This window comes from Antechinus flavipes, chromosome 2 (genome assembly GCF_016432865.1).
Source record: "Antechinus flavipes isolate AdamAnt ecotype Samford, QLD, Australia chromosome 2, AdamAnt_v2, whole genome shotgun sequence".
Classification (NCBI taxonomy): domain Eukaryota; kingdom Metazoa; phylum Chordata; class Mammalia; order Dasyuromorphia; family Dasyuridae; genus Antechinus; species Antechinus flavipes.
In genome coordinates, this window is record NC_067399.1 from 253216534 (window position 1) to 253288622 (window position 72089).

A 72089-nucleotide genomic window follows, 5' to 3' on the forward strand; every position below is an offset into this window, starting at 1 on the left:
GAATTATTTTGATGTGTATTTCTCTTATTTAGAACATTATTTCCTATGGATGCTCATTGTTCATAGTTCTTTCAAGAACTCTTTATTTATGTTTGACCATTGTTTGACTAATTATCCATTAGGAAATAGCTGATCACATTCCTTTTACTCTCCTTTGTACACTCCCTATTTTTTAATCTATCACTTTCATCTGAGCCATCTTTAATTTCTTCCTGCTTCACACTGGGAAATATGCCATAATCTTCTAACATATATCAGGCAGTGAATTTGGGCTTCAAATTTCAAGAAAATAGATTTCCTTGTGAACTTAGTCCATTCAAGTTTCATTGTGCCATGGAAGTTATTCTTTGCTCAAAAATGATGTTATTGGAGAACAGATGGGGAAGAATAGGAAAGGACAAACTTCAAGAAAGAAGTGAAAGTTATAGAGTAGCAGATTTCAGCTTGCTATAAGGGAAAACTTCCTGGTGATTGGAACTGTTCAAAAATGGAATAGGTTTCTTTGTAAGATAGGCAGCTAGGTGGCTCAGTGACTAAAGGACTGGACCTGGAGTCAGGAAGACCCAAATTTAAAATTAGCCTCAGAAGCTTATTAGCTAGAAAAGTCACTTAACATCTGCCTCAGTTTTCTCATCTGTAAAATGGGGATGATAACTATACCCATCTCCCAGGGTTCTTGTAAAGATACAATGAGATATTATTTGCAAGATATTCCACATACCCTGAAAAGGTATGTAAATACTAGCTATGATTATTAGATAGGAGGGAGGCCCTAGACCTAACAGGATGACCATTTTGAGAGACTGCAGAAGGACTTCTTCCTTAGTTATTGTTTGGATCCCAAAAGTTTCTCTTTTGATTTTCTGAAGTATCTCCAGAAGCTAAGATTCTGAGATTGTGCATGCTAAGATGCTGGAAAGGCTTTAAAAGTGTCTGGTAATAAATTGTGGGCCTATTATCTGAGCAACCAAACTAAGTTCAGAGAGATTCATCATGAAAGGACTGGACACCAGAGAGGGCCCTCTCATTAGCTGGAATGTGTGAGGCTTCTTCTGGTTTTTGCTTTCAACCAGCAGTCTTCTTGCCTTGGAAAATGCCTCTTCCATGTGAACTTCTCACTGTGGAAAATACCTCTGGCACTATGGAACCTTCATACAATTGATGAGTTTCTCTTTTGAAGTTCCACTTGAGAAAATGCCCTAGTCATTTATATTCATTCTAATTTGTCTCTAAGCAAATCTCTTCCCCATTCCCCATCCTATACCAATGCTTTTCAGATCCTTTTCTTTCTGTTATCCTGTCCTATTAGAATATAAATCCCTTGAAGACAACGAATATTTTTTTCTTTCTGTTTATATTTGTATTCCTAGCACTTATCATGGTGCAGGCACATGGCAATTACTTAATAAATGCTTTATTGATCTATGTATTTATCTGAGTTTGAATTCTAGTTCTGACACTTAATAGTCTTGTTACCTCGATCAAATCATTTAACCTCTCAGAACCTTAGTTTTCTTAGCTGCAAAATGTGGATTATAATATTTGTCCTACTTCCATCACAAGGTTGGTACAAGCAAAGAACTTGTGAACATTTGCTATACCAATGTGGAGTGGCTCATTTTTATATGCAATCAATTTTTTGGACAAAACAATTCAAGAAACTATCTGCTAAGACATGGAAGTGTTGTGATTTGAAATGGCATTATCAGTGACCTTGATGATGAAATCATGGGGTGTAGAAGTTTGTGAAACAAAAGTGATATTGCTGTTTTTTCTCTCTTCTTGGTAATATTGTGATTGACAGAAATTGAGTGGATTCCTATTACTGAATAAGTTACAGTGTATAAATATAATGGAATATTATTATTCTATAAAAAATGATGAGCCGTATGATTTCAGAAAAGTCCGGAAAGACTGACATGAACTGATGCTAAGTAAAGTGAGCAGAATCAGGAGAACACTATACAAAGTAACAGCAAGATTATGTTATGATCAACTATGATACTTAATTGTTCTCAGCAATGCAGTGATCTAAGGCAATTCCAATAGATTTGGGGTGGAAAATGTCATCTGCATCCAGAAAGAGAACTATGGAGATTGAATGTAGATCAAAGTCTTCTATTTTCATCTTTTTTGTTTGCTTGCCTGCTTCTTTATTCTCTTGGTTTTTCCCTATTATTCTGATTTTTCTTTCATAACATGACTAATATGGAAATATAAAATGATTGCATATGTATAACCTATATCAGATTGCTTGGTGTCTTGGAGAAAGGTAAGGTCAAGGGAGGAAAGGAGAAAAAAACTGGAATGTTGAAAACTCTCCTTACATGTAATTAGAAAAAAATCTAGAAAAAACCCAAACAAGCAAACAACAACAAAAATCCAAGTATTTTTCTTGGAGCCCTAAGCCAATGAAGGAAGGGGCATCTTCAATGAACTCACAGATTCCTGCTAATTCTAGGATTCTAAAACACTGGTCCCTCTACTTTTGACTATATAAATCAATTGACCTTCTTCAGATAGACACCAACCAAGAATCCTCATCCTTTATCTCTCCTTTTTTAAAAATTTTGTTTGATTAATTTATGGAATAAATCTGTCCTTTTCACATAAATAAGATCTGTAAAGGGCAAATTCCATAGATTTTCATCTTCCCAGGAGCTCTTCTATGATTCCAGACCAATACCTTCACTATCCCCCTGAAGCAGGGCTGAGAATAGTTTCTATTATGAACAAGAACAGTAAAAGTTAGTTTTTTAAATGGCTAAATAGGGGCAGCTAAGTGGTGCAGTGGTTAAAGCATGAGTCAGGAGGACTTGAATTCAAATCCAGTTCCACATACTTGAGACTTGGGCAATTCACTTAAGCTCAATGGTTTTGCAAAAAAAAAAAAAAAAAACAAAACAAAATAAAAAGGATAAATGATCTCATAGTCATTTCCAGATTTTACTAAATACTCTGCTGCCATTAAGAGAGGGTTATTGAACGACCTGATTGATGAAAATGCCTGTTTAGCATGATCTCATTTTTCACATTTGTGTTAATGCCATCATTATTTAAAAAACAAAACAAAACAAAAATAGTACCTGAAAATCTGTTCACACAGTCACTTCATCCCCTGAGTCTTTCTCTGTAATTTCTTTTTGGAGTCCCTTTGGTACAACACCAAGAATATTCATTTATTCATTCATTCCAACAAAATTTTCAAATGTAAACTCTATCTCCAGAACAACTTATTGTTGGGGAACAAAGGGAGTACAAAGAGAAAAACAGCACCATCTTTGCCCTCAAGGAGATTATATTCTTTTTGGGGAGAAGGGGTTAGAAGCAGACTGCCCAACATTCAAGACTAAAGTCTGTATTTTCGATTTTCCTAACCTAAAACAAGGTGGGATGGTGTAATGATAAGATCCTTTAGTTAGAAGTCAGAAATCTTGGATACTAATCTTACCTCTACTACATGTTAATGTAAATTCCCCTCTCTAGTTTTCACATTCCTCAATAAGAAAATGAAAAGTTGAACTAAACCTATAATTCCTTCAAATTCTGATATTCCATTATCAAGGTCCTGTAAATTACAAATAGAAGAAACAGACTATCTCTCATCCCACTTTGACTGTTCTATCCCTAATCACACTTAAGGAGGGAGAAGATAGAAAGAAGAGAGCAAAGAAGAATGGCAGAAGAGAAGTTTAAGTTCTGGAAGGCATTTAGAAAAACTTTCACCTGTTCAAAAGTGAAAGAACGTAAAAATTCTCTGACAAAGACAGTAATGGTGTTCAACCTCCAATCTTATTCTGTGTCTTTGGTCACCACCTCTTCATCCATTATAATAGTAAGTTTCCTTTGAAAAGACCATTTTTATTATAATCTATATATGGTTTATCCCTTCTGTGTCATCTGTGATGGATATTTGATTTTAGATTACTCTCTCCCTATCATTCAAGGTGTTTTAAAATCTGACCCTATTGCATCTTTCTAGATTTAATCCATATCATTCCCCTCTATTATTTTATGTCTTGCCATACTGGACTATTTTTTTTTTTGGTTCTCTGAACAAGCACTGTGCTTTTATGACTCTGTGCTCTCTTTATTACATTTCCCCTTTTTCTTGGAATGCCCAGTTTTCCCCTTTACTTGTTGAATTCCTATCTATTTGTTTTTTAAAAGTTGTATTTATGTGTTTGTTTTCATATCATAGTCATGTCTGAATACATCTCCCCCTTTATTTCTCTTTCTTCATGCCAACCCACCAAGTCTTCCCTTGTTACAAAGAAATGAAATCAAGCAATGCAAAAACCAGCTATCATGTCATATGCAAACTCCCACAATTGTAGTACCCCAAGTCTTCAAGGAAAGGGCATTTTTCTTCTCAGGATCAAGATCAGTCATTGCAATTATATAGTATTTGATGTCATTTAATTTTTTTTTATTTACAACATTGTATTTACATCTAGTTTTCTTGGTTCTATTTATTTCACTCTGTAACAATTCATATGAGTCATACCATGTTTTTCTAATTTCTTCATATGTGTCTTTTCTCATAGTAGAAATATTCTATTCTATAGCATATTCATTCAGTTCCAAATTGTTGGAATATATTTTGTTTTTTACTACTTTTTTTCTTCCCACTGTCTTATTCTGACTATTTTGCTATGCATAGAACTTTTTTTTTCTTTCTTTTCTCTTTTTGACTCCTTGAGTATACTCCTGGCAATGAGAATTCTGAGCCAAAAGTTAAAAAGAAAGTGATTTTTTCACATAATTCTCAATTGTTTTGTAGAATGATGGCACCAATTCATATCACTAACAAAAGCATATCAGTGCACTTTTCTTCCTCTAGCTTCTCTAACAATGACTTTTTAAAAAAAAATTTTGGTTAAATTTCTACATGTGAGATAAAACCTCAAAGATGTTTTAATTTGTATTTCCCTTCTCAATGATTTGGAGCAATCCTTTTATGTGATTGCTGACAATTTACAATTTATCAAAACTTTTGGATCATATTCTTTAATCATTTACCTATTGTACAGTAATTCTTGGTCATATATATTTGTGTTAATCTCTATATTTTCTATATATTTTCCCTAGTATCACTGATTTTTGTTGATGTGAAACTGTTTAATATTTACTCTCTTGAAATTGCCTAATTTCTTTTTTATGATCAACTTTGTCACTTATTTCATTAAAACTTCATCCCTTAAAAAGTTGTTGCCCAAACAAGAGATACAGGAGATAACAGCAGAGAAAATGGACAATTCTGATTTTTCAAAATCAATTTAAATTTTTTCCATTTTAAAGGAATTTTAAGGGAAATATTTAACTGAGAAAAAAAATCTGTGCATCAAATTTCTCTAATAAATATTTGATATTCAAGATATGTAGGGCATTGATTTAAATAAAGCTAGGTCCCAATTAATGTGAATAATAAACTCCCTGGAAAAAGTCACAATATTTGAATTCCCACTACATATTTCCATTGGAGTATAATCAATCATCAATTTCACATAATCATAACTTCAAATAATGTGAATTTGAATACATATTTAGGAACTTATTATTTGTACTAATCAGTACTTGACTATATATAACAACACAAGCCATTCCCCAATAGGTTAATGGTTAAAAATTTTTATACACATACATATGTGCATATATGTGCATGTTATATGAACTGTCATAGAATGAAGTGAGCAGAAAAGAAGAACAATTTATACAATGTTTGTACAGTGATTGTATTGTTGGAAAAGAAAATAATTGTGAAAGACTTAAGGGCTTCTATAAATGCAATGACTTTAAGACACTGATCATGATGATCATACTTCTCATCTCTTGGCAGATGATGGACTAGAGGTGCAGAATGAGACATATGTATTTGCATTGCTTGATTATATTTTTTACAAGGGGACAATCTTTATATTTTGGTGGGGAAAGAATTACAGAGGAAAAGTAGGGCTAGTAGTTATAATGCTGCTGAATAAAAAGAAGAAAAAGAAAAGGGCATCAAAAATCATTTTGTCAGCTCTAGGAGGAAGAGCAAAAGGAAGGCTTAGAATTGAGAACTCAAAACTTTAAAAATACATTTTTAAAAATTGTTTTAATATATAATTGGGAAAAATAAAAATTATGCATTTTAGGAAAAGACCATATAAAAATTCATGATGTCATTTATAATTCTTTTTTCTATTCTTTGTATATGGAGATATTACTGCTTATAGTAACAAAATCAAAGAAAAAATAATTACTCTAACTATAGCTTTGAAAGATATAACTTTACATTTTCTCCTGTTGTTTTTTTTTTAATAATATGGCTTTTTATGCATAGATGCATAGGTATTTTGAAGTTATTTTGGTGTATGGTATAATATCCTGCTTTTACTTTCTAATATTCTAAGAATAATACTTTCTATCAAACTTCTTTATAGTTTTGCTAGCAGCTCTATTCTAATACCAAGTAGTTAATGTTCTTGGATTTATCATACACTGAATTCAGTTGTTAGTGATCTTACCTTTTGCTCTAATCCTATCATTCTTCAAGGTTCATAAGCCTTCCCATGTACTTATCAAGTAATATCATGTATTATATTTTTTTGTATTGGTGTCTTTATTTTCCCCCATCAGAATAAAAGCTCTTTGAAGGTAGAAACCATGTTTTATTTGAACTTTGAATCTTCCTATGTCCAGTATAGGATTTTGTATAAACACAACTAAATATTATTTCTTCTTCTTGACTTTGCCAGTAAACTAACAAGCTCCTGGAGAAAAAAGACTGCTTCAATTTTTAATTTGTAGGCTTACTGCCTGGAACAATGTCTTGTACATAGTAGGTCCTTAAAAAGTGGGTCAGATTGAATCTAGGTATTTTATCACTTCTACCTAGTGTTTTTTGGGTGTTAACTTGAACAAAGGAAAATCAGGATGTTGGACCTGAAAAAGTCCCAAAACTAGCCCCATAATTATTCATGTTATTGTTTCCTTATTAAAAAATATTTCTGGATCCAGTACTCTAGATTTCAACAACAGGAAACCCTTCCTCTTATCCTAGTTCACTGATTAATTGAAGAATTAAAATTCAAAGAAGACACCCCCTTTTTTCAGCAACACCAAAAATGTCTTAAACCAGTAACTTCAAACTTAAATAGAAACAGGATCCACTGAGCTGTATATGAGGATCCCTGCAAACTGCACATTGACTTATTAAACTACATATTACAATTTTTTTTATTTTGTTAAATATTTCCCAATTGCATTTTAACCCGGTTCTCACTTGGGAATATTGCAGGCAGTGTGTTTGGCAACTCTGCTATAGACCATCCATTTACTCCTTAAACTAAAAAATTAAATAAAAGAAAAGCCGTGACTAGAAGGCTTATTTTTTTTTTAAACAAAAAGTAGAAATGATTTGGTGGTTACCCAATTTCTCTGTTTCTCTCCCATTCCTTTGGTCTAGGAGAATGAACTGAGAGTTGACTAAACTTTGAACTAAACATGGTGATCCGATCTGGACATCGAGAGAATGGATAGATGGTAGGATATTTGTTGGCTGGTATAATCCCAATTATACAATTTAGCCCTGTGAAACACATTAGGGGAAAAGATCATTAGCTTAATGAGCAGCACAGATTTGGGGCTTGGTAAGCAAGCAAAGGCATCTTTCCATTATGCACGGTTCTCAGCAAATTTATTATTTTTGGTCACCAAGGTGACCTGGTGTCTTCCAGGTCCCTCAGCAAACCCAGAAAGTGACAACCCCCTCTCTTTTTCTCACCCCCAGAATCCCCAAAGGCAAAGCACAGACAGGGATCCGTTTGGCACCTAGCCCATGTTCTTTGTGAACTTAGCATAAGGAGAGGGAGGAGGGAGGAGTGGGATCAAAGTTGGCACCAAGTGGTGGGCAGGAAACCCCCTTAGTGGGACACACTTGACTCCCAAGGATAAAAATCAATGTCTTTCAGCATCCTTCTCCTCTCTGAGAGCATTTCCAGCAGATGGGGGAGGAGCCCATGGGGGCCCTTCACGGGACAGGTCTCCCAAAATTGACACACTTTTCTGTCGATATCTCCCGGCTGTCTCTCACTGACCATACATAGTAGGGGCCTGGTGAAGGCCTGGGACAGCCCAGGCCTGTAAGCCTAGCTGCCTCTTTATTTGGCCTGTCTAAAAATAGCAATGGGGAGAGTAGGGGAGAGCAAGGGGGAGAAAGGGGGGCAGACTCAGGGCTCTGCAGGACTAGTAGTCAATGAGCTGAGAGAAGCGATTGAACTCCCAGCACTCCCTGTTCGGCTGTCCGCAGCTGACAGTCTATTTTTTCCCATGGTTGACTAAATATGGTCAGGGAGGGAATGGCATGAGAAGGAGCCACTTGGCTGGGACTGCATGTTTCAGATGCTTAGCTGGGTATATAAGCACTAGAAAGGTGAACTTGGTTTCTGATCAGAGGTTTCCCCTAAACCCCCCAATCCTCCCTCTTCCTACTAGGAAGCATCCCCCTCCTCCCCTCCCCCCCCCATTTGTGTGTGAGCATGCGGGCAGACGATACTCTTTTGTTTCAACCTGACCTCTACCTCATGGTGACCCTATCTTGGGGGGGGGGGAAGGAGGAGAGAAGACGGGGTGGGGGGAGAAAGGGGAGAGGGTGAGGGGAGACTTCTGCAGACACAGCCCTTATACATCAAGGTGTGCGGTAATCCCAGCACGCAAGGTTGCTTCTTCTTAACTCCTGCTTTCCGCTCCTTCTGTCTGTTCTCTTTCCTCCCTTCTGCTTTCTCCCTCTCCCTCTCTCCCCCTTGTTCACTCTCCTTTCTCTCTCTCTCTCTCTCTCTCTCTCTCTCTCTCTCTCTCTCTCTCTCTCTCTCTCTCTCAGTTGTAAGCTTTAAAGACCTCCCTCCCTTTGCTAAGTCTGCGCTGCAGCAGGAGGGCTGAGTGGTGGTGGTGTCTGGTGGGAGGGGAGGGGGAGCGGAGGGGATACAGAGGTGCATGTGGGGGAAGGGACCGTGCGTGTTAGGGGAAGAGACTGAGGATTTGTTAGCCTGTTCTTCTTTCGTGTGTGTATGTTTTCCCCCTCTCTCCAAGTGAGGACTAATGCCATCCCTGGGCCTGCTCTCTTTCCCTCCCTGCATTAGAGGTTGCCTATAGGAGGAAGCCGATGGCTGCAGCATCCAGCGCATTATTACCTTGCGATGCCATGACCCTCCTCCATGCATCCCTAACTCTTTAAAGCTGATTCAGCTAGCGCTCTGGAGGCTCCCCTGCTGCAACAGAATCTCCTCACTGGTATGTCTTTCTCTCTTTCCTCTAATGGCACCGACTTGGCTCCGTTCTTTTTTCCCCTTTCTTTCTTTTTCTTTCTTTCCTTTTTCTCTTCCTTCCTTCCTTTCTTTTCCTCTTTCTTTCTTCCTTCCTTTTTTTTTTTTTTTTAACACTTACCAGCTCAGGCAGGACTTAAGGCTTCCAGCAAAGTTGCCCGGGATTGGGGAGGGGGACGGGGTTTGGAAGTGTGTGTGTGTGTGTGTGTGTGTGTGTGTGTGTGTGTGTGTGCTTGTGTGCTTCATTGCATCGGGGGCAGCGTGTGTGTGTGTGTCTTCCCATGGAGTAGGTTAGGAGTTTTCTCTTCGGCGTGCGGTATCCTCTGCATTTTAAAAACTGCAGAGCCAGCAATAGCTCGAATGCTTTAAACTCAAATGTAAGAACTTTGACACACAATCATTTTGTAAGGCTGCTGGCGGTCTGTGTTCCCTGGTTTAGAAGTGCAGGCTAGTGACAGCCGGAGGGATGTTTGGGGTTGTCATAGTGGGGGTGATGGGGGGGGCGGTCAGGGGAGAGTATGATTAACGGGCTCTGAGCTCTGTCAGTTCCGCCCAGTGCTAGAACAGGAACGTGGTTCGAACTTAAGAGCCCAACTTGCAACCTTCCTGGTACTGCGGTCCTTAACCATTGTAATGCCGATGAGCAGAAAGATTGGTAACCAATGAGAGACTGCCTAGAGCGGCCCCATCCGATCTGGAAGAAGGGCTCACGGCTTGACTTTAAAGAATGGTAAAGGCAAGGGACACCCCACTGCAAAGGGGATATGCCTTTTTCTGTAGATTGAAGTGGGCCTCCGTCTCCTCGGTCCACCTTTTCTGAAACAGCCTCGATTCCCTAAGCATCAAGTATGAAAAGCTCATGTATTGTGGGGTGTAGGTTTTCAGTATGCTGGTGTATGTACAAATATAATCCTGTAAGAAGGAATTTTTGCAAGGGGACCACATGCAAACACATGAGTGTCACACACACACACACACACACACACACACACAGACACTCCTCAGACCCAGAGAGGTTTGATTTATAAAGGGATAGAGGGTGTCTCTTTGACTTAGCATGACTCCCACATGCACAGAATGGAGTATATTTTTCAGTGAGTATTTATAGGCTAAGCAGCCTTGTGCAATTTAAAGGACATTGTAACTCTTGGGTTTATTGGTCCTTTGGATTACAGGCTAGGAGGCCACTCAGAATATCTTTTATTTCAGGAGGTAGAACTTTGTTTCAAAAAAAAAAAATCCACAAAACTAGGTTTAGTTTGAAAATGAACAAGAGATTCATGTAGGCATCTTTCTGAAACTTCTGTTTTACCCCTATGGATTAGGGGATGTTCTCCTGCTTAGTCTGATCCCTCCAAAGTTTCAGCTGTCCTGGGGACATTTGTAACTAATCCTTGTCAATATGGAGGTCAGGAGTTGAGGGCACAGGAGAAATTTAGAGCTGGGAAAACATCTGCTCACTACTATTTCTCACACTTACTTACTTGACTGATTTGCCTTCTCTACCCTCTTTGGCTCTGGGTTGTCTTCTCCGTCCTCCTTTGCCCCTCTGTTCTTGCACACTTCTCATTTGTCAGCAACACTGAGCATTTAGAATTCTTTCTCACCTACACTTCAGCTCACATTATCATGCAAGGGTCTCTGCTAAATCATTGGAGATGCAGAAAGAAAAGTTGGGTAACAGGAACATGCTGTTTAAGTTGCCCTTTTTTATCCTTGACTGCATGAAAATGATAAATAACTGTGCCTAAATGTAAATGGGGCAGCAGGTCTTTTCTCTGTTCCATCCTGCCAAATGGCATTTTCCTTTTTAAATGGGAGGTAGAAGCGCCTTTCAGAGCCATAATCCATTCTCTCATCTCCTTCTTGTGTGAAACTCTGACCTAGTCATCCTAGATCATCCCCAGTTACTTGAAAGGTCCACCCTGTCCATTTCACACACCAGTGGAAAGACTTTACAGGAAAAACTCTATGGTTTGTTATACTGAGATATTTGGTTTTTTTTTTTTTTTTTTTACTGGAGAAGGGTGGTGGTATTTTTAAAAATAGCCTTCTTGGGTAATTAGTTCCTCACTGGAAGTGATAATGGTGAGAAAGATGTATTTGCTATCTAAGGATACTAAGGGTGTGTGTGTGAGTGAGTGAGTGTGTGTGTGTCTGTATATTATATTTAATATGTATATTATATATATAAACAGTACAGGAAAAGAATGATTATTATACACACTAGATAGAGTAATTTCTAGTGGAGTGACAATTAGGTTAGTTTCCTTGACCTTCAAAACATTTCTAATTCCCTTATTGAATTTTCCTCTAATTAAAGCTAAGGAAGCCCAACTACACTGGATTCTTGCTTTTGTCCAGTTATTTTCAGAATATAGCCTCCAAATTTCTGATCTAATCCCTGTTCCTAATAAGTCCCAGCCTTCCTCTCTCCTTTAATGAACTGCAGTCATACTTTTTGCTGTTAAGTGATTCTTTGGAATCACCTTCCTCTCCCCACCCTTTCACGTCTCCCTCCCCCAAAAGAGCTAATATGACTTCATGCAATGAACAGAGAAGGTGATAACCATTTAAATCCCTTTGGAGTTTAGTGTTATCACACACTTTGCAGTTTCCTTCTTTATTCTGCTCAATAAACTCCTGGATACCAAATTTACTTGAGGTCTGGTTACTTTCTGGCTTGGTCAGGAGCTAAGCTTGGGAATGAGAGTGAAACCTCATCCAGATCTCTTTTAGATGCTTCCCCTTTCCCATTTTATTTTTTATTTGGTTTTGTCAGAGTTTATATATGATGATGGAGAATAGGGGCAATGTTTCCTCCTTTGCTCATAGAGAAATTTCAAAGTGCAGGAGAAAACCCATCGATATAATTAAGTATTCCAAAGTGCTTAGTTTACCACTTGCTAAGTTTACTTAAACCCTCTTTAAAGGGTTCATTAGAAGACTGTGAGAAACGGTAAAATTCATTAACACTAAGGCAGCCATTCTGCATTTGTCTGTAAATTGGTATTGATCTGGAGGGCTCTGGCTGGGGTAGTAGGCAAATGGAGCAGGTGAGTGGACAGTCCGAGCATACTATTACAGCAATGCTGAATGAGCAGGAAGCGCCCCAAATGACCTCTTGGTTTGCTGGGCGCCTAAATCCTGTCCATAATAGTCGTCTATTCAGTGTGATCATCATTTTCAGTGGGGCACTGGGGCTACATTGTTAGAAGAGCTTTAGAGCTCAGAGGGGTTAGGAGGCAAAGAGTGAAAAGGAGCAAAGCATGAAGGATGGTGAAGAAGAAGAGAGGGAGAGGGAGGGGAGGAGAAGGAGGAGGAGGAAGAAGAGGGGGAGGAGGAAGAGGAAAAAAGACTATAGAGGGAGGGAGGGAGGGAGGGAGGGAGAGAGAGAGAGAGAGAGAGAGAGAGAGAGAGAGAGAGAGAGAGAGAGAGGCAGGCTGGGGGGAGGGAGAGGGAAGGGAGGTGCAGAGAGAAGAAAGGCACAGATGGGTGGGTGCACACAAGCACACACGAGTGCTTGAGGAGTAACTCCTTGACTTCTACTCTGGCCTAAGCTCACATATCCAGGTTTCCAGTTATCCCTATGAACCTTCGATTTGACAATTTGTCAGGTAAACCGCAACCATTCTCAACTGCTACAGAGTTCAACTGGATGGCTTTTTCCCAACACTGAAAGAAAGAAAGTCAAGATATTCTCTTTCTGGGACTCTTCTCTTTGGGAGGCAGAAGAAATTCTGGATTTACTAGGTAAGAGCTTCTATTTACAATATCTAGTTGCCTTTTTAATACCCTCTGTCTCCTCAGTCCCAGTTAATTGCTGAATGAATCCTTTGTCTTTAACAGAAGAGTCTTCTAACCTCAGTATGAAAAGGAGGCAGCTTGGTGTTGTTATCTAAGTTGTAAACTGGACATTTGAATTCCAGATGGACAAGCGCTAAGCTTTGCAGGAAAGGGGAAAGGACCAGTCTTTATTTATTCTTCTCTTTTTTCTAAGTCCTCATCTGAGGAATAGAAAGAATTGTAATTTTCTAGAGTTTCTGGATCTTTTCTTTTAAACCTGTATTTCTGAGTCCTTCTAATTGTTAATGTGGGAGTGAGGGTAGGGTGGGGTGAGCATGAAGAGGATGTATTATAGTCTATGTATATTTTGTGTATATATTCTGTGTAGTTAAAAGTTTCAGTATGAAATGTGTGTACTTTTCAGGGGGGGATAAAAGATTTTGTCATGTTTCTCATCCTAGTTATGTGAAAATTAGTTATGAAGGGGACAAATTGCTGGATTTCTCATACTTCTGTCAAAGGCAACACCGTCCTATTTCTCATGACTATGTATGTATATTAGGACACAAAGACATAGACATAAGAAAAAAAAGAAAGTGAAAGAAAACTGTGATTTATTGTAGATAAATGAAAGAAAAGGTGTGTGTGTGTGTGTGTGTGTGTGTGTGTGTGTGTGTGTGTGTGTAGCAGGAGGTTTTGAGGAAGATGTCATGAAAATGGGGCAGTAACTCAGCATCATTAACCCAAGCCACCACTAAGTACACATGGGGTTTGAATTCCAAAGCAGTGCTATGTTCCTCTTCAAACATATAAATGCGCATATTGAAAACTACCTGCTTGAGAAACATACTACTTTATATGCCCATATGAACGTGCTAAGCTATGGAATGTAAAGAAGTATGTATTTCCGGTAGGGCATCTCTCTCATGGGAGCAGGGTGACCTGTGTTCAAGGGAGAAAGAGACAGACAGATTTTGTTTTTGGAATGCCTGACATGGCAGACTGACTGGGGAGTCAATTGATGATGGTGTTCCAGTGGCTGTATTGTTCTGTCACTTTGCCTGTGTCAGCAGGTGGAAATGCTCATCAGGACATTAAATATTCAACGTGCTGACTGCGGCAGGCGCTTGGAAAGGCAACACCAGAAGAAAGCCCGTTGTCCGCTTCTGGTGTGTGCAGGGGCTCAGGTCAAGTGCTAGATCTTGGGGGCTTGCAGGTTCCTGTGCTCTTCTTCCCTATCCCCTCCTACCCTTTAGCCTATAGAAGTCTAGACATTAGCAGAGTGGGGTGAGTTCTTCAATCGGTGGGAGAAATGTAGAATGTAGAGTCAAACAGAAAATGGAATAAAGTAGAGAGACAGAGAGAGAGAGAGAGAGAGAGAGAGAGAGAGAGAGAGAGAGAGAGAGAGAGAGAATATGTGTCAAAGAGTTTAAAAACCCAGAGCAATGTATACTTATGTCTTTCACTCTTAACATTTTCAGACATGATCACTTTTCACCCTGGCAAAGACACAAACACAAATGAGTTGTGCCGCTTAATGTCACACTTACCATATACTAGAAGGAAGTGATCAGGGAACCTAACACCCATAACCTCCAGAGTTTCTAAGACTCAATCACAGTCTAGCTGTGTACTAATCACTGTACAAATCATTGCTTTTTAAAAAGCATCATCATTTTTCACTTTTTTTTTTATATATACCCTATAGGGGCACTATTAGGGAATACTCAAGACAGCTCAGAAGAATCTTAGCCATACATAGGAGCCTGAACTCCAGTATTCTGAAACTTTTTTAGAGAGAGATTATTCTAAATCTAGAGCTTCCAAAATGCTTTTCTCTCTACATTTCCCCAGATTAAACTGAGGCTGATTTTTTCCCCCACCAACAAAGTATGGTGAGCCTTGCTCTCATTGGAATCAGTTTGGAATGATGTGAAATCTAAAGTAATGTTCCGCATTTGGTGTGAAGATACTGTCCTCAAATATTGCCTGATTGCCCCAGCATATATTGAGACAAAGTGAGAGAAAGAGAGAGAGAGAGAGAGAGAGAGAGAGAGAGAGAGAGAGAGAGAGAGAGAGAGAGAGAGAGAACAAGTTAAAAAAATCAAGAGATCTCAATCACCAGGCGCAGAGATGGATTTCATGTGCATTCATAACAGAATTTTATACTATAGGTAGCACAACACTGCTTCTGAGCTGATCTGACCCAAGAAAGAAACCCAAACTCAGGATCTAGATTTTGCTGAAGTATCCCTTTTCCACTCAGTGGTCAGTTGTTCTCTCTGTTTAAATAAAAGAATCTTAATTGAGAGAAAGAATTCCTGAAAGAGATAGAAAGAGAGGATCTTGCCGAGACAATGTTCTCTGGGAAGAAATGAGTTGAGTTTCAGAAGGATTTGTAGTTATCTCAACCGAAAGTGGGAAAATTCCTGTCATTTCTTATGACCCCCAAAGTATTGCTTTTGCAGATCCTGGCTCCTATAGGAAAATGGTATACTCAGGTATGTTGGGCAGAGTAAGGTGTTAATAGAGTAGGAAAGGATCAGTTTTTTCAGTTTGGGGAATATCTGTCTGGCAATCATTAAGATTTTTTAAATTTTCATATCATGAGATTTTCCCTGTTTGACATGTTTAGCCTCTGGAACTTGCAACAGGTGTATCTGCCCTGTCTAGAATTGGGAATTTTCAACCAAATCCTGATTCCTATGTATGGAAATAGGTGGAGAGGGAGAAGGAATATCAGGGAGTTAGCTCTCTTCTCTTCCTGTCCCTGGGGTGGGACCCAGCTATATTGTCCCAATAACTAAGTCTTGAGGCTTAGAAACACATTAAAAAATTGAGTCCAGTCCAATCTAACTCTTAAAATGCTTGATATGGCAGCCCCAGGGCCCATCACATATCGCACATAGAATGCCTTGTATATTACATCATAGATCACAGCATATATATATTTATATATTCATATATCATATAGCTCACAGATGCCTCATATGTCCCACCTTTTCTAGCTTGCCTTATATATAACATGTTACATCACATGCACCATAAGTTGTATTTCATATATCCCTTTTGATATGTCTTTTGAACGTCTTGTTCCATTTATAGGTATAACTATAACTATAACTCTGTGCAGGTATTTTTTATTTTATGCCAATGAGGCGAAACTTAATAGGGAGAGAAGGCATCTGCTTTTTGGCCCCGCCATGGGCATGGGAGAGTTTGCATCTGATGGGTATTTGTCCCAGGAAATGGCATTTCTGTCCCCATTAGGGTAAAACTCCGGCCACAATGAGTAGAAATAGCAAGGCCACAGAAATAGGAGGCCACAGAGATTTGCTAACCGACCACAGAAATGCCGCAGCCTCCTCACTTCGATAAGTCCCTGTTTTACATTAAAGTTTTATTGCAGGATGTGGTGTTTAAATAAAAGCATTAGTGTTTTGAAATTAGGTTTGACTGAGCAGTAAAACAAGAGAGTTCACAGGGATAGTCACTGCCTTCTTTTTGTTATAAATCACCTCTATTCTCTTGATCTGCTGAATTAAAAATGAGAACAATCCTTACCCTTGTCGATATAAAATTAAATTTCCTTTTCTTAACATTTTCCCCCACTTCCCGCTCCTACCTTAAGCCTTTGACTGCTCACCACTACTCCAGCTTTGGAATTGGGGCTGATTTACAATAGGTATCTACAATCCTAATGCAATTTTTATCTCTCTCTCTTCCCATCTCTCTCTCTTTCTACCTTTGGCATTCTAAGGTATGTGAATCAAATGGCATGGTTAATGGAAAGAAGTAACTAAGCTTGGATCTTTTCTGATGTAAGTGTTTTTTACAATACTGGCTGGGCCTTTGGGCACCCTCTTTGTGACATTTTACTAGTTTAACATTTTAATGTAGAAGAAGAGAGAGACTGGTAGGATGGGGACCTGTGTTAAGATTGGCTTAGATTTTGTGAGAAGGGACTTTAGCCAAGGTAACACACCTGAGGGACTGTGGCTTAGTGAAAAAAAATTGTATTTAAACTCAGAGGACTTGATTTCAAAGCATGAATTCACCTGCATGACCCTGAAAGGCTGTTATCTTTCTATATAAAATCATGGGTTAAGGGTGGATTGGATGATCTTCATGGCCTTCTCTAACTCCAGATCTTATAAGTCCAGGGTGACTTCTAGAGGGGAAGTAGAAACACACCTCAAGGGTTTCTATCTGTTACTTTGCTTCACCAGAATTTTAAGAAGGAACAGAGAATTTTGTACACCAAAGCACTTGAAATATTTTTAATACCATCCTCGTTCTCAGGGTGAGACTAAAATATGAACTTGTTCAAGTAACGTCCTTCCACCAGTGATCTTCGTGTAAGATTTACCCTTAGCTTTTCTCAGGTTGTTTATATAGAAGTCAACCCTGGAAAAGCAGACAGTAGTCTTTATTCCAAGTTCTCTGGAGCATGTCCAAGCTGGTTCTAGAGAAACCTGAGGGCACAAGATGTGTCAGTATTGCTGTTGAGACCATTGGAGGGTTTAGCCACTATCAACCAAACAGCCAACTGATGGCACTTAAGTTCTAGGGGTAGAAAGAGTAGCTTTGAAAATTGCAGAACTCGTAAATTCAGCGGACCAAATTAGTTAAATTTTTCTATTCTATGGCTCACAAAATCTAGTCGTTCTCAAAATGAATTTTCTGCATGTGAGGGAAACCAGTACCGTGTCAGGAATGGGGAGAGAGAGGAAGAGAGAGAGAGAGAGAGAGAGAGAGAGAGAGAGAGAGAGAGAGAGAGAGAGAGAGAAAGGAAAGAGACCATTTGTAGAAGGGACATCAGTCCCATTATTTTGTTTGTTTGTTTATGTTGATGACGAGTTATTTTTTATTTTCCCTCAGCCAGGTGGCCAAATAAATTTCACTACCTCCTTCTAAAGAAGGGGCTGTTTGCAATTCCAGTTTAATAGTGCATTCATCAAGAGCAATAAAGCATTTTATTGCACAAGTATTTCAAAGCGTGTGCTGCCCCTGGTAAAAGCATTAGTAAAGGGGGGCATCAGCAATCTCATTTAAAACTGTCGACCCAACGTGAAAAATGTTGCGTTGAAGAATAAACTGCTATTAAGCATGATTAGATTGACCTGCAGGACAGATATTTTAGCTGCTGCAGCATGAGTCAATCACAGTGAGCATCGCTTGAATTGCAAATTTTTTTAAATACCCTAAATTAAAAAAAATGGAGGAACCTAAGACTGTTTGGGACCCAGGAGTGACTTTGGGGGAGATACTTACAAAGTAGATTCAGAGGACTAAAGATGGTAGGACTAAAAGAGTAGGGGTTGGGGATTAGGGGTTGGGGGATGGTTTCTTAATTGCCGCCACCTTAGCATAAATGAAAACTATGTTCCTCAGACCAACCAATCAAAAAAAGAATTGTGCTGAGTCAGCCTTTGGACTGTGCACGTCCGATTGCAGAAAGGGACTCAGCACTGCAGTGCAGCATCTCTGCTTGCCTTTGACACCAGCCTGGCAGGGCATTGCTCCCCGTGTGTTTCCCAGGGCTGCCTGAGGCCTAGAAAAAGAGAAGCCCTCAGAAAAGGGAGGCTGGGGGAGGAAAGACAAACACGGTTTTCTTCCAGGAGCATCCTTGCTTGCCTCGTTGTCCCTTGTGCTCAATCAGCGATGGGAAACTCCCGCTCTCTGAATGAATTGGCCAAGGCCAAAGGGATGGCTATGGAAATGAAGGGTGTGGGAAAAGAGAAGAAGGAGGAGGAGGGGTGAGTGACTGAGAAAACTGCGCCCATGCTCGCAGACTCCAGCCTCCACCGGCCCTTCCATTGAATCTTTTTTTGCTGTGCTTTGATCTACTGGGGGTAGGGGTTTGGTGCCTTTCCATCCCAGGAGTTCCAGGGCTAGAGGTCATGAGGCTGAAGTGAGGTGTCCATCCACCCGACTCTCTTGCATAGAACTTTGGACCTCCCCAAGTTATATCCAGACCTCTACTGACTAGGGACTAGTCGTGACAAATTAGGCCCCCAAAAAGAATTAAGAATTTTTCGTGTGTCATTCTTATGTGTAAGGTTACCATCTTCCCGATTCCAGACCTTTGTTGGAAATATTCATTACGAGGCTCAAAGCTTGCGGATTTATCTTTTGGGAAGTTTACAGCGGGACCCCCAGGCTTGGCGGAAGGGACTCCTTCAGGATGAGTCCAGGCGGACCTGGCGCAGATGGTAGACCTGAGCCGCTGTCTCCCAGCAGAGGGCTTCTCTGATCCCCCTCAGTCTCGCTCCAGACTTTTAAGGACAGACTACCACTTGTTGGGAGAAAGACAAACCAAAGCAGCCCTGGGCGGAGCTGGGGAGCTGCAGGAGCTGTGGGGAGAGCTCCCATTTGGTGCATTGTCCACTCCTGCAGTGCGGGGCCGTGGAGGGCAGCGTGAGGTGAGGTGATTGCCGCGGCAGCGGCGCTTCAAGGGCGCGCGAGGTAAAGGTGTATGCTCTCTGAGAAAAGCCCCAGTGCCCCCGTCCAAAGTCAAGCAGAAGAAGCAGCGACGTCCATACACTCTGTAAAGCGATTTTTCCCTTTGAGAGAGTGTTTGCTCCCTGGCTTCTTTAAATATCTATATCTCCTTGGCACATGTAAAACAGAGCTTGACTTTGGGAGGAAATTCAGTCTATACATAACTTTTCAGGATTGCTGATACTGCGCTAGACTGTAATTGGTTTGGTCTTGCAAGTTGGTTGCTTTAATCTTCCAGGATTGCCATGAGTGTTTGTCAATAAGAACCACATAGGTGAAGTGCACATGGTTTGGAGAAGTGTTCTGATGAGCACGGTTGCTTAGGCTGTCTGAACAAGGGATGTGTTTCAAGGGAGGTTATGGCTGATTGGGAAGATAGGGCTAAACCTCCCAGGCCCATTCCACCAGAGATTCCTCAGTTTCTTTCTGTACTTATTTTTTTTTTTAAAGTAAAAGGAAAACAGACACCGTGGTTCAAAAAAGGGAAAAAAAGTAGGAGCTGTGTATTTTAGGTCCTTCAGGCGAGAACTCAAATGAGAAAGTTTGCTGTTTTGTAGACTTGTACCCAAGATACAGCCAAACTGCTTTCAAACTCAACTGGTCTGCTTGTTCATTGAGTTGAGCCTGTTTCCCTGAAGTTTCCCAGAATCCAGCCTTGTGAGCTTCTCTGCTTTATAGTGTGAAAGCCACACCCTTGTGCAAATTGTCTTAGGAGTGTGCTTGGGACAGCATGTATGTGTGTGAGAGAGCGAAAGATAGTCTCAGACAAGTGGGCGAGACATCCATCATGTGCTTTTGGGAGGGTTTTGGGGGGAAAGGTCAGCAGAACTGAGTGCTTACTGGCTGGAGGACTCAGTACTGAGATAGTGCTGGCTTGTCCCCTGAATAAGGACTAGGTCTTCAAGGTCAACATGCTTTTCCTGCCTTCCCATCTCCTCACCCCGTTACAGGGGTCACGGGTTTGGCTCGCCGTGCCCACATATGGCTAGTGTCAGAAAGCTTGCCACCTTTCCAGGGCAAAGAGGACCGCAGGACCGCCGATATAAATAGCTGTCCCGACTACCCAACCTGACTCAGATGACACAAAGGACAGGAAAATTGTGTTGCGTCTAAGGCAGAAGTGCCACGCAATTGGATCTGTAAACCTGGAACTTAATGGGTAGAATCTAGGTGAACTTTCTCTGTTCTTCCCCTGGTGAATTGGTTGCTTCTTTTATTTCTCCCTTCCTCACCAACCCTTCACTCAATCCTTGTACAGACATAGGGGATGGCTCTAAGCAGGCCTCTGGTGCCCTTACAAAGTCCTCAAGGGTAGGGCACATAGCCAGCAATGGCCATTATGGTTTGGGTACCAGTTTCCTCAGGGATTTCTGTCCTTGGGTCCTTGTCTTTTGAAGTAGTCTCAAAATGGCAAAGCTCATACCAAATTGGATAATGCTTTCGGGAGGGGCTTAGAGAGGGAACAGTATATGTATAATCTGCCAAACTTAGCTGCTATAACAATGCTATGATAGAGCTGAACTGGAGCTAGAAAGCCTGAGTTCAAACTCTGGCCCTTATAATTCCTAACTGTGTGAACCTTGAAAAATTACCTCATTTTTCTAAGTCTCCTTTGTGAAATTGGAAGTCTTAAATATATATATATATAATATGTATATATATATATGTACATACATATATAAAAACATACACATATATACAAAATATAACATACACACAAAAATAGTTATATGCATGTGCTCTGTGGGCATAGAGGCAGCTGCACCTCAGACACTCACTAGCTGTGTGACCCTGGGCAAGTAACTTAACTCCTGTTTGCCTTAATCTATTGGAGAAAGAAATAGAAAACCATTTCAAGTGTCTTTGGCAAGAAAACTCCATGGACAGTATTGACATGATATGCTCTATGGGGTCAGGAAGAGTTGTGTACAATTGAATGACTGAGCAATATCAATAACACTACCAACACATATACGTAAATGTATATGTATACACACATATGGCATGTATGTATTGCACATGTAATATATATCCTATGTGTATGTATCTATACACACATATACTAAACTACTTCTCCTTGTGAGGAAAGTACCTTGTAAACTTAAAAATGTTAAAGAAATTTGAGATGATGATGACGAGGATGTTTTCACTTTTCCCTGAGCTGTCCACTCAGCATCTTCTTCTCTCTCTCTCGAACTCCATTCTCATCTTGTCATGATACTTTCATCATTCAGGAGTTTGATATTCATGGACTAATTTACTCTTGTACCATCCCAAGTCTCTCCTGAGGGATGCAAAAAGACCTCTCTTTACTTCTCTAGACCTCCCATTCATCTTCTTTTTCATCAAAATGATTCCTCTTAGATCTGCTTCTGAGAACTGCCTCCAAGAGTAGAATAATTCATACTTAAGCACTAATAACTAAAAAAGCATTTCAGTAGATAAAATATTGGCTCTGGGGTCAGGAAGTCTTCAGCTCAAATCAGGCCTTAGATACACATGAGCAGTGCTATGTTGGTCATGTCACTTAACTTCCGTTTTCTTGTCTATAAAGACGCTATAGAAATGCTATTGCTTCCCTTTATAGAAATATTTGCATCTGAACAGTACAGAAACTTAATCCAGGGAATAGAGTTCTACCGGTAGAACATCAAGCAAGGAAATTGAGGGGGATTTCAAAGGCAGAAAGAGGTTCTAAGTGCCTTTCAAATCTTAGGGAGGACATCTATTTCATCTATGCGCTAGATGGGCCTGAGTATCAGGGCAATCTTTTAATCAGTCCTTTGATTCCTACAAAACAATGATAAATATGGAGGCCTGGTTTGCCCTAGGATTAATGAACAAAAATCCATTACATTATTTAAAAACATACACATAAATAAACCTATTGATCAGCTCTGTTGATTTTAGTTGTGAATTAATTTATGTAACACTAGATCCCAGGGAAGGCTGTTCTGTGAATAGCTATAATTTGTGCTAATTTATCTTATTCCTATGATCATAGCTTACATATCTACAGTTCTTTAAGATTTACAAAATGCTTTCCCTCACAACAACATTAGAGGCAAGTAGTAGGAGACAAGTATTGCTTCCCCCATTTTCTAAAGGAGAAAACTGACTTGCTCAAGTTCGCATAGACAGTGATGTTAGAGTGGAATTTGAAATTGGTTTTCTCCTAACCCTAAGACCCATGAACTTTGCCCCTGTAAACATGGTTGCCTCTTACCTCTGGAATAACTATTTCAGTGACAAAACTTCAGGAATTATAAATCTTAGCCTTCCTTTGTAGGATATAGCCAATAGAAATGATCATGGGATTTAGAACTGGAAGAGACTTTAGAGACCACTTTACCACTGCCTTTTATTTTTTGGTTAAGATCAAGTGCTCAGATAAAAACAAACCATCCACTAACACCTCCATAAACAAGTGTAAAATCAAACCTGCTTGGTTCGCATTCACCAGGGGATTTTTTTCAGATCTATGAGGAATAGGGGGACAACAGCCAAGGCATCCTTTAGGTTAGAAATGGCATTTTCTTATCTTAGAATGTATGTCATTAATTTAATCCACTAGGTTCCATACTCCCCCTTTTCCTTCAGGGGCACAGGACTCTTGGATGCACTTATAAGCTGAACATCTTTCTTTCCTTAAATGAAAGCAGCTTTACCGTTGTCCCTATCTTTGAAGTAATAAGACACAAAAATCTATTTTGCCATTTTTGCAAAGAACAGCAAAACTGGCCTCTACCACCTCCCTCCTCCCCGTCCTCCACACTCATTTGGTCTATTTGAAGTCGAATTTATTTCTAGGAAGGGCCCCATCAATTTGCTTTGCTCTTTTGTTGACAAGTTTATTAAAAACCCAGGCAACTCCGTATTAAACTTTTATCAGTGTTGAGAAATAATACATTTTTTGAATAGACAGAAAAGTTATGGATTGAGTCTGAGCCTTTCTTGTTTAGGGTTTGGCTGAGTCAGCAGGACAAAGAGAAGCCACTCTGATTTGGGGGTGGCTTTCTCTTTTCCCTTCTCCATTTGAGGTCTTTGAGGTTAAGGAACAGAAGTAACAGTGGCTCCCAGTAGAGATTATATATTTTAGGGAGTTACAATGGGATAGAAGCCATCGTTTTCTAGTTTTCTATAATAATCAAAAGTCAATAGCTATGATTCTTTGCTATTGATTTTAATAATTAACTAAAATCTGGGATTAAAAATTAATTTTATAGTGATTGAGTATTAATTGGTGAAATAATGCCACAGAATGTAACACTGGGTCATTTGCGTTTAAATTTTTTAAAGTATCATAGTAGAAAAATTGAAAAGGAAATGAAATATCCTTTGTTTTACCTGACTTTTTTCAAAGCCATGTTTTGTTGTAAAGGAAGTTTGACCTATAATGGGTTTAGAATAGGTGAGTGTAAAGAAGAATTCTCAAGAAATTCTCTCAAGATCATTGCCTTAGTAGGAGTCTGGGGCCTGGATAGCACCCAAGGTCTCTCGAGAAAACATAGTTCTAGGCAAACTTGAACTAAGCTCTGAATCACCCTGGTTGGTAGAAATCTAAGTTACAATAGTTAGAAATGACTGAAAAGTGTCCCAAATAGGGGGAGAAATAAGTAATAGATTTAGATCTGGAAGAGCTCTATTAGGTCATTTAAATTTATACTTTTCTCATTTTATGGATAAGGAAACTGAGGCAAAGAGGTTAAGTAACTTACCTAAGCTCACAGCTGGTAAATACCTTAGATGAGGTTTGAATTAAAGTCCTTTTGATTCTGTCTCCAGCACTTTATCTACTATAGCATGGCATCAAGAATTATAATGGGAAAAGTCTGTTTTCCCTTTAAATCATTTGTGATTTAGAAGACTGTGATAAAGATAGAAAGATTAAAAGAATTACTCAGAGAAGAATGCTAAATGGAGACTTTTAAAACTTTAAGTATATTCAGTTAAAAAATCCATTAAATCTAAATTCTCTGCTTAGTGCTAAAGATAAAATGATAAATATTAAACAGTTCCTGACCTCAAGTACCATACAGTCTAAGATAGGGAATATAATTTACATGTTGTTTAGTCCTGTCCAACTCCTTATAACCTTATTTCAGGGGGTTTTCTTGGCAAAGATACTGGAGTGGTTTGCCATTGCCTTCTCCAGCTCACTTAACAGATGAGGAAACTGGGGTTATGTGACTTGCCCAGAGTGTTATAACTAGTGATTGACCAGAATTAAACTCCAGTCTTACCGACTCTAGATCTGTTGCTCTATTTACTGCATCATGTAGCTGCTGTAAGTGTAGCTCAAGACAGGGGTAAAGAAGAAATCCCAAGAACGACCCTAGGAAAATCTGAGGAGAGAGAATCCTCATTCATCTAGGCATGGAAAATTCACATGAGATTGTTGCTGGTTTTTTAAAAAAATAAGTGAATTTAATCATTTTTTAAAAGACTGGATGTCCCTATCTTACCTGGGATAGAAGTATAGGAACTACTCACAAACACAATGCCCAGAAGTTTGATCTGTTCCACCTCTAGGATGGTTGATTCACTTCTCCTTTGGGAAACTCCTACTTCTAGTGTTTAGTGATTTTAATGTTGAATTTGGTGTGATCAGCTTAGCCCACTGCAGGTCAGAACTCCCTGCCTTTGCCTTCATGGTAGTTGAGATGACAGGTGTGTACCTTCATGATAGGCAGAGAAAGCTTTATAAAGGATCTGCTACCTGAGCTGGGTTTTGAGGGCAGAGAGAGCTCATAGAATCATAGATTTAGCACTTTGGAAGAACCTTAGAGACTTTCAAGTTCAATTGCTTCATTTTACAAAAGAAGATGGGGGTCAGAAAGATTAAATAATTTGCCCAGGAAGTTACAATTAACAAGAGACTTATGTCACTAGACAGAGGTGATGAAGAAGTACACTTTAGGCATGAAGGGCAGTCAATACAAATGCAAACAGGCTGCAGAAGGCAAGACAAACGTGGAAAAAGTAATATGGGGTACCTGGAATATAGAAAATGTTCAAGAAAATAATATAAAAAGGAAGGTTGGAGACTGATTTTACCAGGAGATTTAAATTTTATGATAGTCTATTTTTATTTTTAAAAGTATGAATTTGGATGCCATTTAAGATTTTAAGCTGAGAAAATGACATAACCATATATATGCGTTTGAAAATATATAAAGGGGCCAAGTATGGTGGATGTATACCTGTAAAATCCTGCTACTGAGGAGACTGAGGCTGGTGGAGCTCTTAAACACAAGAGTTCGGAGTAGCAATGAGCTAAGCTGATTGGGTGTCTTACACTAAATCTAATATCAGCACAGTTAACTTCCCAGAAATAAGCATTTACCATGTTGCCTAAGGAAGGGTGAATCAGCCCAGCTCATAGAATAAGTCAAGTTCTTGTGTTGATCCTTAATAGATCAGGATCAAGTGTAGATAGTCTGGGTCTTGCAACATAGGAAGGGTCTTATTGGGAATAGGCTGATCACATGTTTCTTATAAGAAAAAAAGTAAAAATAAATCAGAAACATGAGCAGGTATAAAATAGGAGTTGGATGGCCTGGTTCACATTCTATATGTGCCTGAGCACAAGAGATATTGCAGTTAGATATTAGTTCACTAATTTTCTGACCATCAAGGTAACAGAACTCTGAGGTGGGTGACCAAGGGTAGTTGAGGAATTTCTGTCCCTGGAAATCTTCAGATAAGGAATTGACAACCATTTTTCTTGGCGAGTTTAGATATTTTCCTACCCAGAAACAGGAGGCTAAGTCCAATCAGTTATCTTTGAAAGCATTTTCTTCCTTGAAATGAAAATGAATTTAGGAGACAAGCAGATTAAGGCCTAAAAGAATTAGTTTTTTCTTTTAAAATTTTTTTAAATTAATAAGTATTTTTTCTCTCTCCACATTCACTGAAAAAAACAAAACCAAAAAATCCACATTGACTACATTCAACATTCAATAATGTGTATCTCAGTCTACATATTTAATCCATCACCTCTCTTTCAGGGATTGGATAGCATTCTTGATCATTGATTCTCAGGAACCATAATTGTTATTACAATATTTCTTCTTAAGAGAAGATATAGTTCTCTTAACAGCAACAACAGCAATAATAAAAGCAATGGCTAGAATTTATACAGAACTTTAAAGCTTAAAAAAACTTTAAGAAATGCCATTTTATCCTTACAACAATCCTGGGAGGTAGGCACTATTATTAGCTTTCTTTTACAAATGAAGAAATTGAGGCAGATGGAAATTAATAGCCCAGAGTCACAGTTAGTAAGTGTCTAAGGCTATATGTGAAATTCTGCATGCAAAATAGCTTCTTTGCTCTATGGTCACCACCATAGCAGGTGCTCTGAATTTTGCTATGTAAAGAAATCTTGCATCCTTGGGCAAGGGGCACAAAAGGTGTCCTTGAATCAACTTTTTCAGGCAAATTCAGTTGAATTGAGTGTAGTAAGAGAGACCATAAATCTTCTCTCTCTCTCTCTCTCTCTCTCTCTCTCTCTCTCTCACACACACACACACACACACACACACACACACACACACACATACACACACACACACACACACACACATTCAGAGGATGGAGAGAGAACTCAGAGACACATTGTTATACTGAGGAGATATTCAGGAACTAGATAGACTAGTTTCTGTGGGTAGTTTTGAGAGAGGTTAATATTGGGGAAGGAACAAAGCCTAAAAAAGAAGGAGCTCTCTGCCATCTAGACACCTTATTTTCACTAAGTATAATTAATTTCTTATTTTAACTAAATATTTTCTCCATTTACCAGTGATTAGCTTGTGAAGAACAAGAATGTTTGTTACCACAAGATTAACTATTAAGGGAGCACCTGTCTATACTGATGCAATTTCAGACTCTCCAAATACTGAAGTAAATGACTCTGAATACAAATACTTATTAGAGTCTCTAGGAAAGAGTGACATTTCACATCACAGCCCTATAGAAACTTAGCTAAATCAGTTCAAATTTTTGGACCTCAGTTTCCTTGTCTATAAAAATGACAGGGTTGTTTTAGATGATCCTTAATACTCCTTCAGTCTCAAAGTATATTATCTTATGTTTTTGTTTAAATCTCTTGGGGTTTGAATTCTGTTACATCTCACTTACGGGTTAGGGGTGGCCACTGAGGGCAGTACAAAGAAGGATATAGAGTTGGATAAGAAAGACATTTCAAGTGGAAAAATCTTTTCCCATAACAGAGAACAATCCAATCAGGTATGAAAAAAATTAGTTTCCAAAATAAATTCTGCTTTCTGTGAATGGTTATTTTTATTTGTGATTGGTCTAGTGGATGCTCTTTGCATTGACCTTTCTATTTTTAACATCCAACATCCCATCATGTGCCATCATCTAATGTGAGAAGGGGAAACACGGGATAGTATAATTAATGTCTAGAGCACTAGATTTGAAGTCACAACATAAGAGTTTGGATCTCATTTTCAATACTTACTAACTTAGGCAAATCTTTTAATATTTCTAAGCCTCAATTTCCTTATGTAAAAAAAAATGAGGTAATAGGACTCTATGACTTCTTGGATGCTTTCCAGTTCTAAATTGAGGATCTTGTGATTCACTGCCCACTAGCAATATGCTATATGTTTTCAGTTGAATCTGACTCTTTGTGATCCCATTTGGGAAAGATAATAGAACAGTTTGTCATTTCCTTCTCCAGTTCATTTTACAAATGAGGAAACTGAGACAAAGAGGATTAAGTGTATGGCCAGGGTCATACAGCTAATAAGTGTCTGAGGTTGGATTTGAACTCAGGAATATGAGTCTTCCTGACTCCAGGTCCAATACTCTATCCATTTTACCATCTAGTTGCCTTATATGTTCATATTACTTTCTCTCTCTCTCTCTCTCTCTCTCTCTCTCTCTCTCTCTCTCTCTCTCTCTCTCTCTCTTTCTCTCTCTCTCTCTCTCTCTCTCTCTCTCTCTCTCTCTTTCTCTCTCTGTCTTCCTTCTTCTGTCCCTCCTTCCCTCTTTTCTTCCCTCCCTCCCTCCATGTGTTTCTTGGTTTCTCCATCTCTGACTTTGTCTCTCTGTCTCTATCTTTCTTTCTCTCTTTTTCTCTCTCTCAGCCTTCCACCCATCCTATGTCATTAAGATCTCACCCTTCTTCACGGGACTATCTTCTGCCACAAGTATCTGATCCTTCTCTCAGGGAAATATTCTTCCTGCTTGTTACCTCCTCTCCCCTTTTCTCTGGCAGGAAAGTGGGCTGGGAAAGTGAGGTGCTAATGAGACTGAACCCATCCAAGGTAACTGTCCTCTTCAACTAAATTTGCTTCAGAAGATTTTCTGGAAAAGGAGGTAGAGAAAGGTAAATAAAACATTGTATTTCCCCTTAAACTTAGCAGGGAAGACAACAATAGCAGGCAGAATATGTTATGTTATAAACAAAGTATTGAGTTGAAATCAGAAGGACTTGTTCTCAAATTTATTTCTGTGATTTCCTAGCTGTATCACCATGGGCAAATCACTTGACCTCTCTGAGGGTCAGTTCCCTCACTTTTAAATTGGAGATATCTGTATGATCTACCTCACAGGATTGTTGGGAACTCAACTGAGGTAATTTATGCCATGTACTTTGCAAACTTTAAAATGACAGTGAAATATCAATTGGTTTTTTTTGAAAGAAAATATTAAGGAATTTCCTTCAGGAAGGGATTATATGCAATTGGAAGAGATTAAGTATGGTTTCATGGAAAAGGTAGTATTTATGTTGGATTTTGTAACATGAATAATATTTCAAAAGGCAAAAACATAAGAGAGGGTATTCTACAACAGAGACCATGAGCCAAAGCTGAAGGTTGTAAAATCTGAGATATGTAGAAGGAACTTCAAGTAGTTAATCCAATTAGATTAAGTACATGAAAAAAGGTGTTGGCCAGAAAGACTGATTGTGGAGTATTTTAAATGTTAGGTTAAGGAAGTTGAATTTTATTCCATAGGCAATAATGATCCATTGAAGGCTTTGTGAGCAGGAGAGAGATATGATAGAAGCTGTGAATGAGGAAGATGTCTATGGCAAGTGTCTAGGATACTTTGGAGAGAAATTGGCAGAAGCAAAGTAACTGAGGGTTGAAATTATCTTGGATAATCCTCAGAGATTCTTGTAACAAAAGGAAAGCATGAGAAGGAGGAAAGGAAAGGGAGGAAAGAATAACTGCTCATTGACCGATAAGTTCCAGTTTAGGAAGCTGGTCAAAATCATGATTCTTTAAAAATCATACCCAGAAATGCCACTTTCCTTCAGCTGTTACCCAGCTGACTCTTTACTATTGGTCTTCATCAAGTTCCTTAGAATAATTTGACAAATACATCAGGGGTTTCTCTGGTGAGACAAAGTCTTCAGTCCCTTAGTCCCCAGGTCTGCATGGAGGAATCTGAAAGGCTCTCCCTGTAACACCATAATCAGATAACAGTTACCATATGTGTATTAGCTGGCTCATCATTCATGTTATGAATACATCAGAAGAGGGGCCTGCCAGCGCAGCCCCGTGCAGAAAACAGGCAGGGAGAATTCTAAGCAAATACATCTTACTCTGAGAGTTTATATACATCACCATTTGCTCCAATTATAACTAATTGGACACATATTGCATTTTCATAGCATCTAATTTTCTATTGATTTTAACAGGACTTCTGGTGTTTTGCAGCATGAAGCAGGATCTCGTATCAGTTGCTGTTTAAAAATGCTGAGTGTACCTCCCTGTATGGGATTATTCAGTCAGCAGATGTTTTAAAACCTATTTAATTGTTTGGTTCATAAAATGCACAAACTGTATTAGTGAACAGCTTCATTCTCTTTTAGTACCTTAGTTAAAATGAGAGAGAGAGAGAGAGAGAGAGAGAGAGAGAGAGAGAGAGAGAGAGAGAGAGAGAGAGAGAGAGAGAGAGAGAGAGAGAAGAGAAACATTGTAATTGTGGACTGGGAGAAAAGACTTTCCCAGGATACAAACGTAGCTGCCTTTCAGATGAATGGTTTTTAAGAATCTTTTTCTTCTTGTCTGCCCCAGTCACATTGGCAAAATCCCTGTGTTTGAAATTTCCTGAGGAAGCTGACAATGGAGAGGATTCAGCTGCTAATCTCCCCTTTCTCCCTTAATGAGAGACAAATTGGTTAATGAATAGGTGGTGGGCTTCCTTTGCCTTATTCTCCACAGTAGCTTCAGATAGAATAAAAAGCTTTAAATAACCTCATAAAACTAAGGCCAGGGGTCTACTGCCCTCCAGCACCCTAGCACAGCTGCCAGCCTCAAATAGTCTCCTCTCTGCATAGTATCAATGTCAAGACTTTCAAGGGTGGCAACAGGATAAATGATAAGGGATCAGGGGAAAGCGGCATTTCATTGGTGTAATTTTACCTTTGTGAAATGTCAAAAATTGAGGCCTGAGGGTTGCTTGTCATAAGTCAGGGTAAGGTGAACCAATGTGTTCCCTACCCTGAGAATCCAATCTAGCAACCGAGTTAGGAGCAGCTGATGGAAGAGGGTGGAGATAAGAGATAAAGCTTTTCCTGGGGTCCCTTGAAACGTAGCCTCATATATATTATTGGCCAGTAAGAACAGAAACACAGGAGAGGTAAATGAAATTGAGTGTTGAAAAGATGCATTTCTTGTAAGGAAATGTTCTGGGGGGCGTGGGGTGGGGGTGAGAAGTGGACAACATTACAAGTAGCATGCTTCAATCAGGATGTTAGGGTTGAACCGGGAGAAATCTAATTCAAATACCTATTCTATTTATTTATTTTCTGTGTAACACTGGGCAAGTCTTCAGTCCTCTCTAGGTCTCAGTTTTATTTATGACAACCTCTCTGGATGATATGAAAGTTAGAAAGCTATGATTCTGTGATCCTACAATCTGAGAGTTTGGTCACTTCTTTGTCCGGGACAAGGCTGTAAATGATTTGTAGTCTTCTTTCATTGAACAGAATAAGGTAGAAATGCTGAAAAAAAAGAGCCCATGGCATCCTAAAGAGGCCAGGGCTCATCTAATTAATTAAATTAAATTTGCAGAAGAGTACAGAGGCCTAGAGAAAAAAAATTAGACCCAACAATTGGTATGAATTGAATAAGGACTACTGTGTCCTTGTCCAGTGTCCTACCTAGCTTATTACTTGTTGGATTCAGTGAAAACACATGATTTTAAAAACTAAGTGAACTAAATAAAAAATATCCCCTTCCCTAATTACCCACTCCAAGAACAGATTGTTGTAGGGTCTGACAGGATGATAAGAGAAAGGCACTAAGGACATAGTCACTGGTGTCTTATCAAACGCATGAAACAAATTACGGAAAGTAATTGATAGGTTGATTCAGAATTCAAACAATGGTCATGTTCTCCAAATGAGTAGGAAATAGCTCTGCTCTTCTCCAGCTGAAGACAGACAGACAGACACACATACACACATAAACATGTACACAGAGGTATTCATTCATTCAACAAACATTTTTGGGTGCTGTCTCCCAAGATTGTTGCAAGGTTCAAAAGAAATGGTGGCTATAAAGGGGGGAGAGGGAAGAAAAAAACGAGTTCCTTCTTTTCCCCAAAAGTACTTTAAATATTTGGTCTTGGGGAAAAATATTTAGAGCTTTGGAAAAGACAAAGATGGGCTTCTGCATTTTTAGCCTTACAGGGGAAATAATGCAACCACAAACACAAAACTGGTACTTTAAGATGGGATGCTAAAAAACAATTTTAGCGGGGAATAATTAGTAGATAAGGAGTTTAGAGATGATAGAAGTGGCTGTGGACCATTCAAAACATTCCCCAAAGAAGTGGGGTTTGTATTGAACATTAAATGATGGGTAGAATAGGCAGGATGGAAGAAGGGAAATCGTATGAGGAAAGACCTCACAGTAAGACTATTTCAAATATATACATATATAGTGAATATATGTGTATACATGAATATATCTGTATATACATACATGTTACATGAAATACATGTTATATATACATTATAGACACACACACATATATTCATTGGAGAATGAGACGACCAGGCTGGCTGGAGTGTAAGGCTTGGGTATGAAAATAAAACTAGGGAGATCAGATCAGAGAGTAGAAGCTAAGTAGCCTCAACCTTTTCAAAACTAGAAAAACAAAAACCAAAACCTTATCAGAAGACTAACTTCAAGATTTGGTTTTTGAAAACTAGAATTCTCTAGAAAACTAGGAGCAATGATTAGAAACTGCAAAGTGGAAAAGTTAAGCTTGATGTCAGGGGGGAAATACTTAATAATTAGAGCTGTCCAAAAGTGCAATGGACTGCCTAGAGAGATGGTGGCTCCCACCTTACTAGAGAGCTTCGAGATGAGACTCGATGACCATTTATCAGGCATGCTGTTGTGGGAATTCTTTTTTAGTTATGGTTTGGTGTAGAAGACCACTGAAGTGCCTTCCTATCCTGAAAGTGAAAGTCTTTGTGTTTTTTGTCTTTCCCATTTTCATTCCCTTTCTTCAAATAAATAAAATCAAGGTTTCCACAGTTCAGAAAAGGCAACTCGTTTAGCTCAGGCAATCCTACTTACATAGGAGTTTGTTTTTATTTTTGTTTTCTGCAGTAGTAAAATTAGGAGCTCTGCTAAAAAAGAAACACTTATTAAGCACCTAGCACGTCCTTTGCTAAAGAATGAACAAAATGCATGAGATTGCCCTCTGTTTTTATACATCTTACAGATTAGTGGGGACATGAACCAGGACACCATACAACTAACAGGGCAAGGGTAGGTGTGGAAAAAGGGACATGGGAAGGGCAGAGACAATGAATGACCATCTGCAGCTAGCTCAAGGCCTCCAGTGGTGAAGAATTTGTTGGTAGAGAAGTCTAATTTATCTTGGCCACAATAATGAGATAGTGTCTAATCTCCGCCCCCAACCCCCATAATTGAAAGAAATCGATGACTCTGGGCACCAAATGCACATTAGTTTGCTTTCATTTATTTATTTATTTGATCATTTATTTTTTTATTTCTGCTCTTTTGGTTTCTAAATAGCTCAGAGTAGGGGGATGTAGAGCAGACCAGAGATTGATTCAAGTGTCATCCCAGCGACAGGTAGTATCTATCCAGAGATCCAGGAAGAAAGAGCATTTGAATGAAAAAAATCAGGCAGGACATAAGAAATTTTACTGTATCACCAAAGGTCATTTCATTTTTGGGAAATTCCTTCAGATTTAGCAATGTTTGGATGGAAATCAAATAACACATTAACAGTAATGGGGGAGGGGGAGTCCTGAAGCTAATTACTGAGGGGATGTGCACTTCATTAAGATAAAGCTGGAAAAAAATCAATGTTGGGTATGGCTGGGTTTTTCCTTCTGATTGGATTTGAGAATGACAAATTGTGAATGTGTCGGCCCTAAAGATGTCTTTTAAAAAAAAAATTCAGATAAAGGCCAGCAGATTCTTCTGTGTGAGAAGCCATCTTGACACGTGGGTAGGGGAGAAGCATTATGGCAAGAGCTGTGATGTGGCCAGGGAGGGCCTGAGTCATGGTTCAATATGAGCTAATTCTATTGCATGTCAAATCTTCCGCTTCATTAGGAATATTGACAATTGGTGATAAATTCTTGGGCTTGACTGTGCTGTCTATAACACATCTTCATTAACGTATCCAAATAGAGAAGAAGATCCTTGAAAGCTAGCATAGATCTGCACTGCATTCTCATACCTTGCCCTTATCCCTCAACAAAAAAAAAAGGGAGGTAGGGAAGTTTTCAGGGATAGGTTTTCATTCACCATGAAGGTAAACATCTCAAGATCCTTCTGAATGTAAAAAATTTCATACCTTGAAATCAGGGCATAGTGGGTTCCTATAGAATGGGATTGCAAATTACAGTCATAGAGATCAAATGGAATTTAGACGCCATCCAGTTTAACCCCTCATTTCATGATTTTTTTTGCAAGGCAGTTGGGATAAAGTGACTTGCCCATGGTCACACAGCTGATGAGTGTTAAGTTTCTGAGTCTGGTTGTGAATTCGGGTCTGATGCTCTATCCACTGTGCCATCCAGCTGCCCCTCGTTTCATAATTTTTTTTCTGAGGCAATTGGGGTGGAATGACTTGCCCAGGGTCACACAGCTAGGAAGTATGAAGTGTCTGAGGCAGGATTTGAACTCAGGTCTTCCTGATTTCAGGGCTGGTGCTTTATCCACTGTGCCATTTAGCTGCCCCTCATTTCATAATTTTAAGGAAGGATCATATTGGACCTAATTCTAGCATGTTTAGATACTGAAGAGATCGGAGGATGATATTTTAAGATGTTCTGACCAGTCACTGAAGGTCATTAATACTAATTGCCATGTCCTTTCTTCCTCTACCCACGCACAACATTATGAGGGTTCTAGTGCATTCTGGCTAACAACATTAATACATTATGTGCTGGCCATGTAATATATCCTGTGGTGTGGGCTACAGAAAAAATGGACAGTATCTCCCCAACCTGACAGGGAGACTTAATTCATCTCCTTGGAGAGATAGCTTGGAGGAAAAAAAGAGGTCAATGAGGTAAGAGCCCTTAAAAACCATTATTGAAAAGTCCAGACTGAGTATGAGCATGAAGGAGATGTACTGTGAAACTGTCATCTAGATACTGATATGAGGTGCAGGTTTCCTTACAATGGAGCATTTTAGCAGGATTTTGCAAAAAGGAAATTTAATTCTGCGTAGATAGCAAAAAAGAAAGCATCCCAGGTAATGGGAATAATATGAAGAAAGGCATGGAAGTAGGAAGAGGCAACCCTTTCTTAGCTTTGGACTTGCCCAACTTAAGAAAAAACTAAAACCCAATCAGTAACTGGCAGCTTAGGGCTTAATGTTAAAAGTTTGAAGGCGTTTGAATCTTACCTTTGCCATTTACCTAACTGTGTGGCCACCTAGTGTGGTACCTAGCTTTTCCGAGTCATCATTTCCTCATCTGCAAAAGCAATCAACAAGCATATATCAAATGTTTATTATCTTTCAGGCTTTGTGCTAGATGGTACCCACTGTTCAGAATTGTTGAGGTAATTGGATGATGTAATAATGTATGTCAAGTACTTAAAGGATTACTTAGATGTCTGGTATTATTTTCCTTGTTCAGCAGATACTTGCTGGGCACTTGCTGAGTGAAGGGCCCTCTTTGGTGCTATGAGAAAAGGGTTAGACATGAACTGTGTCCTCAGGGATCTCAGAAATGCAAGTTGGGGTGATAAGACAGCAGTGTAGGAAGAGTTTCTGGTAACTACAAGAAATGCCGCGAATCAGAATGTGAAAGTTTAGTGCAATCGCAGGGTTCCGACGAGGGACTGTGCCCCGAAATGATCAGAGAAGGCTTCTCATAAGAAAAGAGACTCGTGCTAGATCTTGAAAGACAAGTAGGATTTGGAGAGGTGGAGAAGAAGGGACATTCTCATGGAAGAGTCAGTTCAGGGTCACCTTTCTGGAACAGAAAGTATATTGGCTCATCCTGCCAGACCAGTTTTAGCCATTCTTTCTAACACTTACCAGTCAAGATAAAGGAGGGATAATGAAATCAGCTATTTCCCTGGCTCACATTCTCCTCTCCGCTACATAGATCAGGGAAATATTATACCCAGGCTGTCCCCTGACAGAGATTAATCCCTTTCTAGACCAATGAGAGGATGAGTATGATTTAACTCATGTTAATCAGCTGTCTTATTATATTGGTGGCTTGTAAACTCAGTTGTTTAGAACTAATGAGGTCAAGGTTATGGATTTGAACTCTTGATAACTTCCCTTTGTTCCTGCGCTATAGAATCACTCTTCATGATGGTCTATCATCTCACAATGTAATCTCTTGACCTGAGGAAGGAAGTGAGGGTGTGGATACTTTTATGCAGATCATACCCACTACTGGTAATATGATTCAAGAAAAATGTCCCTGATGATGGTAGATCAATGGAAACATTTGAGAGGTGTGGGGGAAAGAGAAAAGGAGGAAAATTTCTTCATGTAGTCATTTATCTCCGCTTTATCTTAAATGTGAAGTAAATACATGCATGCTCTACCTCTACCTACCAAAATGCCCTTTTTTTCCAAGGAAGCTTCAAGAGAAAGCTCTGTGAATGGGGCACCATGTTCCTACTGCTGCTGAAGTCTTTCTTCACCAAAACATCATTATTTTTGATGAATGGTGTATTGGGTAAGAAAACTAATTTTCTAAAAAGGAAATCTTACTCTGACTCAGTGCAGCTCATTTAAACGAATATGACCCTCACCATACCCCCTCCCAAGTTCACATTGATTTCAAATATTTTATGCAGATGCTTCTAAGAGCCAAGTTTGCATTTTCTCAGCTTTTTCACTGTCTTTGTCCTAAACTCACAGCTATGGCTTTAACTCCTTAGCATCCAGATAGTTTGGAATTGAGGACCAGAATGACTTATGAGCAATCAGCCATATGTTGAAGGTATTAAAAGGTAGTCATTGATAGAGCCTGAACTAGAACTGAGGTCCCCTCTCTTTCTATTTTAAAATATATCCTTGAAATGTCCCCTACTGATCTGGCAAGGTCATTTCTATAGTCGGTCCTCCTGGGTTTCTCTCCTTTATTCTCGGTCTTGTTTTTTTTTTTTTCCCTGCATCTTTGTCTTCTCTCCACACCCATCCATCTCTCTCTCTCTCTCTCTCTCTCTCTCTCTCTCTCTCTCCTCTCTCTCTCTCTCTCTCTCTCTCTCTCTCTTTCTGTCTCTCTCTCTCTCTCTCTTTCTCTCTCCCCCTCTGTCATCTCTCTTCCTCTCTCTCCCCTTCTCTCTTTGTCTCTGTCTCTTTCTCTGTTTTGTGTGTGTGTGTGTGTGTGTCCCCTCATCCCCACATCCCATCCCTGGCTCTTTCTCTCTACTCCTCTCCATTCTTCTGAATGGTGATGATGAGAAGGGAAAGTCAGAAAAATCTCTCTCTCAACATGAGGTATCCAGTATGTCAGAACCACAGCCTTCTTTATTGGTGATATGTTTTGAAAGATAAAAGTGTTAGATAGTTGTCAGTCACCCTTTCTGGTCTGTACCACACTCTGACAGTGGACAGTGTATCTTCCTGAGGTAGCTGTCTTGCATTTCAATGATTCTAAAAGTTGTTTCTTCTCCTTGACGATACTCCTGGTATACAGGTATATTGGTGACTGAAGAAACACTTCTTACACCTTGTGCATTATTATTCTAACTTTGCCTTTTGAAGGGACCCAGCACCCCCTCATAATAATTACTTACATTTCTGTAGTATTTTAAGATTTGCAAAGTATTTGCTTACAAAACTGTATGGTAAATAGCAGAAGTGTTATCATACCTATTTGATAAATAAGGAGGTTGTGTCTCTGGCAACTAAAGCAGAAATCAAACCTAGTCCTCCCTGATTCTATGCGGGACCCACTTTCCACTATATTTCATTCTCTCAAATCCCAATCCTGAGCAGATATTGATGACACTGAAGTTTCTTGGTGAGTGCATATGGCATCTTCAGAAAGCCCAATCAACCAAGGTACTGTTACAAATGAAGTGCTAACAAGTTAATTTTTTAAAAAATCTCACTTGTAAACCAGATGCCCTGTGTGAAAGTTTAGGGAGCTCAACCTGCAGTAATGTCAAGGAAGGGGCAACAGCAAGAGATGAGAGCTGAAAGCAAGTGCTAGAACTAAGTACAATGGATTCTTCTCACAGTCTTCTAGAATATCCCTGGTTCTGAAAGATGGTGGGCAGGGGCCTGGAGATCTCCCAGGTCACATAAAAATGTAATGTCCATTAAACCTTCCGTTATGTACAGTTTCCCTGCTCACAGACCTAATGACCAAGTAGTTTATGTAAATCCCAGAACTCTGGAAAAGAAGCCATTTGGAAGCAACTGCATTGGGATATCCCAGCTATGGAAGATCCACGAAGGGGCCTTTCCCTCATGGCCTTGTCCCCATCCTCCTCCATGGATCCAGAAGCCCAATGCTTTGCTAAAGCTGGTAAAAAGGAACCAAATCACCTGTGCGATGGATTTGGTCCCCTTCAACCAGCTGTAGCTGTGCATTAATTGCGCCGGTGAGACTAAGAGGATGTTGTACTCCGGGTAGCCTGAGTATAAAGAGAAGTGGGGACCAACTTGGAGGATAATCGGCCAGGAGATGCATCACAGCAGCTCCAGCAAAACTGAATCCTCTCTGACTGCAAGTGCATTTCATATAGACAGACCCTACGCTTCCCAGCACTTCCCAGATAGCCTTCTTTCCCCTCACTCTCCATCAAGATGGACCATTCTGCATCTTTTCTCATTCATCCCCATTGGAATTCAAGATTATATTTCTGGGAGACATAACTTTAAAAAAAAAAGCCAATTAGTCTATCAACAAGCATTTGTTAAGCACCTGCTATTTTCTAGACAGAATGCTAAATTCTGGGGATACAAAGAAAAATGAAAGACTCTTAGCCTTCAAAGGTGCTTACATTCTGTTGGAGAAGACAACAAAATGCAAGATAATTGGCGGACACTAGCAGCAAGGGATTCAGAAATCTCTTGTAGGTAATGGCATTTGAGCTGAGCTTTGCAGGAAACCAGTCTAAGAAGTGAAAGTAAAGAGGGTGTGTATTCAGAGCAGGCTGCAGGCTCTAAAAAAGGGACATATCCAAGATTAGGAGATAGGTGTGAATGCTTTTCTACCCTCCCCCAACTCCAGCTAAATGGAAGCTAGCAAGAATGAATATAAAATGGATAGGATGAGTTGCTTGCAGAAGGTTCCTCCTCTTCCACCCCACCCTCCAGCCAAGAGGTGGTTTATAAATGGAGCACTGATAAGATTGGTCTGTGCTCTATAAATTACATCTGGTACATGGTAAGCTAAGTTTAACTATGTCTTGAACTAATGACAAATGCCAATAGAAGAGAACCGTTCATGAGGAATCTGGGGAAAAGAGTGGATGAACAAATGATTATTTGACTATCTCTATCTCTGCCCAAGGACATGAGCTGTGTTTGTCCAGAACAGGTATTTCAGTCCTAGAAAAGAACACTCTCCAGAGAAGCAGGAAGATATTTATTTTCCTGTCATAAATAAAAAGTGTATTCTATAGTAGAAAAGGGATGATTCTCACTTCTTTTTTTCCAATACACACATTTCTCACTACAGTTCGGTAAGGAATGCTTTACTCCCACCTGGACCATGGAGAGGGTTAGGCTGTGAATAAAATCTCTTAGAGACCTGTGGAAAGCGTCTTTCATTTGCATTCTCATCAACTTATTATTAAAATGAATTTTCTTTTTTTTAAGAGACGGTTTTATTGAAACTATTCATGGTGTTCTCATCTCTGTGGTAACCAACATGAATCAGAGTGCTGCTACAAGCAGCAACTCCAAGTCTTCAAGAGGCCGATGAAAAGAGAAATGAATCATAACAGTACCTCAGCTACTGGCTTTGCTCATGGATTAACCCTAAGCAGACAGACGTTTTCCTTCCTTTCTTTCTTCATCCCACCCCCCATCATCCCACCATCCCACCAACAAGATTTTCTGTTTCCCTCTTCCTTTAAAATGACCTTATGCTCTTAAAGAACTTGGCAGCAGGCAAAGCCCCCAATCTAGGTATAATGAGCATTGATGTTATGCTAATGACTTAAAGAAAATCACTGAGTTTTCTCATGTTATAATGATTTGTGGGAAAGGAATACAAGTGTCATCTTTCCCTAACTTTACAGCAGGGCCATCGGGAATGGCCCAAAGACTGAGGCCAGTGGATGTGTCACTTTCCCCTTTAAGACAGTTGGGTTTTCACAGTATGTTTTTCGAATTACATTTTGAATTGAGGGAGGGAAGACTTTGCCCCCAATTTAATGCTCACATTGGCACTGCCCCCTTGTTGCAGAAAAGTATGAATTTCAAGTGGGGGAAAAGAAGCAGGAATTAAATTGTTCTATATAAAAATCTGCAGACTTTTAAAAAAAAGGGGGGCAGGGGGAGAGGGCACCTTCCAGCAGAGAAGGAAGTATCATTCAGAGAAGAAAGGAGTGTTTTAGAGGAGAATAACTTTATCAGCTTAACATGAAACCACCAGTCAATAGAAACAGCTGGAAGGGAAGATGGCTTTGGTTAACAAATTTCAATAAAGCAAGAATGACTCGAGTCCAAGGATCTTTAAGAAATAAAATATAAGTGCCTTCCCACACTGTGTAAGAAGGCAGGCCTTTATTTATTTGTTAAAAATTATAATTATCCAGGATTTATGAGTAAATCTTCTCATAGAACTGTCTCCTGGTCCTGGAGTCTATGAGAAATATTTATGGTCCAGTCTTAAAGAAAGCACAAGAACACACATATATGTCCTTTGGAGACAGTCTGCGATTTCAATAGTACAGAAATTCTATCCACTTATACAGATTATCTTAGAGAGTTTTCTAGGATCACTGAGAGTTGAAGCAACTCATCCAAAGTCACTTTGCTATATTATGGCCAATTGGACTGGAACTGAGGTTTTTCTTTAACCATTTTGCCATATTACCTCTCATGCCTAATTTATCTATCTATCTTTCTATCTATAATATCCATAATTAACCTACATTTTAGAGGCAGTATTAGAACTTCCTCATTTTACAAATAAGGAAACTGAGGCTCAGGAAAATTAATTTTCTTCCTCAGCTAATGAATATAATTAGAATCCATTGTTTCACCATGAATTTTTGAGGTTCAAATGCTAGCTTCACTGCTCCTGAGCAGTGACTTTGGGAAAAGTAACTTCTCTGACCTTCAGTTTCCTCACTTTTAAGATATAATTCCTACCATTATTACCCTCTTCTAATACAGATTGAAGCCCATTTATTACTTGGTAAATAAGTCTTAGATATTTTATTGAAGCAAATCAGGGTTAAATGTTTTGCCCAGGAAAACACAACTAATAAATGATGTGGGGTTGAATACATGTTTTGTTGAAGTCGAATTCAGCATTCTCTCTACCATGACACACCAAATTACTCTGCACTCCTTCCTTTTTCCCGACCAGAATGAAGGCAATTTTCAGTCTTTCAGAGACTGGGTTTGTTCAAGCTGCTAAGGAAAGTCTCTTTTTAATTTGGTAAACAGACAGCACTTTTCAGGCCATTGCAAACCAAATATGTAAAAATAACTTTAGAAATGTTTTCCTAATAGGTTGACAGAGAAACAAGTATGTGACCTGATATACCACAGTGTCCCAATCATCACACTAGTCACCTGCTGGTATTGACAAGCATTAACCCCTTGAAGAGGGGTAAACCTTATATCATAAGGAAAGGGAAGGTCCTAAGCATTGAAAAGAACTCGTTTGTGTATTTTTCCCCTAACAGGCTGACGGTAGATATTCTGATATCCTATATATTCCTGCCTCATGACCCAGCACTCTATTTACTGCTCCATCTTGTTGACTCTAAGATGTAGATTAAATATGGATATTATAGATAGATATAGATATATAGAATGGGACGGTGAGGACATATAGGAGAAAAAATCTTATTGAACAAATACTTTTCTTGTCTGAGTACCTAGGTTTAGGGAAAGAAAAGACAGAACCTAAACAAATCCTATCACTTTCTGTTCTTCCTCAATCTCAATAATTCTCTCTAATTCCCAAGAGCAGGTTCTAATGTAAACAACACCATTATTAAAATTCTTCCTTGCCTGATGATAATTAAGTTACTCAAAAAAGACAGAGAAGAAATCCAGCAAGAAAGCTCGAGGCATCATAATTTGCACAAAACACTGAATGTAAATGGATTTAAATCATTTTTTCTCTAAAAAATACAAAATTGGATCATATATATCTATGACAACTGCTTTGAGGATTTGGTGGGGGGAGCAGGGAGAAGATTTATAACTACCTAGAAAGATAATATAGTTAAAGAGTGAGGGGTTTGGGGGAAAAAATACTCAGGAATACTCCGGGGAATTCTTCCCAATGGTTGATTCTCCAGGAAAAGAAAGAATAGTGAGTTGGAGAAGGAAGCTCCATGGACCAGTTAACAGAACCGGGAAAATTTCCAGTGAAGAAAAGAAGACTGAGGGGAAGACCACGGTAGAGGTTGCTCCTAAGGGGAATTCCATCATTGGCAGCAAACTGCAAGCACTTCCCTAGAATTCTCACTGCTTTTCTATATGTGTGTCAGGGGACAAAGGGAGGTAGAAATCTCAGCCAAAAACATGATTTTCCTTCCCTCCTCCACTCCTCTTTCTAGTGGGACTTTCCTCTTTTTTGTGTTCCCCCTTTCTCCAGATCTCTTATTTCCCCTATTCTCTCAATGTTTACCAATCTCTCCCTGCTCATCTAATTCCAGAGTATAAACACACTCTCAATCTGATATTATCCTTCAGTGCGTCCTAGGAAATTCATCCAAGGGGTAGAAATTTCTAAGGACAAAAGAGAATATTGGTTTTTAAAAAAAGGGAATCTAGAGTTCCCATGAAAAGGAGATAATGACAATTCCACATTGCTCAACATTCAGATGACAGATTGGAAAAGTCAATGTTAGCACTGGAATAAACTATAGCAATCAACTTAGACCAAATTCGTCATTTTAAAATGGCAGCAACTGAGGTATAGTAAGTGGCCTTGAATCCAGGTATCCAGATTCCACACTCAGAGCTTTAACCAGTCTAAAGCACTACATTCATCCTTAGACCTTTCAATGTCAATCAATTGAGATGGTCTGACATTCTTAGGAATCAGAAATTGGAAACATAGGATCATAGATTTAGAACTAGGACTTTTCAAAATTATCTTGTCCAATTCCTTCATTTTGCAAATGAATGAACTGAATTCCAGAAATATTAAGTGACATATCCAAAATCACACAGTTTTTTTCACAGGCTGAGATATTTGATGATGAAAAGTTTAGGATATGACAGCAGATCATTGTTATCTGGATTCAGAAATATCGTGAGTAAAATTAAGTACTCCTTGAGCCCAATGAATCTATTTAGTATTTTAACACTATCGGATATCCTCATTTACCATCAGTTTTATAAAATGTCTACATGACATAGGCAGGAAAGTTCTTATAGATGAGGAAATTGAGACTCAAGTGAAATTAAGCACTTTGCCCAAAGTCATTCTGAGGAAGCATTAGAGCTAAGACTTGGGTCTGGAGTAGGATGACTCACCTTCATGAGTTCAAATCTGGCCTCAGATTTTCCTAGCTCTGTGACTTAGACAAATCACTTAATTAACCCTGTTTACTTCAATTTTTTAATCTCTAAAATGAGATGGAGAAGGAAATGGAAACTAATCCAGTGTCTTTGCCAAGAAAAATCTTCTGGGTTCAAAAAGAATCAAACATGACTGAAAATGACTGAACAACTTCAACCTCAAAATACGGTGTGAATTAAAATTGAATATTTATTAAAGCACTTTGAAAATCTTAAAATGCTACATAAATGCTAGTTGTTGTTTTTATTGTTATTACTGTTTCCACTGAATCACAGCAGCTACCTCATTAAAAAACAGAAGCCATCTTCTGTGACCTATTACCTCTTTTCTCTTCTTTACATCCTATCACTTAGGTACCTTTCTGCCACTTTCTCCTCCTTTGCCCTTAGTTCACATGATGAAGTAGTTCTACTACTTACAAAGCCTGATTCCTCTACTTATTCAAATGATATATTCAATCTCATCTCCATCACTTGCCTCTTCTGTCATCCCCACTCTTTCATTTATTTTTTCCTACCTCTACTAGCTCATTTCCTATTGCCTACAAATACATCCATGTCTCCCTCACTCTGAAAAAAATCCACACTTGATCCTTCTGTCCCTGCTAACTATTATCCTATTTCTCTTCTGCCTCTTGTAGCTAAACTCCTCAAGAAACCATCTACAATTAGAGGCCTCCATTTTCTCTCCTTTCACTCTCTTCTTCCCCTCTTACAATTTGACTTCCAGCCTCATCATTTCACCAAAACTGCTCTCTCCAAAGTTATTAATGGTCTCTTAGTGGTCAAATCCAATGGCCTTTTCCCAATCCTCATTCTCCTTGACTGCTCTGCAGCCTTCAACTCTGTTGCATACTCTTTCCTATAAGAAACAGAGAAAGAGAATCTATAGATTATTAGGACACCATTTGCTTCCAATTCTCCTTCTGCCTATTTGAGCACCCCTTCTTAGTCTCTTTTGAGGGATCCTCTTCCAAATCATGTCCTCTAACCGTAGGAATCCCTCAGGGTTCTGTTCTAGGCCCTCTTCTTGTTTCTCTCCTACTACTTCACTTGGTGATCTCATGGATTTAATTACCATTTCTATGCTGATAAATCTTGCCTCCCTATCATGCTCCAGCTTCTCTGCTGACCTCCAATCTCAGATCTCCAACTTCCTTTGAGACATCTTGAACTAGATGTTCATAGATATCTCAAATTTGATATGTCCAAAAAGGAATTCAGTATCATTCCCCTTAAACCCTCTCCTCTCTTCTACCTTACCTATTGTTTAGAGGGCAATATTATCTTCCCACTCCCTCGGGCTCAAAATTTAGGAGTCACCTTGGATTCCTCATTTCTTTCACCTCCACATCCAAGTAGTTGCCAAGGCAATTTCACCTTTATAGCATCTGTCAAATATACCCCCTTCTCCCCTCTGACACTGCCCCCACACCCTGTTGCAAACCCTCAAAACTTCAAGACTGGATTATTGTCAGCTTGTTGATAAGTCTGCCTGCCTCAAGTCTCTCTCCACTTGAATCCATCCTCCATTCATTCACTGAAGTGATTTTCCTAGAGCAGAATGTGATTTTATCATTCCCTTATTTAATAAACTCCAATGGTTTCCTTTTACTTCTAAGAGCAAATGCAAAATGTTCAATTTCAAAACAAACAAAAAAAAGTTTTACAAAGCCTTTCATGACCCAGCCCCCTCCTTTCTTTCCAGCCTTCTTACACTTTACTCCCTGCCAAGTAATCTTCAATTCAGTGACTCTGGCCTCCTGGTTTTTTCACAAACAAGCCACTCCATCTTTAAACTCCAGCCATTTTCTGAAGCTGTCTCCCATTCTACTCTCTGATTAATGATATTTCTTACTTCCTTTAAGGCTTAAATAAAATTCTACTTTCAACAGAAGACTTCCCCAGCTCCTCTTACAGTATCTTCCTTCTCTTAATTATTTCCTACTTATCTGCTATATAACTTGCTTTGTATATATTTGTTTCCATGTTAAACTGTAAGCTCTTTGAGGGCAAGATCTGTAGTTCACCTTTTTGTGTCCCCAGTGCTTATCAAAGTGTCTGACACAAGGTAGACATTTAATAAATGTTTATTGATTGATTAATAAGCCAAATATCATTTTCAAGACATTTTATACCTAGTATGGCAACATCCAGTCATTTTAAGAGGTTCATTTTCATTGAAAATAGATGTATCATTGCAGTAGGGAAGCAGGCAAACATTGCCCTGTCCCTAAAACCAAGGAAAGAAGAGGAATAGAGTTGTTATTATTATTAGAGAATGTATTATTGTTAAAGAAGAGGAATTCCATCTTCTTTAGAGCATGGTGACTCTGCCATTTATTCACAATGTGACCTTGAGCAAGTAAGTCACTTTTTCCCCAAGGGCCTCAGTTTCCTAATCCACAAAATGAGAAAGTTGGCTTGGAATATTTCCAAAATTCCTCTTAACTCTGAGTTCGTGAGACTTTGAGGTAGCAACCATAGCAGCCTGGGAGAGTTAAAATCTCCTTAGGGCTACTTTCTCTTCCTGTTCTCAACACCTGCCCTGGCCCTGCCTGACAGTTGGCCTTTCATGCCAAAGTGGAAATTCCCATTTGTAGTCCCATGTGAAATATTTCAGTCCAGTATGAGCTAAAGAGATTTCTGAGTCATCCTGAATTCAACATTCACCTTGTGAAGGGGGAAAAAATCTGACACTTTCTCCATCCCTACCCCCTCCTCTTCACTCCTGAGACCAAAGTACTTATTTATAAAACCCTTAAAAGTCAATCAATTAGCTTTTAAATTGATTAAATATAACTCATGTCACCATAGAAGAGTGAAAACACCGAAGTTCAGTAAATTCTCATCTTCTTCTGCTGGATGACCATCCCAACTCTCCCTAACCTCCAGCACCCTACTCTTCAGAATATAGCAGCAGCCCTCTTTTACTTCCCATGTAACCTTCCACAATCTCAGTTTGACTTTTAACATGACCTTTAAAATAATAGTCCACTCCCCTTATTGGACGGAGAAGGAAACTCAAATTTTCTGACTGAAAATTCAGGACCTTTTCATGGTGGGTCGCACATTAATCATTTGACTAACTACAATTGTTAGAGCACTCCCAATCGTAAAGATTGTGCATTTTCTCCACATGCAGGTAACTGGCACAAACACAGATGGCTCTAATAAGACAGAGATGAACTGTGTCCACAGATGCTTCTCATTTTCTCTTACTATCTCTCCTACCCAAGCTAATTTATTTTTATTTCCTTGCTTATTTTTCGGCTTTGCTTCCCCCACTCCAGAACTGGCTGACCATTGGTTACATTTGTTCTTTAGCTGGAGTCCTCAAGATTGGGTAGCATTTCACATTGACATTTTCAATATCCTAGCACACTGATCCAAGTGTATTTGCAAACAATCAATTAAAAAGCATTTAGTAAATTTCTACTGTATTCCAGATCTTGGGCAAGTTACTTCCCTTATATGATCCTTGATTTCCTCATCGGTAAAATGAGGGCATTGGGATAGACGAATTCTAAGGAAAATAAGTCATGTGTTTAAGGGGAAAGAGTTCATGAATTTTCTAAGCCCTTTCCTCACAACAGTCCGATGAAGTATTTATTATTCCCATTTTACAGATGAAGAATCTAGGCAGGGGTCCTCAAACTTTTTAAATAGGGAGCCAGTTCACTGTCCCTCAGACTGTTGGAGGGCCAGACTATAGTAAAAATAAAAACTTTGTTTTGTGGGTCTTTAAATAAAGAAACTTCATAGCCCTGGGTGAGAGGGATAAACGTCCTCAGCTGCTGCATCTGGCCTGCGGCTGTAGTTTGAGGACCCCTGAGAGCATAGGAATTTGAAATAATTTGCCCATGTTCTCTTTCACAGCCAGTAAGGAATAGTTCTATTGATTTAAATCTTGGCCCACATGCAGTGCTCTTTCTGCTGGATTTTATTGGGATATCTTGTCATGTCAAAGGTATCTTTCTGCAAAAACAACAACACAAAATGCAGCAATACCATATTATAAAAGAGAAAAATAAGAAACTGAAAAGTTGGCAATTTTCTGAAGGTCATACAGATAGAATCAGTAGCAGAGTCATGAATATAACCCAAGATTCATAACATTCAACCCTACATACTAAGTGAGTTTGCACCAGGCCTAAAGGAACATTTGAGTTAATCTCAGATACAAGTTATATGACCCTGGACAAGTCACTTTACTTCTCTCAATCTCAGTTTCCTTAACTGTAAAAATAGGTAAGAGTAGTATCTACAATCCCTCCCAGGATTGTTGTGAGGATAAAATGAGATATTTGTAAAGTACTTTGCAAACCTTAAAGCACTATATTGATGATAAGTACCATCATCATTATCATCCTCATCCTCATCATCATCACTGGTATGAACAAAAACAATATAAAAAATATCTGAGTTGCTGCTTGAATGTGTGTGCCACATTCTGTACCTGTGATGTTTGGGCTAATTCCCACTAAATCTCCTTCTTGGCCTGATTTGCATTCAAGATAAGTTACAATCTCATTGTAGCCATGACAACCTGCCAGTGCCTGGCACAGAGTAGGTATTTTAATATTTTTAAAATTGTACTGAATTTAAATTGACTAAAGCAACAGGTGAAAAAATGGAAAAGCATTTATTCAGTATTTACTATAAGCCAAGAAAAGCAAAGACATTTCCTGCCCTTGAGGAACTAACTCCTTGAAGTATCTCCTTGCTTTTGCTAAAATAACTGAGGGACTCAAATTGATGACTGTTTATTCTTTACAGTCTTTACAGAACTATAGCATCTCTGGGATTAAAGGAACTTTAGAGGTCATCTGACCTGATTCCTTCTGGAATATTATTGAAAAGTGGTTATCCAACTTCATCTGAATGTCCCTCAGTAATAGGGAACCTTCTAAGGCAACCCAATCCACTTTTGAATAGCTCTAGAAATTAGAATTTTTTTCTTAGATTCAACTGAAATTTACCTTTCTGAAACATCAACCCATTGCTTCAAATTCTGCCTCTTAGACAAGTAGACCAAGTAAACTGTGGCGTACGTGAAGTTCTTCAGATGCTTCAAAGCTTAGTCTCCCATCACAGGCTAAATGTCACCCGTAGCTCAGCTGATCTTTCTGGGGTCGGGGCTCTATTCGGATGACCATTCTAGTCATTCTCTTGTGGACACAGTTTCTCAATGTTCTTCCTGAACTGCAGGGTTTAAAAACACTTGGCTGTTCTGGACTTTAGTTTCCATATTTGCAAAAATGGAGATAATCATCCTTTCATTATCTTTTTCACAAGATTGTTATGGGGCATCCGCTTTAACATTGTAAGGTGTTAATAGAAATATGAGCTATTATATGTGAGCTTCAATACTTAGTGGTTCTGAGATCTCATCAATGAAGATTACCTCATACAGTGTAGCTTGCAGCCCATTCACTCTTCAGCCTGCATGGACTCTTATACATGTGCTCTCATAAATCTTCTATATGGAGTCGGTCCAATGTTCTGGGAACCTTCCATTAGTTCTTTTCATGTTCCCTGGCACATGCCAGGCTATCTGACATCTCTTTCTATTGATAGATGACCACTCCATCCCCCTTTCCTGTCGTACATCTTTTGAATGATATCTATTAGGTTACTTCTTTCATGTAAGTCATTGCTTTAATACTAACATTCTTCGATATAGCTGTGAATCATAGGATATAATCTCTGAAAAATTAAAATTGCAGGTGACCCAAAGGGAAATGCAAAGACAAATGATGGGCACATGTAACTATTAGTATTCATGATCATAGTTTCTAGTAGAGGCTTTACTGGGAGTATGTCCATGGAGTGGAGGACTTAGGGGTGAGAATCCCAGGGAACAAAATTCCCCATTAGAAAATTGTGTTCTTCCTGATTTTGATGATTTCCTTTCTCTTTCTGCCAAACTCCCTCCACCATCAACACTGGGAGTCTTAGGTTAGTGCAGGGGTCCTCAAACTTTTTAAACAGGGGGCCAGTTCACTGTCCCTCAGACTGTTGAAGGCCGGACTATAGTAAAAACAAAAACTTTGTTTTGTGGGCCTTTAAATAAAGAAACTTCATAGCCCTGAGTGAGGGGGATAATCATCCTCATCTGTTGCATCTGGCCCGCGGCTGTAGTTTGAGGACCCCTGGTTAGGGTAAGGATAAAGGAATGAAGACTATCCTCCCCTCTTTCAGGGAACTATTGGATTATAACTTCCAACAGGAAATGAAGCAGTTCACAATGAATGGTTAAAACCAGTTACATTCCAATTCAGTTGCACCATTACCAGCAACTTTCCATTATGTGCGTGTAGTTTATGGAGCAAGTTTTTCATTGCTGTTTTCATTCATTCCTTCTAATACCAAGCTCCTACTTTCTGAAGTCAGCCAATAGGAGCTCAGATTAAGCAAATTTATTTGGGGATTCACTTATTTGGGGTGGGATGACACAATATCAAGCATTTTTAAAGAGTTCTTAGATCTCATCTAGCTCAAACTCCTCATTTTACAGAAAGTAAATGGAGAAAAGGGAAGAGAGACCTGATGTCACATAGCTCACTTGCCTAAGATAAACATAAAGAGGAAGACAAATCTGCTACTAGAAACACAAAATCAATGGTGAGTCCCAAAGGCATCATGGTGCTATAGAAAGTGATCTTACCTCAAAGTATGAATACCTGGTTCCTTGGGTTCATCCTGATCCTGACCCTTGTAAACAAAGTGACTTTGAGCAAGTCAACTTACCTCCCAAGGTCTCAGTTTCCTTATCTGTAAGCTAGAAATGATCACTCATACAATCTAACCCAAAGGATTAAATTTTGTAATCCTTAAAGTGATACATAACACTAAGGTTTTTTCAAAATATATGTCAAATATCAATACCCTACATCAATATCGCTATCAAATACCTTAGGGCTTATGCATTCTGGAGGTTATCCAGGTAACTAATGTATTCTTTCATTGCTGTGAATAATTGATAACTGACTGTGTCCAAACTTATTCCAAAGTTGTTGTTTTTTTTAATATGGGTTGCGAACCCATAAGAGATCATATAACAATGTGGGGATCACTAAAAATTTGGCAACAGTAAAAGATTTCTGAACACAATGACTAAAAATTAATACAAAATCAAAAATGAAATGAATCTGAGGTATTTCTGGCAGTGTTTGCTCATGTTGTATCACCTGAATTCACTTCAGCCTTGTTTCTGAATACACAACATTTGCATGTCACACTGCACATGCACAGATGCTGCCAGAAACACCTAATCTCAGATTCAGGATAGAGATGCATAAACATTTTTTCAGACAAAAAAGGACCAGGAATGGAAAAAGTTTAAAAAGCCCTGCTTTAGTCCACTCGATTCTATTCAATCAACAAATGTTAGTGCTTACTCCAGGCCAGGCCCCATAGTCAGGCTTAAACAATCTCTGTCACAACTCACGGTGACATATTGGCCCTCGGGGATCCATCAGAAGAAATCTAAGATAAAGGTGGCAGAGAGACATTTTAAATTACTTTAGGCAAGATTCACGTGTTTGAGGAATAGATATCTGAGTATCCTGATGACTCTCATTCCATCGGGAATTCTTGTCTAGGGTCACATATGTAGTGAAAAGAATATTTGACTTGGAGTTAGAAAAGACACGGATTCAAAACTGGCTTAAACCAATTACTCACCATATGACCATAGATAAGTCATAAAACTTGGCTGAACCTCAGTTTTCTCATCTATCAAATGGAGATCATAATTATTGAAGTAGCAACATCAAAGGGATTCTGTGAGCATCATGTGAAATAATGTAAGTACTCAAAATTCTTTGTAAAACTTAAAATGCCATAAAAATGTCAGCTATCATTGTGGTTTCTTGTTGCTTTTTAACAGGTTCCTTATTTAAAGCACACACATGAAAATCCACTTTTGTGAACATATGCACAGATATAAAAGTACACCAAAAATGCAAATAACTCTAGCAAACTGCCCTCATCTTTCTGTCCTAGTGAATTATAGTCTCCAAGGCCTTGTTCATCATTGACTGATGATTGGGCTGGTCATAGAAGTGATCCATTCAATGTCTGGCTTTCTTTCTTAGAACTCTATTGAATGTCACTCCTATAGCTCTGAAGGCTGCTAGTATGGCTAGTCCTGACACAATTATCCCATTTGGAAAAGAACTGTAAATTTTGTGGCTGTATCCACTGAATATAGCAACTTTTGACTGGACACTTCAACTTAATGATATGGAAGTCATTCCCTAGTATCTCTGGTGGAAAAGTAAAAGATAAAGGGAAGGAGAAGCAGAAATAGAAATCAGATATGGCCCATAATTCTAGTGTCCATGAATTGTGTTATAGACAAAAGGTAATAAGGAAGATATAGGTATAAGCAAAATTGTAAAAGTAGTACTTTTTGAAATCAGCCAATGTGAGCTCAGATTAGGCAAATTTATTTGGGTATTTATTGGGGATTTATTGGGGAATTTGGGTTATTTTGGGTGGGTTGTTCTCATTCTCATCTTTTTCTCTCCCTCAGGGCCAAGAAAGGACCCTCAGTGAGTGTCAGTAAATGCTTGATGATAATGATGTTGATCATCTAAATTACTGATGACAAATATTGACCCCCTAATCTATTCAGAGGACTTAGTGTGTAATTAGTGTTATATCAATATATCAGTATTCTATCAATATTAGTAGCTCATACTCCACAGTTTGGTAACAGAGTAGAAAGAAAATTGGATTTGGAGTAAAAATGTTATTGATATATTCAACTCTTTGTGGCCCCATTTGGAGTTTTCTTGGCAGAGATAATGGAGTAATTGGCCATTTCCTTCTCCAATTCATTTTACAGATGAGATAACTGAGGCAAACATGGTTAAAGTGACATGTCCAGAATCATAGAGTCAGTAAGTATCTGAGGCTGGATTTGAACTCAGGAAGATAATTCTAGGTTCTGCATTCTGTCCACTGCAGTTGTCCCCCAAAACTTCATACTTAACCATGTTGCTGTTCAGTCGTGTCTGGCTTTTCATGATCTAAGATTACTATAGTAGTTTGCCATTTTTTTCCTCTAATGGATTGAGACAAACAGGGTTAAGTGATTGCCCAGGATGACACAGCTAGCATTTGAAGCCAAATTTGAACCCAGCTCTTCCTGACTCTATGCCCAGTGCTCTATCCACTGAGCCATTAAGCTGCACGGCAACTCTAAAGGCTTAGAGTGAAGATGACCCAGGTTCAAATCTTACCTGGGATATTAATTAGCTGTGTGACCCTAGGCAAGTAACTGAAGCACTTTGTGCCTCAATTTCCTCATTTGTAAGATTCAGATATGACTACCTTATAGGGCTGTTGTGAGGATCAATTAAAATAACATATGTAAACACACTTTGCAAATCTTAAAGTACTATATCAGCCCTAGCTGCTGTTTTGTTGTTAATGTTATTCATTCTATCCTCAGATGCTTCATTTTAGCCTGGAGGTGACCTCCCATAGTATTCTAAAATTCTATCTTTCAGCTCACCATTTGTTATACCCATCAGTGTCTAATAGTATCTATCACATGGGGTACAGTGAGAAGGCTGAGAAGGAGAGAAGAAAAAAAAGGGAAAAAAAGAAATTTACGTGATAACTTCATTACCTATTTAAATGAAATAGCAAATTGTACATAATAGATTTGCATTTTCATGTGCAATTACCTTTTGTTTTATAATACAGTGTTATATAAATGCTTGTTTTACTCCATAAATATAAAAAAAAAGATTTCTAGCAGAACACAATCTCTGGCAGGTCCCCATCAAGCTGGAAAGGCTGTGGATATAGTCCTAGTTGTGGAGTAGGCACTTGTTGTTCAAGGACATCTCTTAGACAGGTTCAGATAGACTCATTAGCACATTGACTGCAAAAGGAAAATATATATATATATATATATATATATATATATATATATATATTCAATGTCTGGCTTTGTACTGACGTGTGTTCTTTGAGAGAATACTCACATAGAACTCTGAAGTATTCAGTACCATTAGGACTGATATTAATGTCGAACCTTGTAAAACACATCTCATCTGTGAGCTTACCTCTATGTCTTAGAACCAGTATGACCTTAGCCCAGTTATTTCTAATTTCTAATTTCAAGTTATAAAGCTCATTTTTACATCATTTATTATATTTGTTATATCATTTGATTCCAACAAGAACTCTGGGAGCTATTATTATCTCTATTTTTACAAATGAGGAAACTGAGCTTGCAAGTTGTTAAGATGTTTTGCCCAGGATAACAGAGCTCATAAGTATCAGAGGCAAATTGGAATTCAGTTTTCCTGACTGTGATTCTATCTACTGTGCCACCTGCTGCCTCTCAGCTTTAGTTTTCTCATCAGTAAAATAAGATTAGAGTAGGTAACTTCCAAGTTCCTTTCCAGATCTAATTCTATGATTTCATTTGATTCTCAGAGTATCTCTTTGAGCTGTTTACACACAAAGCACAGGGTTTAGACCTGGAAGGGATCATGGAGATCCAGGACCTTGCTAAAAGCAAGGAGAAGAGTTTGGATTTGAATCCACTTTCTCTGAGTCTCAATCCAGTGCTTTTGGTACTATATCATAACTATCTAAATGTCCTATTATACCCATTTAACAGAGGAGAAGATTAAGACCCAGATAAGACCCAGAAGATTATAGTTCCATAGCTATTGTCAGATTAGGATTTGAACTTATCTTGCTTGAATTCAATTCCAGTGTGATTTCTACATGCTCTTTTCCCACATTTATATAAACTCAGGCTTATATGCTACTTTACACTTTACAAAATAATTCCTTTGTGATAAGTTGTTGTTGAGTTATTTTAGCTATGTCCTACTCTCCATGATGCCATTCAGAGTTTTTTTGGTTTTGTTTTTGTTTGTTTTTGTTTTTTTGTTTGTTTGTTTGTTTGTTTTTGGCAGAGATACTTGAGAGGTTTGCCATTTCTTTCTTCTTCTCATTTTGTAGATGAGGAAATGGAGACAGAATTAAGTGATTTATTCAGGGTCACACAACTAATGTTTGAGGCAGGGCTTGAATTCAGGTTCTTCTGACTCTAGGATCAGTGCTCTAACCATTAAGCCACCTGGCTATGCGATAAATAGTGCAAGTATTAGTCTCCTAATTATACAAATGAGAAAAATGGATAGCATAGTAGGCTTCTTAAGGTTTTGTAGGAAGGTGCAGAAATCAGAGGTTAAACTTCAGTTTTGTCTTTTTATTTCAAATATATTTTAATTCCTCCTTCCACACTAGAAGCTTTTCATTACTTCTGTGTATGATTTACCCCCAGTTATACAGAGAAGATGCCTGGTTATTGTCTTGAAGCACCCATCCTCCACTATGTGAACCAGAGTCAGAAAATCTCACATGCAACTTTCACATATAATTTCAACCTGTGCTTTCTCTGAAACATGAATATCGGGTGTTTTTACTGGCAAAAAGGTCTTAAACCGCAATTTCCTTGAGAAAAGATACTTTTTTTTCCTTTTCTTTATAAGCCCTGTGCTTAATATAGCAGCCTAGCATATAGTAGGTGCTTAATGAATGATGATTGATTAACTTCAAGGCCCTTATATTGCAAATGTGAAGAGACATACACATGTCTATTTCATCTCCCCAAGTCCTAGAGAGGGACCTCACATGCAAGAAATAGTAAAATCTAGGGATGCTATGGGACGATTGTGATCAACTTTCAGAAAAAGACAAAATGAACTCAAATGGTAGTTTCTGATCTTGTCCAGCAAGTATTGCTATCAACATTCAGTTCTGATTTTCTACTCAGGAAGGAACTATGATCTTTAGAGCCAGTGTAGCACAATAAATAGAGTTTGAGGGTTAGAGGCAAGAGCCCTCGGCTTAAATCCCTTCTCTGAGGTTTCCTAGTTATGCAGCCATGGGAAAGATACTTAAACCTCCCATTCTCGTTTCTTCATCTGTAAAATAACAGCAATGATACTTGCATGAGGCACCTCACTGATCTGCCATGAAGGAAGTGTTTAGTAAACCTTATAGTGCTATGGAATGATTCGCATGTAATATATTATCTATGTATATTTATGGACTTAAATGCAAATTAAAGATTTAAATCGTATTCACGTTTTTAAGGCATTGCCCTTAAAATCCTGGCAGATGATATTTTTAAGTGCATTCAGTCCCACATAAACATACAGGACAACTTTGTAGTTTTAAAAAATGCATTTCTCCCAATTTCTTAAAGAAAAGGATGTATCTTTACTTGGGATATTTCTACGTCTGAATATTTCTTCTACCTCTCCTGGGACTTGTTTTAATAAAATGCTCTCACAGGTTCAGGGGGATTTAGCAACAAGATCACATTTGTTAAAGGAAGCTTTTCCCTGTTTCCAGTCAGACTCTTTCCTTCAAATTACTTTGTCTCCTGTGAGATGACACCAAAGCTTCCTTTCAAGTCATGAAATATCTCTAACCCCTATTTTAGTAATGAAGTAAAAAAGGCTGGTTTGAAAGAGAAATCTCCCAGAGATTTAGCTCTTTATAAGAAACACAATCTTCCCAATCCTCCAAAGCCAATTTGAAAAGAATTGTGAATTAGTTTCTTTTTTAAAAAAAATTGCTTAGTAACTATTTAAACCTAAAATAATTCATTTCAGTGGATAAAATATCTCAACTCTTTAGTTATTCTTTCTAAGTCTCCAACAGGATTTTTCTTGCTTTGTTCTTTCTTATTCATTTTTCTTCTTATATGGTCAGTTAGTGGGTACTTTTAATTCAATCTTTTTCTTTACATTATTTCATGACAGCTTTTTGGTTATTTTTTCACATTTTTTTCTATTTGCTTGTCTTAATTGCAAAGTATATTATGGGGGTTGTTCCTGATCCCTCCCAAGCAATAATGAATTTTCATGAATTTATCCTTGCTTTTGTCATTTCCTTCCATTAAAGTGTGAGCTCCATGAAGACAAAATGGGTCTTAGCTAAATTTGGTGTAACCTCTAACATTGAACATAGTCCATTGTTGTAATTTACTTCATACAGAAGTATTTCTTAGTTTCTTTACTCAGAGAGTTTCAGACTTTAACAACTTTTTTTTGGTATCCCTCTTTTGAATGTATTTTAAGTTGTATTATACTTATCTTTGGGGCACCTAGGTGGATAGAGTGCCCAACCTGAAGTCAGAAAGACTCCTGTTCTTGAGTTAAAAGCTGACTTCAGACATTTACTAGCTGTGTGACCCTGGGCAAGTCGCTAAAGCCTGTTTGCCTTATTTTCCTCCTCTGTAAAATGAACCAAAGAAGGAAATTCCAAACCACTCCAATATCTTTGCTAAAAAAATAAAGCAAAACAAAATTCTGAGGTTGCAAAGACAGACGTAATTGAAAAACGATTGAACAATAACAACATTTATCCTTGCTTTTGTCATTTCCTTCCATTAAAGTGTGAGCTCCATGAAGACAAAATGGGTCTTAGCTAAATTTGGTGTAACCTCTAACATTGAACATAGTCCATTGTTGTAATTTACTTCATACAGAAGTATTTCTTAGTTTCTTTACTCAGAGAGTTCAAAGCCCTGTTTTTCCTCCTAAAATTATTGTCTCCTATGTGCACAACAAAAACTTAGATTGGCTAATACTATAAATGAAATGGATTTAAAAAATTTTTTTAAACTGTCAATAGACAACAAAGTAATATGAAGTCATCATCTTTCCTCCAAAATTATCCCCCCTTCCAAACTTTCCTATTGCTATCCAAGTCACCAAGCTCTCAAACGAAAGGCTGACCTCAGTTTCTCACTCTCCCTCACTACCACATACAGTTTGTTACCAAGATCTACTGATTTAACATTTATAATATCTTTCACATGTTCATTCTTCTCTCTACTGCCACCACTCCAAGCCCCATCACCTCACATCTGGATTACTGAAATAGACTTCTGTTTGGTCACTTTGCCACAAGTCCCTCTCCGCCTCAGTCCATCCTCTATTCACCTTCCAAAATGTTCTTCTGACCATGTCATCTCTTCCTATCCACACTTTGCTATTCAGCCAGGTTCAATTCTTTGTGACTACTTCTTATTGACATAGGAAATTAAAGGGAGAGCATGGATTTTTGTTTTTCTTCCCGGGTTATTTATACCTTCTGAATCCAATTCTCCCTGTGCAACAAGAGAACTGTTTGGTTCTGCACACATATATTGTATCTAGGATATACTATAACCTATTCAACATGTAAAGGACTGCTTGCCATCTGGGGGAGGGGGTGGCGGGAGGGAGGGGAAAAATCGGAACTGAAGTGAGTTTAAGGGATAATGTTGTAAAAAATTACCCTGGCATGGATTCTGTCAATATAAAGTTATTATAAAAAAAAAAAGAAAAAAAAAAAGGAGAGCATGGGCATTAGTCACCTTACAAAAAAATAATCAATGAAGTTAAGTGACTGATGAAAGTGGGTGATGAAGAAGAAAGGAGGACACCAAAGTGAAACTGAATAAAATATGAAAGGCAGATGCATCACCTTTGATACACATTTGCATTTCTCTAAACAAAAATGAGTTAGAGCAATTTTTCCATATGATTGTAGTAGCTTTGATTTCTTTGTCCGAAAACTGCTTGTTCATATCCTTTGACTATTTATCAGTTGGGGAATCACTTATATTCTTATAAATTTGACTCAGTTCTCTATATACTTGAGAAATGAGGCCTTTATCAAAGACACTTATAAAAATTATTTCCCAGTTTTTTTTTCTTTCTGTCTAATCTTGATTGCATTTGGTTTTTTGGTGCTATTTCTTGGTTGCATTTGGTTTTTTGGTGCGATTTAATGTAATCAAAATCATCTATTTTATATACTATAATGTTCTCTATCTCTTGTCTGGTCATAAATTCTTCCTGTCATCATCCCCAGGATAATACATCATGATCAAGTAGGATTTATACAAGGAATGCAGGGCTGGTTCAATATTAGGAAAACTATCAATATAATTGGCCATATTAATAATCAAATTAACAAAAACCATATGATCATCTCAATAGATGCAGAAAAAGCATTTGATAAAATCCAACATCCATTCCTATTAAAAATTCTTGAGAGTATAGGAATAAATGGACTTTTCCTTAAAATAATCAGTAGCATCTATTTAAAACCAGCAGTAAGCATCATATGTAACGGGGACAAACTGCAACCATTTCCAATAAGATCAGGAGTAAAACAAGGTTGCCCACTATCACCGTTACTATTTAATATTGTATTAGAAATGCTAGCTTTGGCAATAAGAGTTGAGAAAGAGATTAAAGGAATAAGAATAGGCAATGAAGAAACCAAATTATCACTCTTTGCTGATGATATGATGGTATACTTAGAGAACCCCAGAGATTCTAACAAAAAGTTATTAGAAACAATCTACACCTTCAGCAAAGTTGCAGGATATAAAATAAACCCACATAAGTCATCAGCATTCTTATATATCACTAACAAAACCCAACAGTTAGAGTTACAAAAAGAAATTCCATTTAAAGTAACTACTGATTGTATAAAATATTTAGGAATCTATCTGCCAAGGGAAAATCAGAAACTTTATGAGCAAAACTACAAAACACTTTCCACACAAATTAAGTCTGATCTAACCAACTGGAAAAATATTGAATGCTCTTGGATTGGGCGAGCAAATATAATAAAGATGACAATACTACCTAAATTAATCTACTTATTTAGTGCTATACCAATCAGACTCCCAAAAAACTACTTTGATGAATTAGAAAAAATAACAACAAAGTTCATATGGAAAAACAAAAGGTCAAGAATTTCAAGGGAATTAATGAAAAAAAAATCAAATGAAGGTGGCCTAGCTGTACCAGATCTAAAATTATATTATAAAGCAGCAGTTACTAAAACCATCTGGTATTGGCTAAGAAATAGACTAGTTGATCAATGGAATAGGTTAGGTTTAAAGGACAAAACAGCCAATAACTTTAATAATATAGTGTTTGACAAACCCAAAGACACCAGTTTCTGGGATAAGAATGCATTATTTAACAAAAATTGCTGGGAAAATTGGAAATCAGTATGGCAGAAACTAGGCATTGATCCACACTTAACACCGTACACCAAAATAAGGTCAAAATGGGTTCATGACCTAGGCATAAAGAATGAGATGATAAATAAATTGGAAGAGCATAGGATAGTTTACCTCGCAGACCTGTGGAAGAGGGAGGAATTCATGACCAAAGAAGAACTAGAGATCGCTATTGACCACAACATAGAAAATTTTGATTATATCAAATTGAAAAGTTTTTGTACAAACAAAACAAATGCAAACAAGATTAGAAGGGAAACAATAAACTGGGAAAACATTTTTACAATCAAAGGTTCTGATAAAGGCCTCATTTCCAAAATATATAGAGAATTGACTCTAATCTATAAGAAATCAAACCATTTTCCAATTGATAAATGGTCAAAGGATATGAACAGACAATTCTCAGATGAAGAAATTGAAACTATTTATAGACATATGAAAATATGCTCCAAATCATTATTAATTAGAGAAATGCAAATTAAGACAACTCTGAGATACCACTACACACCTGTCAGATTGGCTAGAATGACAGGGAAAGATAATGGGGAATGTTGGAGGGGATGTGGGAAAACAGGGACACTGATACATTGTTGGTGGAATTGTGAACACATCCAGCCATTCTGGAGAGCAATTTGGAACTATGCTCAAAAACTTATCAAACTGTGCATACCCTTTGATCCAGCAGTGTTTCTACTGGGCTTATACCCCAAAGAGATACTAAAGAAAGGAAAGCGACCTGTATGTGCCAAAATGTTTGTGGCAGCCCTGTTTGTAGTGGCTAGAAGCTGGAAAATGAAAGGATGTCCATCAATTGGAGAATGGTTGAGTAAATTGTGGTATATGAATGTTATGGAATATTATTGTTCTGTAAGGAATGACCAGCAGGATGAATACAGAGAGGACTGGCGAGACTTACATGAATTGATGCTGAGTGAAATGAGCAGAACCAGGAGATCATTATATACCTCAACAACGATACTGTTTGAGGATGTATTCTGATGGAAGTGGATCTCTTCGATAAAGAGAGCCTTAATTGATTAAAGATGGACAGAAGCAGCTACACCCAGAGAAAGAACACTGGGAAATGAATATAAACTGCTTGCATTTTTGTTTTTCTTCCCGGGTTATTTATACCTTCTGAATTCAATTCTCCCTGTACAAGAAAACTCTCCAGTTCTGTACAAATATATTGTATCCAGGATATACTGTAACCTATTCAACATGTAAAGGACTACTTGCCATCTGGGGGAGAGGGTGGAGGGAGGGAGGGGAAAAATCAGAACAGAAGTGAGTGCAAGGGATAATGCTGTAAAAAATTACCCTGGCATGCGTTCTATCAATAAAAAGATATTAAAATTAAAAAAAATAAAATAAAATAAATTCTTCCTGTCTCCATAAATGTGACAGGGAAACTATTCTTTGATCTTCTGATTTGCTTATGGCATTATCTTCTATGAACAAATCATATACACATTTTGACTTTATCATGGTATAGATTGGTCTATACCTGGTTTCTGCCCTATTGTTTTCTAGTTTTCCCAGTAGGTTTTGTCAAATAGTGTGTTCTTTTCTCAGAATCTGGAGTTTTGGGGTTTATCAAATAATTGATTACTATGGTCATTAATTACTGTGTCTTGTGTACCTAATCTATTCCACTGATCCACCACTCTATTTTTTAACTAGTTCCAAAGCGGTTTAATGATTGCCACTTTATAATACAGTTTGAGATTTGATATGGGTAGGCCACATTCCTTTGCATTTTTTTCATGAATTTCCTTGAAATTCATGACCAAATTTTATGCTATCAGATAAATGTTATTATTTTCCTAGCTCTATAAATAATTTTTGGTAGTTTTGTTGACATGGTAATGAATAAAAGTAAATTATTTTAAGTAGAATTATCATTTTTATTATATGGGCTTGGCCTATCCATGAATAATTGATATTTTTTTCCAGTTGGTGAAAAGTAGTTTATAATTGTGTTCATTTTGGGCTTGTCTTGGCAAATAGACTCCAGGTTACTTTATATTGTCTATGATTGTTTAATACGGAATTGTTCTTTCTATCTCTTGCTTCTGGGCTTTCTTGGTAATATGTAGAAATGCTGATGATTTATGTGTATTTATTTTATACTCTGAAGCTTTGCTAAAGTTGTTAATGATTTCAAAGAGTTTTTAGTTGATTCTCTAGGACTGTCTAAATATACCATTGTATCAACTGCAGTTTTGTTTCCTTATTGCACACTCTAATTCTTTACATTTCTTTTTTCTTCTCTTATTGCAAAGATAATATTTCTCAGTATTGAATAATAGAGGTAATAATGGGCATCCTTATTTCATTCCTGATTTTGCTGGGAAGGCTTTTAGGTTAACTCCATTACAGATAATGCTTGCTGGTGATTTTAGATAGATATTACTGATCATTTTAGGGAAAGCTCCATTTATTCCTGTTAGAGTGGGGATTCTTTGAATATGAGTTGGATTAAATGGTTGCTGAGGTCCCTTCCATCTCTCCTAATAATTCTATGAATTGGCTCCTATGAGTTTGTGGAGAAAACACATACTTAATTAAGATACTTTCATGGTCCTGCAATCATATTGGTCCTTTTCACATATATCATCATATCATGAAAGTATTTGTAAATTTCTTACCACATCAAAAGAAAAATTAAATTAATCATTTTCTCAGGCAGGTCAAAATAACATATCTAGAATATGATATCTAGTTCTCAAACTTGGGTTTTCAAAAAGATATTGATGAGCTTGGAGCCCATGTAGAGAAGGATACTGGGATGAGAAGGAAGCTCGAACTCATTTCATATGTGGATCGTTGAAAGATTCGGGGGTATTTAGTCTGGAGATTAGAAGTCTTATTAAAGACCTAATTGTTGTTTTCAAGTATTTCAGATGTAGTTACATGGAGGAAGAATTAGCAGGTCCCAAGACCTCTGGTTGAAAGACTCCCAAGACTTGTGTCACAGGTACACCTGAAAGAACAGCAAAAAGCTCAACTAGTGTGATAGAGGATATAGCTGTCTCTGACACAGTAAAGTTATCACTGCCACATTTTTAAGTGTTTTTTGTGCATAAGACCTTGTGCATCTCAAGGAATAGCACAGCACAGAGGATATCCCCAAAAGCATATACAATACACATGAAACCAGAAGCTTTCAGGGAAAGTTACCTCAGGAAAAGAGACCATACTCTGCAGCGATCTGGCTGACTCAGCCTTCCTCTAAGACCCACATTCCTGAAACAGCAATAGAATATGCTCGACTTATCAACATCAATGAAGTTTCTTTAAAAAAAAAAAAATATATATATATATATATATATATATATATATATATGTATATATATACATATATATGTACATATATATATGTCAATGCTGTAAAATTACCCATGCATATAACATAAATAAAAAGCTATTAAAATTTTTAAAAAATAAAAAGTATCTAATTTTTTAAAATTTTGTATCTTGTTTTATAAAAAGTTACTTTGTTTTTGTCTGTTGCTTAGAGGTAGTTCTGGTGTAGAAGATAGATTGGACCCCTCAGCCATTCCCTGGACAGTTAAGTGGTACAGTGAGTAGAGTGCTAGGCTAAAGTCAGGAACTCATTTTCTTGAGTTCAAATATGGTTTCAGGTACTTCCTACCTGTGAGATCCTGGATAAGATCTCAGTTTACTCATCTATAAAAATGAGCTGGAGAAGGAAATGACAAACCATTCCAATATGTTTACCAAGAAAACCTCAAATACAGTCATAAAGAGGCAGACATGACTGAAAACAACTGAACAACACAAGTCATTCCCAACTATAACTGTCTTTTTGCCCTCCCCCTCCACAGCTAAGCAGCCTTAGCCTCCTATACATGGCAACACATTCTGTGCAGGGGCAGAAGTAGAACTAGCTGGCAGAAGTTACAAGGAAGAATATTTTGGCACTGTGCAGAATGGGTCTCCCTAACTATTAAAGCTCTGCAACAAAGGAATGAGGTAGTAGATTGTTGGTCACAAATTGTGCACTCAAGAAAAGATTGGAAGATTTTCAAGAATGTCGTAGAGGGATTTCTGCAAGTTTGGACTCAGCTATCTCTAAAATCACATCTAGTTCTTGAAACTAATGTGAAATCAGGATACTTAAGTATAAAACTTCCTGATGACTTTGTATTTATGATTATTAAGATATGAGCTATCTTAGTCTACCTTTGAAAAAACCTTTCAAAAAGAGGTATATTAACAAAGAATATGAATGTAGGATCTTAGATATAGGGATAAACCTTAGAAATAATTTTGTTAATCTTTTCCATTTTGCAGGGGGAGGGGGGAAGGAAATTGAAATCCAGAGAAATTAAATGATTTGTCCACAGTCACAAAGATAATAAAGACACAAATGAGTATTCAAACCCAAGTCCACTTACTCCAAATGTCATATTCTTTCCAGTATATTATACCACTCTCTTAATTGAGCAAAAAATGTTTTTGGGGCAGTTAGATGGCACAGTGGATAGAGCACTGGTCCTAGATCAGGAGGATCTGAGTTCAAATCCTAAATCACTTAACTACAACTACCTCATCAAAAAAGAAAAATAAAAGAAAAGCTCCAGGTCTTCTCTCAAACAGCACTGCAAGATAACTGTTTTGTCACATTTGTTTAGTCATTCATTTGTGTTACGATGCATGAATTCAAATAATATGCCTTGCCATGTTTACATGCTGTCTCCTCAATAAATGCTCAGAGTTTGTAGCAGTACCTAATCCTCTCCATCCCCAGCCCCCAGAAGAGCCCCTGCCCACAGAAAATGCTCACTCAACCTTTGATGTTGTTGATGGTCTGCATTTCTTATAGAACCTTCTTTAATTTAGACTTTTCACTAAATAAGACTGCCATGCTTCCCATTTGTCTGAGTTAGGGAGGCTGGGCTATGGGCCAGTTTTCTAAAAATAGCAGTCTCCAAGTGGAATAAAGTAGGCAAGAAATCCTTGTGCATGGTTACCTTAGGCTAGGGAGAGTTTGCCTTAGGGTGGTCCAGCCTCCTTCTGGACCAGTTTAGAGCTGAGTTGTTTGCTCATATGAGGCAAATTGCTCTTGTAGATCAGGTAGTGAATGAATTTTTTTTAAATAGAGAAGACTGACTCACACATCTCCCAGAGTGTGATTTGGCTTCAGATAAAAGTGAGTTCCCTATCTAACCTGATTGATTTGCTGAAGCACTAAATTGCCCAGCAGTATTTGATCTATCCTTGATTGTAAATAATTAGCTTTTTTGTGATACTCATCTAAGAGTAACAGGTTTTTTTTTTTTTTGGGGGGGGGGACACAGAGAGGAAGAATGTTTGCTTGTTTTGTTGAAATAACCAAAGTAACATTTTAACAAATTGATCTTAATGTGATCTGATGACATTTTAGGCATTCCCTTTAACCCCACTTTCTTTTTTTAGTTACTAGCAATATATATATAATTACCTGTCTTATTATTACTGCACCACTACCACCACCTACTATATGATTTCCTTTAGGACAAGGATTGCTTTATGGAATTTTAAACAATAGGAGCTTAATAAATGTTTGTTCAATTGAATTGAACTAAATCAAATTCCCTCTCTGATAGGTGGCACTGCAAAATCTCACATCATAAATGCAGATAGTAACATTTTAAAAGTGGAAAGTCATTTGGTATTCAGTTGTGCTATTGCAACTCTGGACATTCAGTCCAATGTGCTATTGGACTCTAAGGCTACATTTGGTTTCAGTCTGACAGTCCTAGTGTCCTTTTGGCTCTTGCTCAAAAATGAAATTAGGTATGTAATTACATAGTAATTAAAGGATGCTTACTGATTACTAAGAGCGAAGCCATTGGGAGAAAGAATCTCCATAAATTCCTAAGCAATTGAGCATAGATTTGCTATTTTCCTCATTGATGTCATAGTTCAAAAGGGACCATCATTTTGCTATCTATGGATTTAATAGGAAGGAACTTATCCTATTTGAGATGGGAATGAAAACAGCTAAATGATCAGTGTAAATTTCTTCCTTTTAGACAAAAATGTACCCTTCCCATATATGCCTCATTTCTCTACTGTGACAGGGATTGGAGAATCTTTCTTTACTTTTTCCACTGGAGAAATGGGCATTCAAATTAAAGCTATGAGAAATTCTACACTGGAAATTTTTAAATGAAGTGTTACTATATCTTCAAGCTTGAATAAGTTGATTCAATAACTGAATAAATCAGATGCTTTTTGCAAATGCAAAACTGACATCATTTCCAACAGCTATCCGTTAATAAAGCATATTCATCTGCTAATCTGTGCCTTCCTGCTAAGTGCCTCTCTCATGCATAAAAGTATCAAATCAATAGCCAAATGCTATGGTAAAGTGAATGTGAGCTATTAGAAATATTGTTATCACCATTTCCATAAATTGCTTTTTTTTGTTGGCTTAGCTTTCTTTCTTTTTTTCTTTCTTTAAACCTTGCATGTTACTGGCTTTTCTCAGACCCAAATCTTAAGTCCAAAGGGGAAGCAACTAGATCAGCAGCTGTCTCAGGGACTGGGAAGAGAAAGCATAGGACACCTGGCGTGAGATGTACCTGGCCTTCCTGCACGCAAGTCTCTTTTCCCCACTTCTATTTTAGGAAGCTCTGTGCTTCAGCCCTGATTTGAATCCAGTTGGGGCAAGCAGAGAGGTAAAGTAGAAAGAGGAGAGCCTCCGATTTTTCCCGGGGAATAAGCAATGAAGAAAGCACAGGAGTGCTTTTAAAAACTAGGTTTTGCAACTGCTTCTGTATAAAGCTGCAGCTGCCTTCATCATTCAGGAAGCCTGATGTCCTGGTCTCTTCTCCAGTCTGAACTTGATCTCCAATCCATTTCTAAGCCCAATTCATTATCTATTTGTAAGCTGATCGATAGAATTTTCTCATGTGGTCCAATTTAACAAATGGTTGTTTGTATGCTGGAGAAAATTGTTTTCTAATAATTCTGCTAATTTGCTTAACTTTCACAGATTGTGAACAGCACTCTTCTCCAACAGAGATTTCTAAAAAAAAAAAAAAACCTAGACAATTTCTCACAGAAGGGAGGGGAAAGGAGAATTAATGACTTTTACACAAGGTCTTTCATTGTTGACCTTTGAACCATAGTTCAGACTTGAAAATGAAAACAGGAATCTGGGTTTTATTTCTTGAAAGATTAAGGATTTACAATAACTACTGTTCCCTGGTAATTATTCCAATGTTATGTCTTCCATAAATTAATTAACACTCTTTTTTAGAGCCTGCTGGTGCCTTTCTCTTTGATATTTTGATGGGCCTGTGAGCTCATCAATGTGGATACCCTATTCACTAGAACAGATCTCAATCCTTCCCTACTATCCTGATCTTGTACAATTCTATAATATGCTTTTCTAAAAATTCTTCAGTACCCTGCATATATCCCTTTTATTCTTTTTTAAAAATTTTATTGCTGATATCTTTTGTTTTTATTTTATCTTCATTTTCAAATGAATCCCCACCAGATTACAAAGAACTAAAAAGGAAGAGAAAAAAAGTAATACCAAAAAAATGATCAACAAATTAATTAAGTTTGGAAATAAATATAATATTAGACACCTATAGCTTACTACCTCTTCAAAGAAGGGAGGGATGTGAATTTTCTCATCTCTTCAAAGAAGATCTTGTTCATTATAATGACAAAGTTCAGTTTTGGTTTAGTTTGGTTTTCTGTTTACATTGTTCTGAGTCATTGTGAATATTGTTTTCCTGGTTCTGTTTATTTTATTTGGTATCAGTTCACAAATAACTTCCAATGCTTTTCTGAATTCGTCCTATTTACCTTTTCCTATGGTACAGTAATTTTCCACTACACTCACATGCCCTCAGGTTCTTTTCATGGCTTAAAGTTACTAATATAACATTGGAACTGTCAATCTATTGGCTTTTTTTGTGTCCCCAGCTCCCAGAGCAGTTGTTCTCTTTAGACAACATTCACCCTTGTAGCATGGCTATTTATATCCACATCATAACTCTTTTAGTGGAATGTAAGCTCCTTGGATAAGAATTTGTGTCATATCTATTTTTGCAACACCAACTTCTAATACAAGTTTCTCATCTTCACTACATGATTATTCTTTTTCTTTTTCTAGTCTTGAATCACATCATTTATCAGTAAGTCAGCAGTCAACAAGCACTGATTAAACATTTCCTGTGTAACAGACACCATATTAGCACTAGAGATAGAAAAGAAAAAAAAAAAAAGATCAGGCCCTCTTTCAGGGAGCTCACAGTCCAATCAGATGCAAAGAACTATGCACAAACAAGATATATAGAAGAGAAACTGAAGATAATTTTAGGAGAATGGTTCTAACAGAGGGATTAAGAAAGGCTTCCCTCCCCACACAAGCACACACAGAGAAATTGAGATTTTAGCTGAGATTTGAAAGAAACCAAACATTTCAGGAGACAGAAATAAGAAGGTAGAATATGCCAGAGATAGTGAAAAACTGCAAGAGTCCAAAATGACTGAAAAGTGGCTGAATAAGACAATAAGCTCCTTGAGGACAGGGACCATCTTTTGTCTCTTTTGAGTGTGTAGCACAGAATTTGGCATAATAAATGTTTCTAAAAAAAAGGAAGGAAGGAAGGAAGGAAGGAAGGAAGGAAGGAAGGAAGGAAGGAAGGAAGGAAGGAAGGAAGGAAGGAAGGAAGGAAGGAAGGAAGGAAGGAAGGAAGGAAGGAAGGGGTTGTAAGAGCATCTCTCTAGCTCCACTCCAAGGAGGGGACCTTAGGAGCAGAGGATATTCCCTAGGTATGAGATTCAGGGAAGAAGTGATCTTCCAGAGTGAAGAGGTTTCTGGGATGTGATAGAGAAGATCAGAGGAACACAGCCCCATGAAAAATAATCACATGCTTATACCAATGTACACCCACTGTGTCCTTTTCTTGCAACTTTGGCTTACTTGATATTTAGACTCTTAAAGATCATTTCATTTAATGGCTCACTGCCATATAACATCAATAGGAAATTGGTGATGTCACAGAAATGAATTTTGGTGCAATCTGCAACTTAGGACTGCAGAAAATGGTACATATTCAACTTGATCTCCAGTCCAGTTCTAAGCCCAACTCATTATTTACCTGTAACCAATTAAACAAAAATGTTTTTGAACATGGCCATCCAGGAAAACTAGGTTATATTTACCTAGGTTGCTAAAAGCCTACCTGGACCAAATAATTCACCTCAATATTTACTAAAGGTGCCAAAACACTCTGCAAAGTTCCGGAGACCCTGTGGTCCCAGAGCAGACTCTGCTCTCAAATAGTGTACAACAGGTTTGATAGATAATTCGACTTAGTGAGATCACAGAAGTGTCCCTGAAATCTTTGAGAAATAATCATGTGTGTCTTAAAGCTCCTCACATAAGATCAGCCATAAAAAAGAGTTGGCCAGTGATTGTGCTAGGCACTACATAATATAACCCATATCTCCTGATTGTCCAAACCTTAATAGAAGTCAGGACAAGTGTGTGAATAACTCTACTGCTATCAGGGAAGGTCATATAAGTGCAAAAGAGAAGTCTAGGTTAAGTACTATGAGAAATTTGAGGAGGGAAAAATCATTCTCTTCATTGGGGTATTCAGTAGAATAATTATAATAATAATGGGAAGACATGTGGTGTGGTAGATAGAGAAAACCTGAAATCTTCCTATTTAGGTTGCCTGTATTGTCCATGGGATCTTGGGCAAGTTTTTTAATACCTCAATGTCCCCAGGATGTTTCAATCCTATCTGACTCTTCCCCATATCATTCAGGATTTTCTTAGCAAAGATACAGGATTGGTTTGCCATTTCCTTTTCTAGCTCACTTTACAGCTGAAGAATTGAGGCAAACAGGGTTAAGTGACTTGCCGAAGGTTACACAGCTAGAAAGTATCTGAGGCTAGAATTGAATTCATGAGGATGAGTCTTCCTGATTCCAAGCCCGTTATATCACCTAGCTGCCCTAGGAGATTCTCAGTAAAGTGTAAAAACTAGAAAGCTGTTGGAGAAGGTTATGGTTGGCTTTGAATCTCAAAGAGGATTTCTTATTTAACTCTGGAGGTGACAAGGAGCCTTATTGGGTAGAGGAAGGATGACATGGTCAAGTTTTTCCTATAGGAAAATCACTTTGACAACTGAATGGAGAATGAATTGGAGTGGGGAGAATCTTGTACAAGGGAGTAGAACCAGCAGGCTCTGCAGTAGTTCAGAGATGAGGGGATGAAGGCACACCAGGGTAATGACAGAGTCAGAGGAGAGAAGGGTACATATCCAAGAGATGTTATGACAAGGTAGGTCCTGGCTATAGACTGAATATTGGGGTGAGAAGTCAATGATAACAATTAGGTGAAAAGCCCAGGTGACTGGAAGGGGACAAGTGAGGGTTCCCAGCATAAAATCTGTTAGAAAACTATAAAAGTAGCCCCAAATCCCTACCTACATTTCCTAATAAGCTTGTTATTCTGTTTTTCTGCCCTTATAGTCCCAAAGCTATGAGATTTTACTTTTTAATTTATGAAATGAAATAAGCATTTCTATAACATATAAAGATGATTGCACAAGAAATTGCAAATGTATTATTACAATTTGCTATCCCTTTTAAATATATAATAGTTATCATGTAAATGTCTTTTTTTCTCCCCACCCACTCCAGAGAATACAGTCAGCATCTGTGTGTTTTCGGGTGTTTATCATTTCTCACTTAACATTCCTATATCAGTCCTAACTGGGATTCTTGCCTCTAGCCTTGTATCTTCAATTGGTCTGCTGTAAAATAATCTCCTAATTTACAGGTGTGATATTACTTTGTTACACAGAAACCTTCAATGGCTCCTTTATTACTAATAATACAAAATACAGAAGTCTTACCTTGACATTTAAGATATTCTAGCTGGATCCAACCTTTTCATATTTGTTTCATGTTACTTTCCTGTACAAGTACTAAGTTTAGCCCAATTGGAATTCAAAAAAAATACTTTTCTATTCTATAAAGGCATAATTTATAATGTGTAGGTACAGGGAACACCCACATTGATGAGATCACTGATCTTTCAAAATATAGAAATAACTTTTGTCTTTGAATGACAAGGAATCATCTTACTACCTAATCAAAAAACTTGTATGATCACAGGTATAAAGTTGGGAAAGTCCTTTGAGGTCTATTTATTCCAACTCCCTAATTTTTGTTGTTCAATTGCTTCAGTCACGTCTGACTCTTTGGGACCCCATTCAGGATTTTCTTGGCAAAAGTACTGGAATAGTTTGCCATTTCCTTCTCCGGCTCATTTTACAAATGAAAAAACTGAGGGAAACAGAATTAAGTGGCTTGTTCAGGGTCACATAGTTAGGAAAAGTCTGAGGCTGGATCTGAACTCTTGAAGATGAATCTTTCTAACTCTGCACCTGTGCTCTATCCAGTGTATCACCTACCTGCCCTTCCTAATTTTAGAGAGAAAAAAACTGAGACCCAGGCAGAGTTGTTGACTTTTCCTAAGTTTCACAGTCCTCTGACACCAGAACCAGAGTTCTTCCCACCATGCCAAGGATTCTCAAAGCAACAAACTCACTTGAATCATTCATTTTATCAACTAAAACAGAAACCAGCTCAATTGCAGGACCTTTCTAGTGCTTGATTGATATTGAATAAGAACTCCAGGCCCAGGGCTACAATTTCATTTAACATAAAGGAACCTTGCATCCAAAACATTTTCCACATTTTAGGTCCAGGTAAGAGCTGAGGAAGGATTATACGTATCTCTAGTGAGGAGATATGCTTTAAGCAAAATACAAAATACAATCAGTTCAACATAAACAGTTCATACTGCTCATCATACCCTTTCTTGCCCGAAGGGCCAGACCAGGCACTGTGCCAGACCATCATTTGATCCTCTCCATGCAACAAGGGACTTTCATGCTGCTGTCTGCATGCATAACCAACTTTTTATAAGATATTTCCCATAGCTTTAGTCTCAGTCACCATTAACACTTAGACCTATTACTGAGCAAGGAACCTTTACTAGCCTCAACCCCTGATACTCAGATTCATGCGGAGTGAAAATAAGACTTTTCTACTATATTCCACTTCATGTAAAGGGGACTTTTGAAAGAATTTTACTCATAATAACCTTAATTTTGGTGATATCTTTTGAGGTTTATAACATGTTTTATTCACAAAAGTGCTGT

General features: G+C 38.1%; 1 long non-coding RNA gene across 2 annotated transcripts; it reads left to right on the forward strand.

Moving 5' to 3' along the window:
• The first annotated feature begins 8226 nt into the window (after positions 1-8226).
• On the forward strand, positions 8227-41524 carry LOC127548999 (uncharacterized). 2 transcript variants are annotated; one of them, XR_007950498.1, is made up of 4 exons: positions 8227-8676; positions 9123-9273; positions 12866-13058; positions 39885-41524. It is a non-coding gene; the product is annotated as an uncharacterized LOC127548999 (long non-coding RNA). The 2 variants fall into 2 exon arrangements; XR_007950499.1 differs by having other exon boundaries at positions 8232-8676; positions 12923-13058.
• Positions 41525-72089: the final 30565 nt, after the last annotated feature.